The sequence below is a fragment of the Heterocephalus glaber genome, unplaced genomic scaffold (genome assembly GCF_053883595.1).
Source record: "Heterocephalus glaber isolate CG9 unplaced genomic scaffold, H.glaber_assembly_v1.0 deba00001613, whole genome shotgun sequence".
In the NCBI taxonomy this organism is placed as follows: Eukaryota; Metazoa; Chordata; class Mammalia; order Rodentia; family Bathyergidae; genus Heterocephalus; species Heterocephalus glaber.
Window position 1 is genome coordinate 896,203 of NW_028258384.1, and position 60,948 is coordinate 957,150.

The following is a 60,948-nucleotide window of genomic DNA, read 5'->3' on the forward strand; positions in this document are numbered from 1 at the left end:
AAACATAAGTCAGAATTTACTGAAAAATGAGAGGACCTTATTGTTCATTGTAGTTAATACATATTTTCAAAGCATCTAAACTGTAGCTTATGTGGCAAGCCAAGAATGACATCCATAAATGCAGAAGGAAATAGATAAATGGCCAAAAAAAAAAACTGGTGGAGAGAGTAAAATTGAAAAGGGTTTGGGGTGAAATTTTCTAGTTTTCACACTATACATTTTTAGTCAAGTATCAGGTAGAGCTGAAATATTAAAAATGTTTGACTTGTAAAGTGTGCTCTCTGGCAGCATAGTGGCACATGTGTATAATCCCAGAATTTGGGAGACTGAGGCAAAGGGACTGCTACAAATTTAAGGCCAGCCTGGTCTATATAGCGAGTTCAAAGCCAACCTGAACTATATACCTAGACCATGGTGAAGGAGAGAAAGAAAGACAGAAAGAAAGAAAAAAAGAAAAAAAAAGAAAGAACGAGGGTGGAGGATGTATTACTGACTGGAAAATAGAAAGGAGAAAGTAACTAAAATCTTCCTTTCAAAAGTTCCTGCCTCCAGCTCTTGTTACCTTTGCTGCCTGTGCGCCCCATGTTGTTTCTGATCTGCCATACCTGGTTGTCATCCCTGCCTTAGAGTTGGCTGATTATGGGCTGAAACCTCTACAAACTATTCATAATAAAACAAGTAGTTGTCTATATAATGCTTAAAATTCAGTTTGACGGAATCACACCACTGCAGACAGGCAGGTCTGCCCATGCCCTACCGACGTCCTGAGTCACACAGAACACGCCGAATTAGCCCACTGCAGACAGGCAGGTTTGCCTACACCCTACCGAGGTCCTGAGTTGCACGGAAGACACCGAATCACCCCGCTGCAGACAGGCAGCCACCTGGTTCCACACTACAAAGATGCAGAGGACACCAGACCACCAGACCAAAGTACTGAGTCCCGCTGTTCCTGGCCCAGAGGTAGGGGCTTCTGAGCCACCGTCCCACTGCCCTGGTCCAGATGAAGGGGCTTCCCGGTCACCATCCCTCCTGCAGCTCCCAGCCCGGAGGAAAGGGCTTTTAGGCAACCTTCTGTCCCGCTGCTCCTGGCCCAGAGGAAGGGGCTTCTGAGCCACCATCCCACTGCCCTGGTCCAGATGAAGGGGCTTCCCGGTCACCATCCCTCCTGCTACACCCAGGCCAGAGGAAAGGGCTTTTGGGCCACCTTCTGTCCCGCTGCTCCTGGCCCAGAGGAAGGGGCGTCCAGGCCACCATCACTCCCACCACTCCCAGCCCAGAGGGAGGGGCTTCTGAGCCACCATAAAACTGCTCCTGGTCCAGAGAATGAAGCTTCCCAGCCACCATCCCTCCCACTGCTCCCAGCTCACAGGAAAGGGCTTTTGGGTCACCATCCCTCCCTCTGCTCCTGGCCCCTGTCCCACCTCACCCAGCTCAGAGGAGGTAATCCATGCAGGCACTAACAGCCCCCAACCCCAGTCGAAATGAGAAAACACATAAATAAGTCTCAAAACCAGACTTCCAGATCACCTACAGCAACCCCAAAGGGAAATGAGATGGAACACTCTGATACTCAACCACCTGGACCCACTGAACTGGCAACAAAAGGGGATCTGGAAAAAAATGAAATCAGAAATAATTTCTCAGATAACAGGAGAAATTGTGCCCCTAGTGCAAGACATGATTCATAAATCTAGAGAGGAGCTCAGGAACATGATGGAATCCCAACATAAGAAACAAATGGAATCCATAAAACAGATGTAAATAGATTTCCAGAACATGAAAAACTCCATTGAAAGTCTACACAGCAGAATGAGCCAATGTGAGGACAGAATTTCAGATATAGAAGATAAGATTGCAATTAGTGACCAGGAAAAGAAAAATTGCTTCAAAATTATAAGGGAACATGAGAAATCAATCCAGCAGCTGCTAGATGATGCAAAGAAGAATAACATAAGACTGATTGGGCTCAATAAAGAAACAGGAGAGAGTGCAGATGACATAAAAAATCTCTTCACAGAAATAATGGCAGAAAACTTCCCAAGCAGGAGAAAAGAGCTTGACATACAGACAAGTGAGGCATAGAGGACTCCAAATAGCCTTGATCAAAAAAAATCTACACATAGGCATATAATTATTAATATTCCAGAAACTCAACAGAAGAACAAAGTTCTACAAGCAGTCAGAGAAAAGAAACAAATCACATACAAAGGAAAGCCCATCAGAATCAAAGCAGACTTCTCCACACAAACCATCAAGGCAAGAAGAGCTTGGAGTGACATATTCCAAGCCCTAAAAGAAAACAGCCTCCAACCCAGATTGATGTACCCTGCAAAACTATCTTTCAAAATGGATACAGAAATAAGATACTTTCATGACAAAGAGCACCTTAGGAACTTCATAAATAACAAATCAGCACTCCAAAGAATTTTACACAATATCCTAGGAACAGACATTGAGGATCACAACCCCAGGAAGTAAGGCAGAATGAACCCATCTGGCATGACAAGAAATTAAATGGAAAGGGGGAGAACCCAACAAAAAGAAAAAGTCATGGCAATGACAAGTCAATGCATTTCAGTTATAGCCATCAATGTTAATGGTCTCAATTCACCAATCAAAAGAAACAGACTGGCAGAATGGGTCAAGAAGCAAAATCCAACCATATGCTGCATACAAGAAACACACTTCATTCCAAAGGAAACTCATAGACTGAAAGTTAAAGGGTGAAAAACAATACTCTATGCGATGGGAACCCGAAAAAAAACAGGAATAGCTATCCTCTTGGCAGATCAAGTAGATTTCAAACCAACACTGACTAAGAGAGACAAAGAAGGACATTACCTCCTTGTAAAGGGAAGAATCCAAGAGGAAGAGATGACAATCATAAATATCTATGCATCAAAACTCAGTGGACCATATATGTGTGGTTCTATTTCTAGTTTCTCTGTTTTATTCCAATGATCTATATGACTTTCCTTACACCAACACTGCCTTGATTACTGTAGCTTTAGAAGAAGTCTTAAAATTAGGCTCTAAACATCTTCCAACACAGTTTTTGTGTTTTTCTTTTTAACTTTTCTAGGTCTTTTGTACTCCTACATAACTTTTAAATGTCAATATCCAATTCTTCATTTCTAGCAAGTATACACAGACCTGAATTTTTATATATACCTTGTGTTTTCTAATCCTGCTAAATTGAAGTACAAGTTCTAGGAGCTCCTAGAGATTTCTTAGTATTTTCTCTGTAGATGATCATTTCATCTACACATAAAGATTTTGCTTCTATCTTGCCAATCCTATCCTATTGTGTCATTTTATTGCCAGACTATTTTGCTTGGGCCTGGGTTTCAAAGTTTGATGGACAGATAAAGAGTAAGCATATCTGCCCTTGTTCCCCACCTGAAGGAGAAAGCACTGTATCTTCTCCATTCATATAAGGCATTCTCATTGGAACTATGGAGTACATGTCTTTAATCTGTTGAGAAGGTTCTGTTCTACTTCTAGTGTCCTGATAGCTTTTACCATGAACAGCTGTAGAATTTAGTCCAATACTTTTTCTCCAACTAGTGACAGGATCATATGGCTTTTTCCTTTCCTCTTCTAAAATGATGACTTTTGGGGGTGGATCTTCCAATGCTAAACCAACACTGCCATTCCTATAATAAAACCACTTTCTACATACTGCCAGATCTGACTTCTAATAGCTTGTTTTGTTAAACAAATTTCTATCTATATTCATACTTTTTTCTCCTATTATCTTTATCCAGTTTTAGGATTAGCACAATGTTAGTTACCTAAAATGAGGGCAGAAGTGTTCCTTCTTTTTTCTGCTTTAATGGTTTGATATAATTTACCCATTAAAATGTATATGAGCCTGTGGTTGTCATATAGGTGGGTTTTCAAGCTAGGAATATACTCTCTTTAATAGGTGCTATTCAAATTTTATATTTCCTCCAGAGTTAGTTTCATTAATTTGTCTTCCAAGATACTTCTTAGAAGTTGTCAAATTTATTTCAAAACAGATTTTTGAAATATGCTTTCTATATCCTTTTAAATTCTGTAAAATATGTGGTAATGTCTACTAGGCCTTGATATTTTAATTTTAAAAATGTGTAATTGATATTGTGTAATAGGAAGAAAAGGTCTAAAGGAGCAGGGAAGTGGGAGGGGTAGGGAAAGGAAGAAAGGGAACAGAAAAAATATGAGAAAAGGACAAAATGGAAACAAAGCCTTTGCAAATAGGGAAGGGTGGAGGTGGTGAAGGGAGGGCAGGGGAATGGGGAAAAAAAATAAGAACCAAGAGAGTCATGTAATGGTACAAGATCCCAATGATGAATGTAACTGTATTGTATACCTAAAAAGTACCAATAAACTTAATGAAAAAAAAAAGAAATTAACCAATAACAAATGTTGGCAGCTGTGTGGGGAGAAAGAAACCCTTCTCCATTGCTGGTTGGAATGCAGGCTGGTGCAACCACTGTGGAAATCAGTATGGAGATACCTCAAAGAGCTAGGAATAGACATCCCATTTGAGCCAGCTATTCCTTTGCTGGGTATCTTCCCAAAAGAATGAAAAGAATCATACCACAGCGATATATGTGCACCCATGTTTATAGTGGTACAGTTTATAATAGCTAAAGTTTGGAAACAGCCCAAGTGCCCATCAACTGAAAACTGGAGAAAGAAGAATTTTTTTTAATAAAATGGAGTATTACTCAGCCATAAAGAACAAGAAACTAGTGTCATTTATTGCTAAGTGAATGCATATTGAGGCCATCCTCTTAAGTGAAATAAATAGGACCCACATGTGTTAATACCGAATAGTTTCTCTAGTGTGAGAAACTGAAAGTGTAAATAAGGATTAAAATAATTACAACAAATAATTGATAATTTGAAATAGGAAGAAAAGGTCCAAAGGGGTACAGGTGGTGGGAGGTGAAGGGGAAAGGAAAGAAGGGAAAAGAAAAATTATAGAAAAGAAAAAAATGGAAATGAACTCCATGTAAAGAGGGAAGGGTGGAGGGGGTGAAGCGCACATAGGTAATGGGGAAAAAATAAGAACTAAGATACATCATGTACAGGTACAAGAACCCAACGATAAATGTAAATGTACTGTACACCTAAAATGTACCAATAAAAAATTTAAGAAAAAAAGAACAAAACAAAACCCTATGCCTGTCAACTTGAGCAAAACAAGGAACTATCGTATCTGCTTAGAAAGAAGCCGGTGAGGGCTGAAAAAAGAAAGACGGCAGAGATATGCATAATTTCATAATATATGAGGGGCTGGGAGGTCAGTGCCTCAGAGTGGGCAAAGACTGACTCTCTGAGCTAGCCAGTATTTACTGGGTGCACACAATAATATAAACCCAGGGCCAACCAGGAAAAGTGTCCCTGTTTCAAATTCAAGAGGACTGGACACTACGCATAAGATTGCACCAAGTCTCCACCTGGGCCCTTCTCCATATGTGAAGTAGCTAATGCACCTGACTTGTGGCATTGGAGGTCTGACTGTCTTCACTCCTAGAGAGGGGCTAGGCCAGCCAGAACCCTCGCTTCCTGCTCTGATGATCAAAGAGGCTGAGAGAAAATTGCAATGCCCCTGTCCATGGACATCATGACTCCCTCCGAGGAACCCTGGGTAATCTTAAATGTCGTGGGCAAGACAGTTCAATTGCTTATTGATACAGGGGTGGCTCATTCTGTTTTGATTTCCTTCTCTAGTAAATTCTCCTCTAGATCCGTAGCTGTAGTTATGGTCCACGGGATCCCTAATTGGAGATTCTTTACACCTCTTCTGACATGTCACCTTGAAGGCCAAATGATTAACTATGAGTTTGCAACTGTTCCACGGTGTCCTACTCCTTACTAGGAAGAGATTTACTAGCAAAATTGGGAGGAAATTCTCAAATTCCAACTAAGGCCAACATGAATTTTACTTGTTGGGACTATACCAGGTCTCCCTGACCAAATTAGCCAACAAGAGGATCCTGCTGCATGGTACAATGTAATACCTGGGAGGGCAAGTTCTGATTTGCTAGTAGTTAAAAGACTAAAATATCCCAGCCCATTTTCTAAACAAAAACAGTATTCAATCAAAAAAGACACACGTAGCTGGGGATTTAGTTCAGCAGCACCTCGCCTGCCTCGAAGGTGCAAGGTCCTTAGTTCCATGCCAGGTACCAAAAACAAACAAACAAACAAACAAACAAACAAAAAAGAGACATGTAAAGGCCTCCAGCCTCTCACAGACAGTTTTCTCAAATACGGATTTTCAAGGCCTTGTCAGTCTCTTTGCAATACTCCCATTCTCCCTGTAGTAAAGCTTTCAGGAGGGTACAGGATTGTACAAGACCTTTGCATCATTAATGAGGCTGCCATTCTAATCCATCCTCTGGTGGCAGAGCCATATACTGTACAATTCTCTCCTATATTCCAGGAGATACTAATTAGTCCACATTCTTAGATTTAAAAGACACATGTTTTCCATGCCCTTATACCCAGACTCCTAATTTCTATTTGCCTTTGAATAGAAAAATCCCCATTTCAAGAGAAAAGCAACAATATACTTGGACAGTTCTCCCATAGGGGATTAGAGACAGTCCTCACCTTTTGGCTCGAGCACTAGAAAAAGATTTGAGGAACCTAAAGCTGGAACAAGGAACCATCCTACAGTGTGTATATGATATTCGAGTTTTCAGTCCTATTTAGAGGTTATCTGACTATAACATTGTGATAACTCTTGACTTTCTACCTAAGAGTGGATATAAAGTCTCCAAAGGAAAGGCTCAGATATCTCTGCAAAAAGTTCAACATTTGTGATATAGTGTTACACATGGGGAATGACACCTGTCTAGGGGCCAGATCCAGGCTCTCTGTGATCTTGGTCCTCCTGCCACCAAACAACAGCTCCCTGGGAATGGCTGGCCTTTGTAGGATCTGCCTACCTAATTTTGGACTAATGGCAAAGCCTTTATATGAGGCTGTCAAAGGACCTGAGTCTGTGCCCCTAGAATGGAGGAAAGTGACTGATGATGCCTTTTGGGAAATAAAGCACGCCCTTACTCAGGCTCCAGCACTGGGGATACCTGGCTTAAGAAATCCCTTCTTTCTCTACATTTCAGAGAAGAGAGGAATTGCTTTGGCCATCTTGATCCAAAAGCTAGGAAAAGAACCACATCAGTGGGATACTTTTCAAAAGAAGTTAGGTGGAGTGGCTGCGGGATGGCCACCCTGCCTGAGAGCAGTAGCAGCTGTAGCTGTACTAACAAAAGAAGCTATATAGTTGACTTTTGGACACAGACTAGAAGTGTTGTCTCCCCATCAGGTCAGAGCTCTTCGGCAGACAAAAGATTACTTGTGGTTAAAAGGGGAATGGCTCACTAAGTATCAGGCCATGCTCTTAGAGACCCCTAAGGTTATTACAAAGCTTGCACTACCATTTGAGATGTTATACGGGAGGCTGTTTCTACCCTCTGATGTGATAGTAGACCCAGAGACCCTGGGTCTCTTACAATATCTCATTAATCTGAGTCAAGTTCATCAGGCTATCTAAATGTATGGCAACAGAGTCCTGCCAACTCCTGCCCCAGGGGACTACCTACTGTCTGCCCTGGAGACCAAGTGTTCATAAAAATTGGACAGAGTGGACACCCACTGACCAATTAAAGCCAAATGGTAGGCCCCTTTTTCAGTGATCCTCACCACACCCACTGCCATAAAGGTGGCAGATATAGATAATTGGATTCAGCTTTCTAGAACAAAACCAGTCCCACCTGAACTGTCTGAAGAACAAGATCAACCAAGAGGAGAAAGCCATTTCTATGAGCCTCTAGAACACTTGAGATTTCTCTTCAAAAAGCACCACTTCAGTGCTGTTACAGGTAAGTAAACAGGATTTTGCTAAGTCCATGGCTCTTATACTCCTGCTAGTTTATGTCATACACCTCTCTAACATACTCTTCTCTATAGGAAGCATGGACATCTGACCTACTCTTCATATCTGGGCTAATAGTAAAGTTTCTTTCTCCTATCAAACAGGCAGCTCAATGGTCACCAACTCTTTTCTCATTGGCTTCTGACAATGACAATACAACATATCGGAATCTATGGGACACAATGAAAGCAGTCTTACGAGGGAAATTCATAGCAGTGAATACACATATTAGGAAAACAGAAGGAGCCCAATTAAACAACCTGATGCTGAACCTCAAGCTTCTAGAAGAAGAAGAGCAGGACAACCCCAAAGCTCATACAAGGGAGGAAATTATAAAGATCAGGGCAGAAATCAATGCAATGGAGACTAAGAGAACGATACAAAAAATCAATGAAGCCAAGAGTTGGTTCTTCGAAAGAATCAACAAAATTGACAAACCTTTAGCCACCCTTGTCAGAAAAAGGAAAGAAAAGGCCCAAATCCATGCAATTCGGAATGAAAAGGGTGAAATTACAACAGACCCAGCAGAAATCCAGAGGCTCATCAATACCTACTTCCAGAACCTATATGCCAAAAAGTTTCTGCCTCCAATATAACTACTGATTTAATAAGAAAAAGAGAACATGCACTCAACATCTTTGGTCATCTTAATGAAATTATGGCAAACCATTTCCTTATTTTTAAAGGAAATTAATTCATCTCTACCCTCACAGGAAATCTACACCAAATGTAAAACAAATGAAAGGCACTTGGACTGTTGAATGATGTGCAGTGCATTAGCTCTGTTGAATGTTTTGATGATTGAAAACTCTGGCTCAGCATTGATGATCATCAAAAAAGCAAGATAAAGCCATCTACATGTAACAACTGAAAAAAATTGGGGCTTTTTGTGCATTTTAAAATAAAATGTTCTTTTGAAAACTTTGTATTTCCATATGACAATTTCTAACTCACTGTTTCTCTTCACCACACTACCTACCTGAAATTTTCCCCATTTATTTTTCAACTTTTTAAAAGATTTTATCATTACAGGTTGGCAGTACATAATGACTATATTTATTGTGGGAAACCGTACATGTACATAACCTATCTCAAGTCTTTGTTTCTTCTTTTATCTTTTAAAAAACTTTTGCCAGCATTTGAATCACTTATTTATTTTATAAGTTCTTATCAAGTCAATTATCCTAAATACAAATTAACAGCCAAACTAACAGGCCAAAAAGCATAAAATTTACATAAGGCAATTATATTAAGTCAAGGTACACTTTTAGATCATTGTTCATGCTGGATTGCAATAACATATTTCTCCTTTTTTGCTGTTGTCTGCCTTTTATTTTGCACTTTATACATTACACTTCTCAAGAAAAACCATGTGGTATTTAAGCCTATGTGTCTGATTAACTTCATTAGCATTATGGTCTCAAAGTACATCCAATTTACTAAAACTGACATGATTTTATCCTGCTTTATTGCAGACTGTACTCCATTGTATATAAATACCACATTTTCTTTATACATTCATCTGTTGATGGCCATTTAGGCTGCTTCCAATATTTAGCTATTATGAAATGTGCTTCTGTAAACATGGGCATACATACACTCACTCATAATTATCAATGTGAATAGTGTCAATTCCCCAGTCAAAAAACAGAGATTATCCGGTGCCTGCCTCACAAGTGCAAGGTCCTAAGTTAGATCCCCAGTACAAAAAAAAAAAAAAAAGTAAAAAACAGAGATTGGCAGAATGAATCAAGAAGCAAAATCCAACAATATGCAGTACCCAAGAAACACATTTAATTTAAAACTAAACTCACAAATTAAAAATTAAAGGATGGAAAAAAATATTCCATGCAATATTAATCCAGAAAAAAAGCAGGAGTAACTAAGCTAATTTTAGACAAAATGTATTTCACTCCAACACTGATAATAAGTGACAAATAATGTTGCTGTAAAAGAGTTAAGGGAACAATTCAACAGGAAGAGAAAACATATATGCATGAAATACCAGTATACCCCAAACTACATACATAAATGAACAAAATACCAGTATACCCAACTTTATAAAATAAACTCTAATGGATAGGAAAAATCACATAAACACCAATGCAATTGTAGTGGGAGACCACAATACCCCACAGTCACAAATGGACAGATCAACCAGACAAAAAAAAATGAAATTATATTAAAGTTTAACCAAACCTTCACACAAATGTACTTAATAGATATCTACAGAGTGTTTAATCCAAGAGCAACAAAATACACATTCTTCCTAGCAGAACATTGGACATTCTCCAAAATTTACTAAATATTAGCTGATAAAGCATGCTTTAGTAAATGCAATGGAATAAAAATTATCCCATACATATTATCAGATCATAGTGCAGTCAAACTAGAAATCAATGGCAAAAGAAACCACAGAGGATATGCTAACACATGGTAATTAAACTAAGCTCTTGAAAAATCAATGAGATATAGGTGAAATTAAAGAAGAAATTAGAATTTTCTGAAATAAAATGTGATAATGCTAATAGAACATACTGCAACCTATGGGACACAATGAAAGCAGTTCTAAAAGGTAAGTATATACCAGGGCATTTCTACATCAGAAAAATGGGGCAGGCTCAAATAAATAACCCAATGGTGTGTCTCAAATTCCTAGAAAAACAAGAACAATCCAAACCCAAAGCTAGTACAAGGAAGAAAATCATAAAGATCAGAGAAGAACTTAATGAATTTAAAGAGCAATTAATAGTATCAATAAATCAGTGTTAGTTTTTGACAGAATAAACAAACTAGACAACCCCTTACTTAACTAATCGTAAAAATAAGAAAAGACTCATATCCATGCAATTAGAAATGAAAAAGACAAAATCACAACAGATTCTGCCAAAATCCAGAAGAATACTGGTAATGACTATGAAAGCCTGTAGTCTAATAAAGTGGAAGATTCAAAAGTAAATGGATACTTGCAAGTACAAGATCCTGAGTTTGATCCCTGGTACAAAAAAAAAGTAAATGGATAGATTCCTAGATATACACAAACTATGACACCTGAACCAAGAAAACACAAAAATCTTGAATAATCCAATATCAGTGAAATTGAAGAACTAATAAAAAAACACCTTTTAAGAAAAGCTCAAATCCTCACAGATCCACTTCCATATTCTACAAGAATGTTAGAGAAGAAGAAAAACCACCAACAGGCCTAAGAGACAACCGACAATGTGGGAAAAATTATTACCAGCTGTTCTTCAAACAAAGATCTACTATCTAGAATAAATAAAGAACTAAAAAATTCAGACCCCCCCCCAAATATAAAGACCCAATTCAAAAATGGGCATCTGAAATGAACAGACATTTCTCAGGCAAAGAAGTAAAAACAGCAAATAAACATATCAAAAAGTAATTAACATCACTAGTCATTTGAGAGATGCAGATGAAAATAATACTGAGATTCCACCTCACCCCAGAAAGAATGGCTGCTATCAAGAAATCAACCAATAACAAATACTGGGAGGGCTGTGGGAACAAAAGAACCCATCTTCATTGTTCGTGGGAGTGCAGATTGGTGCAACCACTGTGGAAATCAATATGGAGATACCTCAAAAAACTAGGATTAGAAGTTCCATTTGATGCAGCTATTCCCCTGCTAGGTATCTTCCCCAAAGAATTAAAGGAATTGTACCACAGTGATATATGCTCACCCATGCTTATAGCGGTAAAGTTTGTAAACAGCTAAAACTTGGACACAGCCTAATTGCCCATCAACTAGAGACTGGATAAAGAAGATGTGTGTGGGGGGGTTATATAAAAAGGACTACTACTCAGCCATAAAGAATGAGAAACTAGAGACATTTTTGCTAAGTGGATGCACATTCAGGCTGTACTCTTTTTTTTTGTATTAAATTATTTTATTGGTACATTGTAGGTATACAATACAATTACATTTCTCATTGGGAATTGAACCTTTATCTAATGCATCTTGGTTCTTATTTTTTCCCCATTCCTAGCCCTCCCTTCACCCCCTTCACCCTTCCCTATTTACAAAGACTTTATTTCCATTTTTTCCATTTCTCATCATTTTTACCTTTCCCTTCTTTCTTTCCCCTGCCCCTCCCACTACCCCTACCCCTTTGGACCTTTTCTTCCTATCTTGAATTATCAATTATTCATTCTAATCATTGGTACATTTTAGGTATGCAATATAATGACATTCATTATTGGAAATTTGCACCTTTACATAGTCTCTCTTGGTTCTTATTTTTCACCCTTGCCTAGCCCTCCCTTCAACCCCTCCAGTCCTCCCTATTTACAAAGATTTTGTTCCTATTTTTCCATTTTCTCATATTAATCCCATTCCCTTCTATCCTTTCCCCTAGCCCTCCCACTTTCTTCCCCTTTGCCACTTTTCTTCCTATTTCACATGACCTATTATACATTTGGTCTTATTTACACTTTCAGTTTCTCACACTAGAGAAACTATTCGGTATTTGCACATGTGTGTCCTATTTATTTCACTTAAGAGTATTCCCTCAATATGCATCCACTTAGCTATAATGTCTCTAATTTCTCATTTTTTATGGCTGAGTAGTACTCCATTTTATTTTTTAAAAACCACATTTTCTTTATCCAGTCTCCAGTTGATGGGCATTTGGGCTGTTTCCAAGTTTTAGCTATTACAAACTGTGCTGCTATGAACATGGGTGCACATATATCCCTGTGGTATGATTCTTTTAATTCTTTGGGGAAGATCCCCAGCAGTGGAATAGCAGGGTCAAATGGGACTTCCAGTCCTAGTTCCTTGAGATATCTCCATACTGATTTCCACAGTGCTTGCACCAGTCTACACTCCCACCAGCAGTGGAGCAGGGTTCCTCTTTCCCCACAGCCCTGCCAGCATTTGTTATTGGTTAATTTCACGATAGTAGCCATTCTTTCTGGAGAGAAGTGGAATCTCAGCATTGTTTTCATTTGCATCTCTCAAGTGACCTGTGATGTTGAACATTTTTTCATGTATTTATTTGCTATTTCTACTGCTTTGTCTGAGAAATGTATGTTCATTTCAGATGCCCATTTTTGGATTGGGTCTTTAAATTTGGGAGGTCTGATCTTTTTAAGTTCTTTATAGATTCGAGATAGTAGACCTTTGTCTGAGGAACAGCAGGTGAAGATTTTTTTCTCACATTGTGTGTTGTCTCTTCACACTGCTGGTGGTTTCTCTTGCTGTGCAGAAGCTTTTTAATAAGAAGAGATCCCATTTGTTGATTGTTTGTGCTAGGTCACGGGCAACTGAGGTTTTGTTCATAAAATCTTTTCCTACACCGATGTCTTCAAGGGTTCTACCTAACCTCTGTTCCAACTGGTTCAGAGTTTCTATTTTAATATTTAGATCTTTAATCCATTTTGATTTTAGTTTAGTGCATGGTGAGAGATATAAGTCTAGTTTTAATTTTTGGCAGGTTGAAGCCCAATTTTTCCAGCACCATTTATTAAAGAGGCTATCTTTCCTCCAGTGAGGGTGTTTGGCTCCTTTTTCAAAGATGAGATGGCTGAGTGTGTCTGATGTTGTTTCTGTATGTTCTAATCTGTTCCACTGGTCCTCAAGTCTGTTTCTTTGCCAGTACCATGCTGTTTTTATCACAGTAGCTTTGTAGTAGAGTTGCAGGTTGGGGAATGTGATACCCCCTGCCATGTCTCTGTTGCCTAGAATTGATTTTGCTATTCTGGGTCTCTTCTTGCTCTAAATGAATTTTTGGATTGTTTTCTCGAGGTCTATGAAGTATGCTGCTGGGATCTCAATTGGAATTGCATTAAATCTATATAGCAGTTTTGGAAGTATGGCCATTTTCACTATATGAATCCTTCCTACCCAGGAGCAGGGGATGTCTGTCCATTTTCTGATATCATCTTCAATCTCTCTTTTCAGAGTGCCATAGTTTTCAGAGAAGAGGTCTTTGATTTCTTTGGTTAGGATGATTCCTAGGTATTTCAGTTTTTCGGATGCTATTGTGAAAGGAATTATTTGCCCTATTTCTCTCTCAGTGAGTCTGTCATTGGTGTAGAGGAAAGCTATTGATTTTTGTGTGTTGACCTTGTAACCAGCCACTTGACTGAATGTGGCTATTAAGTCTAGAAGACTTCTGGTGGAGTTCTTAGGGTCTTCTATATAGAGTATCATGTCATCTGCAAATAATGACAATTTGACTTCTTCATTTCCTATCTTTATTCCTTTTATTTCTTTCTCTTGTCTAATTGCCATGGCTAATATTTCCAGTACTATATTGAACAACAGTGGTGATAGTGGACATCCTTGTCTTGTTCCTGATTTGAGTGTGAAGGATTTCAGTTTTTGACCATTTAGTATGATATTGGCTGTTGCTTTTTCATAGATGGCTTCTATCAGTTTAAGGTAGAGACCATCTATTCCAATTTTTTGTAGGGTTTTTATCATAAATGCATGTTGGATTTTGTCAAATGCTTTTTCTGCATCTATGGAGATAATCATACGGTTTTTGTCCTTGGCTCTATTGATATAGTGTATCACATTAATTGATTTTCGTATATTGAACCATCCCTGCATCCCTGGGATGAATCCCACTTGATCAGGGTGTATGATCTTCTTGATGATCTTCTCCATTCTGTTTGCCAGTATCTTAAGGATTTTTGCATCTATGTTCATTAGTGAGATTGGCCTATAGTTCTCTTTTTCGGTTGGGTCTTTCTCTGCTTTGGGGATCAAGGTGATGCTTGCTTCCAGGAATGAATTTGGGAGTATTTCTTCCCTTTCAATTTCATTGAAGAGTTTAAACAGTAGTGGCAGCAGTTCCTCTCTAAATGTCTTGTAGAATTCAGCAGTGAAGCCATCAGGGCCCAGGCTTTTCTTAGTTGATAAGTTTTTAATTACATTTTCAATTTCATTGGTTGATATTGGTTGTTCAGAAGTTTTAGGTCTTCTTCATTCAACTTTGGTAATTCATATGTATCTAGGAATCTGTCCATTTCTTCTGTGTTGTCCATCTTATTGGCGTATAGGTTCTGGAAGTAGGTATTGATGATCCTCTGGATTTCTGCTGGGTCTGTTGTAATTTCACCCTTTTCATTCCTAATTGCATGGATTTGGGCCTTTTCTTTCCTTTTTCTGACAAGGTTGGCTAAAGATTTGTCAATTTTGTTGATTTTTTGAAGAACCAACTCTTGGCTTCATTGATTTTTTGTATCATTCTCTTAGTCTCCATATATATATATATATATTTGGGATATTGGAGGAGAGAACAGGAGAAAAAGCATGAAGGAGGAAGCAAAGAAATATTGAAGTGAACCAGAAAGGCAGGAGATACTGTTCACTCACAAGAAAGTTTCATAAAATCAAGAGAGATATTTGAGGAAAGAAGAGAAAGAAGATAAATAGAACAGGACAATTATAAGTGTATAAAACCTAAACAACAACCACAGCTACAACAAAAACCAAAAAACACAACCCAACCAGACCAACGCAGGGAAACAAATCAAGCAAACAATGAAAAATAAAGGTAATAAAAATACTAAAATTCCTCTGGTGTTCACAAGTCTGTGTTACTGTCCAAGACAGAGCCTGTAAATGCACTGTACAGCCCAGACAGGTCTGTAGTAGGATCAGTGCTGGACACAGGGCTGTTTCTGACTTCTGGAGTTGAGAACTGGGGCCCTTCCCCAGTCAGCAGCCTTCCCAATGTCTCTTGCCCAAGTTTCCTCTCTATGATCCTGTCTACACAACTCTCTCAGCTGCTGTAGCTCTCTTCACTTTTGTCCACTGTCCTTGTGCAGGAGGGGTGTGTCCCCTTCCTGTCACTGGCCAAGGCCATTTGCCCACCCACATCTCTGGTTGCAGAGCAGAGGAGGTGTCTCCAGCCCATTGTAGTCAGGGCTGATTTTAGTGGTCCTGGGTGGACCTAGGAGCAAAGTTTGGCTGGATGTGGTCTCTATTTCTCAACATAAATTCCTTCAGTCTGTTGGCCAACTGCTATCAGTCCACTGTGGCTGAATGGCTCTTCCCCTCTTTCTCTCAAGGCAGCAAAGTGGCCTCAGGAGAAGAAACAAAAAACAAAAAAAAAGGGACGGGGCACAGCACCTGGGCTGTCAGAGTTCAAGTGTGTGTCTCTTCCCAGAATGTCAGTGCCGTGTACTAGCTGCCAGTCACTTCGGCTATACCCAGTTTCTACTTCTCTCTCTTTTTTCTTTTTTTGGTACAAGGGATTGAACTCAAGGCCTTGCACTTACCAGGCAGGCACTGTGCCGCTGAGCTATATCCCCAACCCCAGTTTCTACTTCTCAACATAAATTCCCTCAGTCACATAAATTTAATGCAATACCAATAAAATTACCAACAACATTCCTTACAGAACTACAGAAAGCAATCCTAAAATTCATATGGAACCAGAAGAGACCTAGAATAGCAAAAGAAATTCTGGGCAATAAGGGCAAGGCAGGAAGCATCACAATCCTGAACTTCAAATTATACTACAAAGCTGCAGTAAACCAAAAAAACAGACTCATGGATCAATGGAACAGAATGGATGATACAGAAACAACTCCAGGCACACTCAATTATATTATCTTTGACAAATCAGCCAAATCCCTTCACTGGAGGAAAGATAGCCTCTTTTACAAATGGTGCTGGGAAAAGTGGTTATTCAATTCTCCAAAGTTGAACCTAGACCCATATCTCTCACCATGCACTAAACTAAAATCAAAATGGGTCAAAAATCTAAACATTAGAACAGAAACACTTAATCTTCTGGAAGACAAAATAAGTAAAACTTTTCAAGGCATAGGTAAAAGTCTTGAAGACTTTCTAAACAAAACCCTGATTTCACAAGAAATAATACCAAGAATCAATATGTGGGATCACATCAAATGATTCTCCACAGCAAAGGAAACCAAAAACACAGTTAAAAGACAATCTCCAGAATGAAAAAAAAAATTTGCCACCACTTCTCAGACAAAAGGCTAATATCTAGAATATACAAATAACTCAAAAAATTAGACTCCCCCAAATTTAAAGACCCAATTAAAAATGGGCATCTGAAATGAATAGTAACTTCTCAGATAAAGAAATACAAATGGTCAATAAATGAAAATGTTCAACATTGCTGGCCAGTTGAGAAATGCAAATTAAAACAACACTGAGATTCCATCCCAATCCAGAAGGCATGTCTACCATCAAGAAATTAACCAATAACAAACACTGGCAAGGCTATGGGAAGAAAATAACCCTTCTCTGTGGTTGGTTGGACTCTAAACTGATACAACCACTATGGATATCAGTATGAAAATTCCTCAAAAAAAGTAAAAGTAGAAATTCCATTTGATCCAGCTATTCCCCTTCTAGTTATCTTCCCAAAAGGGTTAAAGACATCTTACCACAGTGAAGTATGCATACCTGCCCTGAGCAAGGAGCTGGCAAGCTCTGTTCCCATATATTAGGATAGCCTATTGTACATGGCATAAATTAATAAGATATTGTAAGAGTCTCATGGTCTCTGGGTCCACTGCCATAGCAGAGAATAGTTTTTTGACATAGTTTTTGACATATTTCCAACCCTCATGAGAGCTACTGGCAGTGTTCAAAGGCAGGACTCAGACATGTTTTGATGAAGTTTTGTCAGAGCTTGCTTTAGGGTCTTGTTGGTTCTCTCAACCTTTCTAGAAGACTGATATCTCCATGTAGAATGGAGATGGTACTTTATTCCTACAACCTTTGTCACTCCTTGAGTTATTTGAGAGGTAAAAGAAGGCCCATTGTCACTCTAGAGGTACTGGGGTAGTCCAAAAGGGGGAATGATTTCTTTAAGGAGCAAGCTGACTGCTTCCATATGCTTTTCTGAATGGGTATGAAACACTTCAATCCAGCATGTAAAGGTGTCAATTAGCATCAATATATGTTTAAATTGCCCATATGGTGACATGTGGGTAAAGTGTAATGACCAGTCTTCCACAGGGAATGTCCCTCTCCTCTGTACAAGTTCTAACAAAAGAGGTGGTTTGGGATCCTCATGTTTATTGTAAGCATAGAGTTGGCAAGATTTGCAGACCTGTTGGATAGTTGCTGTTAGTCTTACTCATGTGAAAATTTGAGTGACCATTACCAAGGTTGTATCTCTTCTCATATAAAAAGAATCATGGAGGGGTTGTTGTTGTTGCTGCTGCTGCTGCTGCTGTTGTTTTGGTTTTGTTTTTTGAGACAGAGTCTTGCTGTGTAGTTCAAGCTGGCCTTGAAATTACTATGTAGCCCAGGCTGGCCTTGAACTCATTGCAATCCTCCTGCCTCAGCCTCCCAAGTGCTAAGATTACAGGCATAAACAATCACACTCAGTATGAAGGGTTTTTATAGCCTTCCACTGTGTCCACTGAGGACAATTTTTCTAAATACTACCAGAGTCTCTTCCTTTTTTTTTTTTTTTTTTTTTTTTTTTTTGGTACCAGGGATCAAACTCAGGTCCTTGCGCTTGCAAGGCAGGGTCTCTTCTTAATTCCCCCTTGTCCTAAGGCCCATTTATCCTCCTTGGGAGTATAGACTGGTTTTAATGGTTCCTCAGGAACTTGAAATCATGCTAGAGTTTTAAGGTACTGTAAGGCTGCCTTTTTTGCTTCCCTATTAGCCTGTTGATTTCCCAAGGAGACTTTAGACATGTCTCTTTGGTGCCACTTATAATGCATGACTGCAATCTATTTATGAAGATGGACTGCCTCTGAGTGTTGTACAATTCCCTGCTTCTGTTTTGTATATGATTACTCATCACTCAGTAAGGGCCTTTCTTTCCAGATTGCTGCATGACATGTAGCACCAGAAAGCCATATTTGGAGTCTGTATAGATATTTAGCTTTTTGCCTTTTCCTAACATATCAATGCCCAAGTAAGAGCTACTGTCATTTGAGCAGTTGTCCCTGGAGGAAGAAGTTTGGCTTCACTGACCTCCTATGACCAGACAAGTGCATAACCTGCCTTCCAATGTCTTCTTGGACAAAGCTACTTCCATCAGTGAACCACACCTTCTTGAGATCTTGGAGGGGCAGGTCACTGATGTCCTGCCTGCTTGCATAGTTCTGTAAGACCACTTGTTCACAAGACTGGCTAAATTCTGTGCCTGTTGGCATCAGAGAAGAAGGATTAAGAGTAGTGTAAGTTTTTCTAATAACCTCAGGCGCATCTAAGACCAGGGTCTGATACTTGGTAAGCCATGTTCCCGTTATCTGCAAGAGACCTTTTGTCTCCAGAATAATCCTGACATGATGAGGAGTAAGAACACCTAGTCTCTGTCCTAAAGTGAATTTTGCAGCTTGCTCTGTTAACATAGCTGTAGTTGCCACTGATGTCAGGCAAGGTAGCCATCCAGCAGCCACCCCATCTAACTTCTTTGAAAAGATATGCCACAGGGCAAAGTTCCTGTCCTATCCTTTGGGTCAAGACACCCAAAACAATTCTTCTCTTTTCTGATATGTAGAGGAAGAAAAGTTTTCTTAAGTCACATATTCCTAGTGCTGGATCCTGAGTAAAGGAATTTTTTATTTCTCTAAAGGCTTTGTCAGACACTTTTGTCCATTCAAAGGCAAAGATGAGGCTTTGACAGCCTTGTAAAATGGCTTTGACATTGGTCCAAAATTAGGTATCTAGATCTGGCAGAAGCCAGGTATTCCCAGGATGAAATGAAGCAATTATTTGATGACAGGAGGCCCAAGATCACAGATAACCTGGATCTGGTGCCTAGACAGCTATTGTTCCCTAGGTATAAGAATATATCCCAAGTACCAGGGATTTAGCTCAGTGGTGCCATAACCTGCCTCACAAGCATAAGGTCCCAAGTTTAATACCCGGTACCAAAAAATATATATATACCCCAAATATTGATCCTTTTGGAGGGATATCTCATCCTTTTCCAATGAGAATGTATACCCCTTCTTAACTAGAATTTGAGGGTTTGTATAGTATTATGGTTGGATAACTCCTTAGTTGGGCTGCAAACTAGAATACCCATCTACATACTATAGGATGATTTCCTCTAGTGTCTGAGCAAAAAGGTGAGGAATGACTCTAAGCCCCTGTTGGAGAACTTTCCAAGTATACTGCTTCCTTTCTCTTGAAATGGGATTTTTCCCATTCAAAGGAAAACAGAAACTGTGAGTTTGGGTACAGGAGAATAAAAAACAATGCATATTTGAGATTTAAGGCAGAACCAATTAGTGTTCCCTGGAATTTGGGAAAGAATCACATATGGATTTGCCTGCCACCAGATGGTGGGTTGGGATGACAGCCTTGTTAATGAGACAGAGATCTTGTACCACCCTATATTTTCCTGAGGACTTTACTACAGTGAGAATGAGAGTATTGCAAGTAGGCTGACAAGCCTGAAGAAGGTTGTATTTGAAAAACCTCTCTGTGAGAGGCTGAAGGTCTTTATGTGGCTCTTCTTTGATTGGATACTGCTTTTGGTTAGGGAATCAGCTGGGGTCTTTTGGTCTTATAACTACTGGTATAGATGAATTTGCCCTACTGGGTATTGCATTATACCATACAGCAGGATCCACCTGTTGGCTAATTAATCAGGGAGACCTGATATACTCCCAACAGGTAAAATCCATTTTGGCCCTTGCTGGAATCTGAGAATTGCCCCCAATTTTGATAGTAAATCCCTTCCTAGCAAAGGACACTTTGGAACAAATAAAAACTCAAGGATAAACATCTGGCCTTCAAGGTGACACATCAGGCCTGGAATAAAGAATCTCTGACTAGGATTCCCCTGAACCCCAGCTATGGTTATTGATCTAGAAAAGAATTATCCAGAGAAGGAAGTCAAAACTGAATGAGTTTCTCCTGTATGGATAAGTAATTGAATTGGCTCACCCATGACATCTAAGATTACCCAGATTTTCTCACAGTTATAACCATTGCCAGGGACATCATGGGTATCTTTGGGCCTCCTCAATTGTCAGAGCAGGAAATGATAATTTTGGCTGGCCTAGTCCCTCTCTGGGAGTGGAGAGAGTCAACCCTCCAGTGCCAGGAGTCAGGCACATTGGCCACCTCATACTCAGAGCAGGGCCCAGGCAGTGTATTGATGCAGTTGCATTCCCAATGCCCAGATTTCTTGCACTTAAAACAAGAACTCCTTCCTCATTTATCTTTGGGATCTCCCTTAGATGGTTTGGGTAAGTTTAAAGCATTGCCAATTATGACAGCTATAATCTTAGACAGCTGTTGGGTCATAGGTGTCTATGGTACCATCTGAAGTTTCATAATTTAGGCCAGATATCTGGAGCTGATTGACAAATGAACTGATGTCCCACCAGTGCCTCTCCCTCCTTGGAAGATGGATCCAGGTTAGTATATTTATGAAGGACTTCTACTAATTGGCTACAGAAGACAGCTGGATTTTCCTCTTTGCCCTGTATGACCCTGCTCAACTTATCATAATTAACAGATTTCTTAATATACCTTTTCATCCACATTTTAAAAGCAGCTAAATTATGTTATCATGAAATCAACCAATAACAAATGCTGGTGGAGCTGTGGGGAAAGAGGAACCCTGCTCCACTGCTGGTGGGAGTGTAGACTGGTGCAACCACTGTGGAAAACACTATGGAGATACCTCAAAGAACTAGAACTGGAAGTCTCATTTGACCCAGCTATTCTCCTACTGGGTATCTTCCCCAAAGACTTAAAAGTATCATACCACAGGGATATATGTGTGCCCATGTTCATAGCAGCACAATTTGTAGTAACTAAAACTTGGAAACAGCCCAAATGCCCATCAACTGGAGACTGGATAAAGAAAATGTGGTTTTTTTTAATAAAATGGAGTACTACTCAGCCATAAAAATGAGAAATTAGAGACATTTATAGCTAAATGGATGCACATTGAGGTGATACTCTTAAGTGAAATAAATAGGACACATATGTATAAATACTGAATAGTTTCTCTAGTGTGAGAAAATGAAAGTGTAAATAAGGACTAAAAGGTATAATAGATAATATGAAATAGGAAGAAAAGGGGCAAAGGGGAAGTGGGAGTGGTAGGAGAAAGGAAAGAAGGGAATGGGATTAATAAGAGAAAATGGAAAAATGGATACAAAGTCTTTGTAAATAGGGAGGACTGGAGGGGTTGAAGGGAGGGCTGGGCAAGGGTGAAAAATAAGAACCAAGAGAGACTATGTAAAGGTGCAAATTTCCAATGATGAATGTCATTATATTGTATGCCTAGAATGTACCAATGATTAGAATGAATAATTGACAATGCAAAATAGGAAGAAAAGGTCCGAAGGGGTAGGAGTAGTGGGAGGGGCAGGGGAAAATAAAGAAGGGAAAAGAAAAATGATTAGAAATGGAAAAAATGGAAACACAGTCTTTGTAAATAGGGAAGGGTGGAGGGGGTGAAGGGAGGGCTGAGAATGGGGAGAAAATAAGAACCAAGATGCATCATATAAAGGTACAATTCCCAATGAGAAATGTAAATGTGTTGTATACCTAAAATATACCAATAAAAGAATTTTTTAGAAAATAAAGGCAGCTAAATCAGACATCATTTTAAGTCTTTCACGAGTATTATAGTCCTAAGTTGGTTCTGCTTAAGGAGAATAACCTCTACAATGTGGTTTAGTTCCCTTCTTAAAGAATAGAGATCATTTGCACAGTACTTAGCCTCTTGTAGGATGCTTTGTCTTTCATCTGGAGTAGAGTAAGTGGCCAAGATGAATTAGACATCTCACCACTAAGTCAAAAGCAAGGGTCAAAGTTTGAAACCCATCTGCAAACTTACTGGGGTCCTCTGGTAGTTGGCCTAGCCATTCTTAGCATTGCTGGATATCTGCAATTGAAAAGGGGACCTGGACTCAAGTAGATCCCTCTGCTCCTGAGGTCTCTCTCAGGGGCAGAACAAGTTGTGAATTAGAGGACTAAGAAACACCACTTTGAGGGCTGGGGATTTACTTCAGTGATTCTGCCACCTGCCTCGCAAACACAAAGTCTTGATTTCAATCCCTGGTACCAGAAAAAAAGAAAAACCACTTTGAGCCCATCCTGCAGAGCTTTAGGCTGTATGTGTGCACCAAGTGGGACTTAAGGATGAGAACTATGATTAGGGGGATGAGAAATATTAGCTTCTTCTGGGTCTTGAGGCTCTAGTGCATTTCCTGAATCACTTGGAAGGGATGGAACTGATTTACTGGCCTGAGAATTACAAGGTGGGGGTCAAGGAGACCTCTCAGTGTGGTTGTCTTCATAAAACAGCTTGTAGAGACCCATATACTCCTGAGAGATGGGGGGATCCAAGGACAGGATTATTATCAAAGATATTTCTTCCTCAGGGACCACACTAAATACCTTTTTTTTTTTTGTACCAGGGATCAAACTCAGGTCCTTGCACTTGCAAGGCAGGTGGTGGAACCACTGAGCTAAATCCCCAGCCCAAAACCATATTTTTCTGAGATAAAAGGCTTTTCCTGAAATAAAGGGTCATAAAAGCCTTAACATAAGGGATTTCACTCCACCTTCTGTTGTAAGCAAAAACTATTTATCTCAAAAATATTCTCATAATTTAAACTTCCATCTTGTATCTATTCTTGAACCCAAATCATATTACAATAGTAGATAAGCCATTTCCTTTTTGAAGTTGACAGGATCAAATGTCTCTCACTGATCAGATATGGCCTAGTGGCAAAGTCAATGGAATCTGCAGGGCGTAGTTCATGAGGTTTCTCATGGATCATCTTGGGGACTAGAGAGAGAGAGACAGAGTTAGAGAGAGAAAACTAGGGTTTGGGTCCTTAAGATAGCATCATATGCAGAAAGAAGAGACTCAATTTAAGCCCACAAAGTGTCCCTCATAAGACTTGAGTTTTTACTGGACAGACATCTCTATCTGAAGCTAGGATGATGCAGGCATCTTTCATAGAAATAAACAAATATGACAGATTTTTCCTATTGAGGCCCACCAACTCACAGAGAAGACTGTTGAGCCACTTGATGGCCTTACTTAGCCCTTCAAAACTCCCACAAGATCCGGGTGGAACTTCCACTGACCGGAACTCACTTGGGCACTTTTAGCCACCTGATGGCTCTACTGAAGCATGGTAAAACCACTTGGAGAAAAAGTATCTATTACATTAAACCCAATAGTAAAAGCTCTGGTGCTTTGATTAAGGCCATAGAGACTGAAACCTCTCTTTTAAAAAAAAACCTTAAAATGTTTTAAGAATAAGGATTGCTCTATTTTTGTACACTCGGTCACTTAAGTTAAGCTTTACTGTCTGTTCTGCTGAAGCCATCAGGTGCATATGTCTAAATTACCTGAATTTTGTTAGAGGAAATAAGGAAGGGATCTAGCCCAATGTAAAAGAAAAGAGGGAAGAAGCCCACATGTTTCTTGTAATTGGAGGCTTAGCTCACATCTACAAGGATGAGAATCTCTGATGGCCACAAGGTCAATTGAAAAAAGAAAACAAAATAGTAGACAAACATGGTGGTGGTTGACCCAAAATAGCACCTAGTCAGGTGACAATACAAGATGGTGGCCAGTTATGTGATGAGACAAGATGGCAACCCTAAGATAGAACCCTGAGAATGAAAAGGCCATCTAGGGGGAAAGTATGGATTGGACTTTGAGCTCAAAAGGAGTAAAATGAGGTAGCTAGAGCCAAAATTAATTTCCCATAAGAGTAGCAAAATATCACAGAAAACAGAAATGTGAGGATTAAAGGGTATAATAACAATCTTTAGCTACTTAACTTATACTAGTGAAGTGACAGCAAGTGGGGGAAAAATGAAGAAAAGAGGAGTTAAATTTGGGGTGGTCCTCAGCCTTTCTATGGCTGGAAATAAAACCCAGACCCTTTGCATTCCCTTCCCCCCCACATGCCACAGAGTATAAGAAAGTTTCTGGCATTAAGCTCCCCAGCCTAGGGGAGAGAAAGAGAAAAAAACCAAAAATTTATCTCAAAGGCCTAACCTGTTCCCCTGGCTAGATAAGCCAAATATGTTACCAGATTTGGGGATGTTGAAGTATTCTTTTAAAAATGATTTTTAGGTACTTTCTGTCCTGGACAAAGAATTGAATGAAACAGGCATAAACAGTGGCAAAGTTTTACATTTATTAAAGGTAGGAAAAAACAGAAGGATAGGGGAAAAACGTGTTCTGCTTAGCAAATTTTTGCTGAGTAAAAAAATAAAAATACACACTACAGTGTAGGATGGGCTACGGTGAAGAGATACAATGGTAACAAGCACTTAATGGTGATTGTTTCTTTTTTATATTTCCTATGCTGGCATCACATCATGATTGGCCTATCAAAAAACTGCTGAAGTTCTCTGCAGAAGTCCACATGCAGGGTTCTGAGAATTTTTTCCAGGATCTTGTCACACCTCCTTACCCAGCTAGTTTTAGCTACATCCTGTCTTCCTGCCTACTTATGATTTGGGGAGAGATATAAGCACCTTTACCATTTGTGGCCATTAGGATTTACTACAGGTCATTTTGAGGCAATGATTGGTGTGAGAAGATATTCAAGGTAGAAAAAAAATTATCATGCATTTCTTTGGTTGATTTGGAGTATTTATTTGGTTTGGTTTTCCTTGGTTTCTTTTGTCCTTGTCTTCTTATAACAACCTTTATTCTAGAAAGGGTAGTAGTAGTAGTAGTAGTAGTAGTAGTATAATGGGGGCTGGGAGACCACTCCCTTTCCCCCACTTGAGTTTGAACAGTACCCCAGTGACAGGGAAAAGTTTTAGATAACTTAATAGATTGAATATTAAGGTAGCTGTAGAAGCAAAATAAGTAATGTATTCTTTTAAGATTTGCTTTTCTCATAACTCTCCTTGTTTAAGGTGAAGGTAATCTGACTCTTTAACCAGTAACTTCATTAACCTAACAAAGTTGCGATGCCAGGGTGAATTTACAGTGTATATGTGCCTATCTTGTGTCTGTGACTTGTGAATAGGAACTGGAATTGCATTTACACATCAAAGACCACTAGGGATGAGATAATGGCTAAAAAGTATATAAAAAGTGAAATGCTGAACAAAGGGGCATGCAGATACTAACCAGACCAGTTCCTGGCAGTCCCTCCCACTTGCGAGTAGAAATTTTATTATTTTACCTGAATTCTGTGTCTCTGTGCATTTCTTTCCAAGAATTCCAGGACACCAGGACCAATCCTCCTTCCACTGTTCTGAGAGAAGCAGAAAATAAAATAACAAAGACTCAAGAAATTCCCAATGCCTCAGGCCAGAGCACATGCATGTTAGATGTCCTAGCCTGACTTTCAGTAACATTTTCCCCACTCAAACTTTATTAAATGTTCATAAATATGGGCCAAATCTCATGTTTATGATTTAATCATAATGAACTCTGGGGAAGTCCTATGCACTAGAAGCACCCTTAGTACTCAGCACTCTGTCAATCATTCCTATCAATCATTCCCAGAGACCCAGTAAAATGCATCCAGGTTGGGGTGAACTTTCTTTAAAAAATCTTAAACTTGATTTATCTGAGTACAATCCTTTTTACTTTCCTGTTGCCCTGACACCACTTTTTTTCTTCATGCCTGCCCTGAACACCTCTCCCTGTGATCTTCAATGAATGTAGATGCTTTTCTTTCACCATTGGGTGTACACTTGCAATTCATTGCTTGCTACACATGAGTATCTTCCAACTGCCTAGAAAGGGAGATGGTGAGGGCTAAAGGAAAAAAAGAAAATAGAGACTTGTCCAATTTCAGAGTACATAGGTGGCTGGGAGGTCAGTGCCTCAGAGTGGGCAAAGACAAAGACACTCTGAGCTACTCATTATTTATTAGTTACACACAATAATTGGAGGGAGGATCAGGTGACTTAGGGGGCAGCAGTAATCTATGTTTATTAGGATCTTAGGTTGCTGAGGATCTTATGTCGATGAGGGGGGTAAGGAGAGCATTCTTACAATAGTAAGTAGGATGACATAGCAGGCTAATAAAGAAGTTGTCCTTCCCCGAGGTGAACCTTTCTCTGTTTTTAATTACTACTCAGTTCTAGGTTCTTGGAGAACCATGTCTTCAGCTGATGTACTTTTGCCCTTGAGCATCACAGTATCATGGAACCATTGAGACCTCAACTTTTGATCAGAGGCAAAACAGAGTTATGTTTCCACATGCCATAGCCAGCTCAAGGGCAAGGTGACATTGGGCCTTAGACAGCTATAGTCACTTTTATTATGAAATTATTTTCCCCAAAAATTTATTTAGAATGGATCTCAACACAAGATCCTGAAATCTAACTACTGGATCTTCCACATGGTAACGTGAGGATTTTGGTACTGTTTACATTTGGCATACTAACTGGACAGGGTGCAGCCAGGAATCTGTGAGGGGACTACTGGAGATATATCTCCTGATTATAAGGCAAGAAAGGTCTCTGCTTTTCTGATTTGGTGGAGCACCCAGTCGGACCAGGGAGCTTTCCATGTTAAAGGAAGGACAATGCATTATAAGGGAGTGTCTTAGTTACTTTTCTCAGTGCTGAGATAAAATACACAACACCCAATATTAAAGGAGGAAAGGTTTATTTGGCTCAAGGTTCATAGAGGTTTCAATCCATGGCAAACCAGGGCAGGCAGCTGGCAGCAAGCAACAAGCAACCATCTTTCTGTTCCCTAAGTACATCATTACCCTAAGGGCAAGTAGCACTCACACCCAGGGCAAGGCACCTTTTACCCTACCCAGAACTGTGCCAAACCAATCAGTGAACAATTTTAGTGATCACACACTCTTGATCCCAGCATCAGACACTCTAGATCCAGCCACCTCTAAAAAAGGCCCACCTATGACCACATGAGGCTTTGGGGATACACCTAGACATAAGTCATAACATTTGCCCCTGGCCCCCCAAAGACTCACACACATCCATTTACACAAAAAGCATTTAGTCCATCTCCAAGAGTTGCCAAAGTCTACAGTTTCAGCATTGCTGAAAAGTCCAAATCCAAAGTTTCCTCTGAGATTTAAGGCAAACTCTTATCTTCAAGCCCCTGTATAAATGAAAAGAAAGTTAAACACTTCCAACATACAATCACAAAAGACAGACATCACCATTCCAAAAGGTACAAAAAGGGATAGGAAGGGATGGTAACAAAGTGAGACCAAATCCAGCAGGGCAAAATTAAATCCCGTAGTTATGTGTCCAGCATCCTCGGCAATGGTGTGAACTACAAAAGGCTTGAGTGACACCACCTCTATGGCACTTCTGGTTGTTGTAGTACCCATGAGCTTCTCTCTTTGGCTGGCTTTGCTCACTCCTTGCAGCTTTCCTGGCATCTTCAACCTTCTGGGGTCTCCATTGCACCTTTAGCTTCACACTCACAGCTTCACACTTTTCCCTCTCATGGGCACACTGCCTGGCCTCCCAGGCCTTCTTCTGAAATCAGGGTGGAAGCCTTCCTGACCCCACAACTCTTGTATTCTGCATGCACCTACAACCAGCACCATGTGGATGACACCAAGGTCTGCTGCCAGCTGCCGGTGGGAGCACTCACCAGCCTTCTTTCTCTTTTGGTTGTAGAGGTCGAGTGCCTGGATCTTTGAGCACTCTGAGCCCAATCCCAATGAACAAATTCTCTAGGTCACCACCATTCTGGAACATGGTGCTCTGGGAGGGCTCTTCCAGCAAATTCTTTCACCTTTGCAACCTTGGGGCTGCAAAGGCTGGAGTTCTACTGTTTCTTGTGATGTCCTCAGGCCATCTTTTCCATTGTCCTGTTCTGAAATATTTGTTTTTTTCTTGCAAGTCTTTTCAGTGACTGATTTATCCTCTGTTCCATCTTTTCAGGCTGCAACACTGCTGGAGCTTCCTTTTCTGACCAAACTCAAAACTTTTAAAATCATTCTGTTGCTCTTGATTTTTAAATCATTCTCTGCTCTTGATTCTCAACATAGATCTGGCTAAAAGCCCTGACAGTAGCCATGTCACAGCCTCGACATTAGGCTGCCTTCTTCTGCCAGATTAATTAGACTGCCGCCCTTAATCTCACCCTCAGGAAAAGTCTCCTAAACAGACTTTCTGCCAAGGTATAACACATCATCTGGAGTCCAACAGCCAATGCAGTTCTTATTCCAAGCAGAAACTTTCTGAGCTTTGTCTTTACCAGAAGTGTTTCTATCAGCATTCTGTTCTTCCAAGCTCTGACCAGAATTGCCCATCAAGTACAGTGTAAGGCATTTGAGGGCTGCTTCTTTAGCTGGCATATCCAAACCTTTCCAAACACTTCCCACAAACCAGTTCCAAAGGCTCCTGAAACAAAAGGTCAGGTACAGTCACAGAAATAACCCATCTCTGGTACCAAATTTTGCCTTCGTTACTTTTCTCATTGCTGAGACAAAACATCTGAAACCCAAAGTTAAGGGAGGAAAGGCTTATTTGTTTCACAGTTTGTAGGGGTTTCAGTCCACAGTAAAGCAGGGCAGACAGAAGGCAGCAAGCAGCAAGCAGGCAACAAGCAACCATCTTTCTGTCCCTTATATTACATCCTCACCCTTGGGGCAGTTAGCACTCACAGAAAGGGTAGGGCACCCTTAATCCTACTCAGAACTATGCCAAACCAATCAGTGGACTAATTTAGTAATCACACACCCTTGATCCCAGCATCACATACTATAGACCCTGTCATCGCTGAAAAAGGCCCACCTATGACTGCATGAAGCTTTGGGGGACATCTAGAAATAAGCCATAACAGGCAGTGGTCACTTAGAGGTTTAAATCCATCCTACAGAGACACTAGGCCTCGTTCTCCTTTTCCTCATGTTTCGGGATTTAGGTGAGCCATTTTGAGCTTTAAGATATTCTGAGGATTTCTTGTGAGCCAATCCAGGGTTCAAGATTCTTTAACTGTTTGTCTACAGGAAAGTTTGGATTAAGAGTTTTTAAGAAGCTAGAGACACTGGGGTATGTTTAGAGATCAATTTTGCTTTGCTCAGAAATAAAACTGTTTTACTACTTCATAGGTCCCTTAAGAAATTTTAGTTACCAGTGACTTAGAAAAAGATAATTTTACTGTGATACAACATTGTCTGTGCAACTGAAAGTGCACTCTGATTTCATGCAACTGTTCTTATAAAGATTATCCAGAGGATAATATCCATAGCTGCTTTCCTTAAAATTTCATGGATTAGTGACAAGAACAAGCAATAATCTTCTGTTCCCCTGACTATGTAACTATTTGGATAATATTGGTGAGCTTCTTTTTGGGATTTAAATTTCTCTCCATTTTGACTAGCAGTATTTGGTTCATTCTAAACTAGTTGTTTCAAAATATTTGTCAAAACATGTTTGCTGAAAATTGATTTTTGACTTCTGCCACATTCATTCCTCAACTAGAAAAATGGGGAAATTTGAATATGGATGCCAGGCCTTTTTATTTTTCTCAGTGAGGAATATTCTTCCTAAACTGATTTCTTTTTCCATTCTAGAAGGCTTGAGCAATAGAGCCTGGATAAAATGTGTAAACTTCTGACTAGCTAATTGATAGGTCTCCCACTACCTCAGCAGCTATTATGTATAGTAGCTGCCCTCTTCCTATGGTGCCTTGCCCCCTCCCCTGTGTGACATCATGCCAAGATGGTTGCTCCCACAAAAGAATAAACCCTTCTTCCCAGCATGCCCCTGGTCCCACCTAGAGAGTAACCTAATACTCGCTCACCTCCTACCACCTAGTGATGTCACCGGCTCCTCCACTCCCTGATCACTACCTCACTCAACCCCACCTCAGCCCCTACAAGCCCCACTCCAGTCTCTATAAAAGACTCTCCCTGCCCCGGCCATGTTGCTTTTGTCTCTCCTTTGTTCAGACAGCCCAGCAGATCTATTCCCCTAATAAAGGCTTGTTGTGGCCTGGTCTGGTGTTGGTCTTCAGCCCTTTTACCTTACATTTCTGGTGCCATGACTCAGATGGTAGATGATCCATTAACAGATGACCCCCCACAGGATGGGATTGATTGGCCTTTTTGGCCATCTCCATCGGACCAACCCTATCTGCTGTTGCCAGGACCTGCCGGGGCTTTCTACCTTTGCCATTGCTGACACTACACATCCACACTGGTCACCAATCTCTGGGTGAGTAGGCAGTTCAGCCTCCCTCTCGTCGGGTTCTCTGTCTCATTCTCTCTCCCTCTGGGGACTTCTCAGAAATCCAAGCGCTTGGTCAGAGAAACCCCCACGGCTGCTGGGCCCAGGACTGTGCCCCTGAGAGATGTCCCATCGGCCCGGCTCCTCTCGTTCTCTCCCTCTGGGAGACTAACTCGGAGATTTTCAAAGGAGACAAGGATGCTTCTCCTCTTTGTCCTTCTCCCAGGGGGCTGCCTCCTCCTTACCCACCCTAACATGGGAGCCCAACAATCCAAACCCCTTCCCTCAATGCCTCTGGGCTGCCTCCTGGCACAACTTCAACTCCTCGGATTGTTGGGACCAGACTTTAAGCCAAAAAGACTTGTTTTCTATTGTAATCAGGTTTGGCCTCAGTATAAATTAGATAATGGGTTTCAATGGCCTGAAAATGGCACTTTTGATTTTAATATACTGTACAATTTACACAACTTCTGTCAGCGCAATGGCAAATGGTCAGAAATCCCCTACATACAAGCCTTTTTCTACCTATGCTCTCGACCCTCCCTCTGTCAATCCTGTTCTCCTTCTCATGTACTCCTAGCCCAAGCTTCATAGTCCATCCTTCCCGATTCCACTCTTTCTGATCCTGACTCATTTGATCCAGCTGATCACTCACCACTAGCACTTCCCCCACCTTATAACTCCCCAAATTCTTCTTCTGGCTCGTCCCATGCTTCTTCTCCTCTGCCATCTTGTACCTCTCCTTTGTCTCCTTCCACCTCACCACATGGCCCTTCTCCCCCGCCATCTTGTGACCCTCCTCCTCTGCCATCTTGTACCTCTCCTTTGTCTCCTTCCTCTCTCCTGCCATCTTGTGACCCTCCTTTACCTCCTCCTACCCCATCCCATCCACCTCACATCTCCCCACCCCACACCCGTTCTCACTATTCCACCTTTCCACTATCAGCCCTGGCCACACAGATGCCCCTCTGAGAGGTAGCTGGGACTGAGGACATTGTTAGAGTACATGTTCCCATCTCTTTCTCTGACCTTTCTCAAATTGAAAAACACCTAGGCTCCTTTTTCTCTGATCCCGATGTTTATATCAAAGAATTTCGCTACCTTACTCAGTCTTATGATATGACCTGGCGAGATATTTATACAATTCTTTCAACTAGTCTCTCCCCTGAGGAACGCCAGAGGGTCTGGAGGGCAGCCCAGGCAGCAGCGGATGATTTTCATGCCAGAGATCCAACTAAACTGGTGGGCATCCAGGCAGTGCCAGATACTCAACTTGATTGGACTTACCAGGATGGAGACCCAGGCAGAGATCTCCGAGACTACATGATTGTTTGTCTCGGAGAAGGCTTAAAGAGAATTTCACAAAAGACAGTTAATTTTGATAAAATTAGGGAAATAACTCAGGGACCCCAAGAAAATCCAGCACAGTTTCTTTCTAAGTTGGCTAATGCTCTTCAAAAATATGCCAAAATTGATCCCACCTCTCAGGCAGGCACGATTGTTATTAACACCCATTTTATTTCACAGTCTGCCCCTGACATCAGGAGAAAACTAAAAAGGGTTGAGGAGGGCCCCCAGATCACACAAACTGAGCTCCTCAATGTTGCTTTTAAGGTGTTCAGTCACCGTGAGGAACAAGCAAAACAACAAAAAGTGGCCAATTACCAGATGCTGGCAGCAGCCCAACAGGGTAAACCATCATCCTGCAAAAGGACGTTTACTCGTGATGGGCCTCCTGGGGCCTGTTTTAAGTGTAATCAGACTGGACACTGGGCTAGAGAATGTCCCAATACCAAGCCACTGCCTGGCCCTTGTCCTGACTGCAAGCAGATGGGTCACTGGAGGGTTGACTGTCCCCTTCGCCAAAGAGGTAAGAGGCCATCCCCTCCTCAAACCCAGTCAGCAGGTGTGGAGACATCTCTGTCAGAGCTCATCGGCCTGGCGACGGAGGATTGGTGGTGCGCAGGGTCATCTGCAGCCCCCACGGCCATCACTCTCAATGAGCCCAGGGTAACTGTCAGTGTCTCAGGTAGGCCTATTTCATTTTTACTTGATACGGGGGCTACCTACTCGGCCTTACAACAGTACTGAGGCCCTACATGTCCCTCCATGGTAACTATCATGGGAGTTCAGAGAATACCCTCAAACCCACTAAGTACACCACCCCTAGCTTGTTCTCCGCTGGGCAGTACATTTTCACATAGTTTCTTGGTTATTCCTAGCTGCCCTACCCCCATGTTGGGGAGAGATATTTTAACTAAATTTAGGGCTTCACTCACCCTTCACGCAGCCAATTCAGATCCTACCAGTATTCTGCTGCTCCTGGCTGCCCCCCTGACAGATTCAACTCCAAATCTAACTTCACCCTCTCCTAGGGAGCTTTATATTAACCCCTCAGTCTGGGACACCTCCACCCCTTCTGTGGCTAAACATTACTCTCCCATTCAGATCTCTCTCAAAGATATCACTCAATTTCCAAATGTTCCCCAATACCCTTTAGCCTTAAAACATTTAAAAGGATTAAAGTCTGTAATTACCAGTCTACTCAACAAGGGACTTCTCAGACCAACTCACTCCCCCTACAACACTCCTATCTTTCCAGTTTTAAAAACAAATGGCTCCTACAGATTAGTACAAGACTTAAGAGCCATCAATTCTGCTGTACTTCCTTTACAGCTTGTTGTTCCCAACCCCTACATGTTATTGCCCCATATCCCCTCCTCTTCACATTATTTCATGGTTCTAGACCTCAAAGATGCCTTTTTCACCGTCCCCCTACACCCCAACTCACAAAATCTTTTTGCTTTCACATGGACTGACCCTGATATGGGACACTCTCAACAACTTACTTGGACAGTTCTTCCACAGGGTTTCTGGAATAGTCCACAGCTCTTTGGACAGGCCTTGGCTACTGACCTCTTAAAATTAAACCTGTCTCCCTCTAAGCTGCTCCAATATGTAGATGACTTACTTTTGTGCAGCCCCACCTTCACACTCTCTCAGCAACACATGGCCTCATTACTTAATTTCTTATATAAAAAGGGGTACCGAGTCTCCAGGGACAAGGCCCAACTCTCCCAACTCACAGTACAATACCTTGGGGTTAAGATCTCATATCAGCAATGAGAAATCACCTTGGACTGTAAACAACTTATTCGGGACCTCCCCATCCCCTCCTCCAAGGCTGAGATCCTGTCTTTCCTGGGGCTCACAGGCTTTCTCCACTTATGGATAGCAAACTTCAGTCTACTTGCTAAACCCCTGTATGATGCTTCCAAGGGAGACCCAAATGAACCTATAAATAATACTTCTATCAAGGGACCATTTCTCAGGCTTCAGGCCATTATCCTCTCTGGCCCAGCACTGGCTCTCCCAGTTCCTCAAAATCCATTCATTCTGTATGTCACTGAATGAACAGGATTGGCTTTGGGAGTTCAGGGACAAAATATAGCATTACACTTTGTTCCAGTTGCCTACCTGTCTAAACAGCTTGATTACACAGTCCGAGACTGGCCTACAGGTTTACACGCTCTGGTGGCCACTTCTCTCTTAGCCCAAGAAAGTTCCAAACTTACCTTTGGCCAACCAACGACAGTAAAGTCACCCCATCACTTACAGGACTTACTAACTCATTATAGCCTCTCACACCTGTCCCCCTCTAGTCTACAGCTCTTCCATACCACTTTTATAGAAAACCCATCTTTCTCTCTTCAGTCCTGCCCCTCCCTTAACCCAGCCACTTTCCTTCCTGAGGCCGTTCAGACACTCTCTCACTCGTGCACAGAAACAATTGAAAACCTTCTTCCCTCCCTCCCTAATGTCTCCTCAGAGGCCATCTCAGATCCAGAATTCACATGGTTTATTGATAGCAGCTCAATTTCCACCCATGTGCCTGGCCAGAAGGGGGCAGGATATGCAACAGTTTCTTTCACACAGACCATTGAGGCTAACACACTCCCACACAGCACTACCTCTCAACAAGCAGAATTAATTGCATTCATCCGAGCTCTTACTTTAACTCACAACAGGCGAGGCAATATTTATACTGATTCCAAATATGCATACCACATCCTACACTCTCATAACTCCACTTGGAGAGAAAGAGGCTTCATGACCATGACCACAAAAGGGACACCCATTATTAATGGGCATCTAATACATGCCCTTCTCCAAGTGGCCACCCTCCCAACACAAGTGGGGGTCATTCATTGTAAAGGACATCAATCATCTTCATCTCCTATAGCTCAGGGAAACAACAGAGCAGATCAAACTGCCCGCAACATGGCACAACAATGTGTTCCCCAAAGCCAAAACCAGTTGTTAATCATTCCACCCTTAAAACCTAACTGTTCTCCTCAGGAAAAGTCCAAATACATGGAAAAGGGTGCTACACTAAGAAATGATTGGCTTCTATATCGGGGACGCCATGTCATACCTGATGATCAAATAATTCCTCTCCTCACTGACATACATAACTCACTCCATATAGGAACCCAACCCCTCCTGCACCTTCTCAGGCCTTTTCTATACCACCCATCCTTAGCGACATACATATGGACAATAACACAGGCCTGTCCCATTTGCTCAACCACCAGTCCCCAAGGTGGCTTTCAAAAAACTCACCAGTCTAGGGGACAACTACCAGGGAAGATTGGCAATTGATTTCACACATATGCCACCTGTAAAAAAGGTTAAATATCTTCTAGCCTTGGTAGATACTTTCACGGGGTGGATAGAGGCCTTTCCCTGCAGGTCAGAAGGAGTGGCTGCTGTAGTTCATGTGCTCCTAACAGAAATCATTCCTCAATTTGGCCTTCCACATTTCATTCAATCAGACAATGGACCTGCCTTCATCTCTCAGATCACCCGACAGGTAACAGAGACACTCAATATACAGTGGAAACTACACATCCCATATCGACCTCAATCATCAGGCAAGGTAGAATGAGCCAATGGGTTAATTAAAACTCAACTAACTAAACTCTCAATAGAGCTCAAACAAAATTGGATTATCCGCTTCCCTTTAGCTCTCAAGCAGCTTTGCTCGACACTATGAAAACCATTAAATTTAACTCCCTTTGAGTTGATGTATAGATGATCTCTCTTGTTTTCTAACTTACCAGACCCATCACCAGCACTTGCTGATTATATCCCAACACTTAATTATGCTTGTCATCTCCTTCAAACCCTGGTTAACCAAACTCTCCCCTTTCCGGACTCATCAGGTATTCTACATCCTCCTCCTCTTTCTCCAGGGGACCAGGTATATCTCAAGACCCTGTCCCCAAGACCCCTCTAGCCACATTGGGAGGGACCTTTCACTGTTTCATTAATAACTCCTACCATGGTAAAACTGCAGGAAAGAGTCCCCTGGTTCCATCTTTCCAGGATAAAAAAGGCCCCTCCAGATTCCCAGATGAAGCAGCCTGAACAACAATCTAACACTGCCAGATACTCCTCCATTCTCACAGGACCTACTAAACTCAGATTATTCCGTACTCTCACACAGATTCCAGAGGAAAGTTAATGTCTCTCTCTCTCTCTCTCTCTCTCTCTCTCTCATTGACATCTCTAACCTTATCAGCTCAAAATCCAATTGACTTTCCTGGGTAATATGGATGTACATCCTCTCACAGCAGCAGTTTTGGGCCTTCCTTGATTGTGCTCTGGAAAACGTTGCTTGGTGCTGCCCACAGGACGACATCCTTGAGACAATCCTCCAGTGGGTAACAGACCTCTGGTTACAGGGAGCACTAGCTGATTTTTCATGTTTTGAGATAGAGCTCTTTTCTTTTCTCCTCATTTGCTGTTTGTACACACACCTTCATCTGCCTCAAGACATTCCCCTTTGTTAAGGGACCCATGGGATATTGTGATTCCATATACACAGGGTCACCTACAGATATCCTCAGCCTTCTCTTATTACTTCTTTCAGGCCTTCTCTTTGGGATCAGGCTCACTGCCACTGCCCCGAGAGACTGGAAAACCATAGACAAATGTATTCTGGCAGCAATATACTACCTCATCATTACCCTCATTAGTATTATTGGTTGTCTACAGTAATTTATCAAGGGTGACTAACAGCTGTCATTAGGGCTCCCTCACAAGGTTTTTTCTCATGGTAACCTATTACCTAATTATTACCCTTCCTGGTATTCTTATTTGTCCTCACAAATACACAAAAATGTTTCTTCACTCTTCTCTTCTTCCCTTTGACAAGACTCTTCACCATTCCATCATACACTATGGGGTCCACATCACAATTCTCCCAAGTGCCCTCATCTCCACCTTCCTCTTTCCTCTACATGCAGTTTCCATGGCCCCACCCTTACCCGTCAACCCTACACACATATACAATGACCTCCAAATGACTCACTCCTCACTTCCACACTATCTAGATAACATGCTCCAGCTAACCCACTCCCTATTAAATCAATTCAACCCATCTCTAGCCAGTAACTGTTGGCTCTGTATGTCCCTATCCACTGCTTCTTATACAGCCATCCCAGTACCTACAAAAGTCTGGGCTACAACCAATCTTACTTACCATCCTCAGTATAAGATGGGAGGCCCTTTACAGTTATTTAATAAACAGTCCCTCACCGACTTTCACATCACTGATATGACAAGAAAAACACAAACAGGTCGTGCAGCCCAACTCCTTCAATCTTACATGGCTAACCTGTCTCTATATGAGAGTAAGGAAAAACCTATACTCAGACCTATAGCTGATAACATCATCTTGAGCTTTCAGGCCCCACTTTGCTTTCAGCATAACTTGTCCATGGGCTCCATGTTGGGACACCTTCCCTCTTGGAAGTGTAATTACACATTACAATTACAGGCCTCGTCAGGTCATACTAACTACAAGGTCACCCAAGATGCCCCCTTTGTTCAGCCTGTCCGCTTCACTGGGGCTCCAAAAATTATGACACAGGGTCTTCTCAACAAAAATTCTGGGTTTTGCAATGGTCGCCATATGCCTTGCATGACTATACATCCCTGGACTCCTTGCAACACAGCTCCCTCATTCTCAGAATGTCTCCTTATTCCAACATTTAACCATTCTCCAGAATGGCTTCTGGTTGATACCAGGAGATTCTTCCTCCAATGGGAAAATAGGACCAACAATGCCCAACAAATCTCACTCTAAAGACCTTTTCAACCCTCAACAGGCGCTGTGTTGGCAGGAACACTAGGAATATGGGAAATGGAGAATAACAAACTCACACATCTTTTTGACATACACAACCAATTCTGTTTACCCAGTCAAGGGATCTTCTTCCTTTGTGGAACTTTGGCCCACCTGTGCCTGCCAACTAACTGGACAGGGACTTGCACTCTAGTTTACCTCAGCCCTAACACTGATATAGCCCCAAACAATCAAACTTTATCAGTGCCAACAAAAACACAGGTCAGACATAGATGAGCTGTCCAATTAATTCCCTTACTTGTAGGACTAGGCATCACTGCTGCTTTAGGGACAGGAGTAGGGGGCCTAGCTACCTCACTAACTCAATTCCAAACTCTCTCTAAAGAGCTAAGTGACAGCCTTAAAGAAATAGCTAGATCAATCACAACTTTACAGAACCAACTAGATTCCTTAGCGGCTGTCACTCTCCAAAATAGGAGGGGGCTGGATCTCCTTACAGCAGAGAAGGGTGGTATATGTCTTTTCCTAGGAGAGGAATGTTGTTTTTATACAAATCAATCGGGTTTAGTACAAGATGCAGCAAAAAGGCTCACTGAAAGGGCCTCAAACATTGATCAATGCATGAACAATTGGGTAAATGAAAATCTCTTTTCCTTAAATAGTTGGCTGCCCTGGCTCCTTCCTCTGATAGGACCATTGGTCACCATCTGCCTTATCTTACTCTTCAGACCCTGTCTGGTTCGCTGTTTTCAAAATTTCTTGCAGGAACGAATGAGGGCATTCACCAACCAGACAGTCACGGAATTCATCATGGCAGGGTACCAGCCAGTACAACAAATAGAAGAGGTACCCACTTGCCACAGGCCTCATCAGATCCAGGCCTAGCCCCAATCTTCACCTCTGGTCAGCAGGAAGCAGCTCCAGAAGAAGAGACCTTCGCCCAACTGTCATAAAACAAAAGCCTGGAATGATAGGTCTCCCACTACCTCAGCAGCTATTATGTATAGTAGCTGCCCTCTTCCTATGGTGCCTTGCCCCCTCCCCTGTGTGATATCATGCCAAGATGGTTGTTCCCACCAAAGAACAAACCCTTCTTCCCAGCATGCCCCTGGTCCCACCTAGAGAGTAACCTAATACTCGCTCACCTCCTACCACTTAGTGATGTCACCGGCTCCTCCACTCCCTGATCACTACCTCACTCAACCCCACCTCAGCCCCTACAAGCCCCACTCCAGTCTCTATAAAAGACTCTCCCTGCCCCGGCCATGTTGCTTTTGTCTCTCCTTTTTTCAGAGACAGCCCGGCAGATCTATTCCCCTAATAAGGTCTTGTTGTGGCCTGGTCTGGTGTTGGTCTTCAGCCCTTTTACCTTACACTAATGTCTAAATTTCAGCAGAATGGGAAATGTTTTAAAACCTGGGGTAAGAGCTTTTTAAATTGACTAAAATCTATAAAATAGATTTTTTTAAAAACTTCCGGAAATACAAACTCAGATTAATGGGCAATCAATCTCCTTTGAGATGTATATTTCTCACATGGCTAGCACCAGGAATTATGCCAGTCATGTAACATTTTAAAAACTGGCCAAAGAGAAATGTGTTCCATATCCATTGATGTCCATGTCTGTATCATATGTTACGTCTGTGTACGCGTGTTTGTATTTTGTTTAGGTGGTACTGTCACAGGGATGGGTATGAGGATCTCCAAGGCTGAAATAAGGAACCTAATCCACCACTGAGAAAATAAATATGCAGGTTCACTAACTCCCATTGTGGAAACAGAATTTTTCAGATGTATCAGTAAAAGAGGCATGAGAAGGACTTATTAAAGGTAGACATAGGACACACTCAAGAGTGGAGTGCAGTGCTTAAAGAAATGTGGGAAAATACAGTTGGGAACTTGGAACCTTTTATTTGTTTTGGGAGGTGGAAATCTGTGGAGTTCGATCATCTATACTCTTAGTTTTAGTGGGTGGGAGACAATGGTCTATTTCTATGGAGAATCCCAAAAGGATGGTCCATTCATGAGTGAAAGAGAACCATTTGCAAGTAAAAGGGAATGGGCAGATGCATTTTCAGCTGAAAGGGAGTTGCCCAGGTTTGCTGTTTTAGGAGAGTAAATACACCTACACCAGGCCTTGTTTTCTGAGGCAGTTTTTCTTTAATGTACAATTTTAAAAATTTCTATTTCCTTGTCTCCTTTCTACTTAGATTTATTTCTTCTCTGCTACCTCAGTAAATAATTAATTAAAACATAAGGGCATTAACCAAGCATAAGCCCAAATGCCTTTTAGTCAAGATGATTTAAGCAAATATTTAGAAAATAAAATAATGGCATCTTCAGAGCTATTATCATGCATTTTGCCTGTTATCCAATCAGAATTATATTTTAGGTGTTTGACTTTCAAAACTATATTTTCAGTTTAATGAAGGGTATAAGAAAGACTGAAGAGAGTAAAAAAATTTAATTAATAATTTTGATTTCATTATTCTTATTACCAGAGATGGTCTGAGGAAATCTCCAAAGCAGATATGGGGAAGCTTGACTCACCCCAACCACAGGACAGGTTGCAGGCCTTCTGACTTCACAGAAATAAAACTTTAAGGATGCATCAGTAAGAGGTATAAAGGGGTTTATTGGGCAGAATTTTAGGGCTGGAGATTTAACTTAGTGGCACTGCACCTGCCTCGCAAGCACAGGGTCCTGAGTTTGATCCCCACTACCGGAAAAAAAATTGTATAAGTACACACTCAAAGAAATGGAGCTCAAGGCCACAAAAGAAAGACTCTTAATGGCCTGAAGCTGAATATAATTATGGAGGATTTGTGGGTGGGAATCTGTCAAAATTGTGAATCTATGGAAAGAGAGATTTCAAATTACTGATAAAGGTAACAGCTCTTTCACAGGGAAGGGTGATAGCCCATTCATAGGTGACAGCCATCATAGGTGACAGAGCTGTAGTCCATCCATAGGGCAAGGCCCATTTTAAAAGTGAAAAGAGATTCACAGGTGAAACTGCTCTTTTACATGTAAAAAGGAATGGCTACAGTCCATTTGCAAGTAAAAGGGAATGGCTAAGGCTACTTGTGTGTTTAAGGACCTTAGGAATTCTGGATTAGTGTTCTGAATCTGCAATTTTTATTAAAAATACAATTTAAAAATTATGATTTCCTTGTCTCTTTCCTACCATATTTTATTTCCTCTCTCTTACCTCAGTAATGACTTTAAAGATTCTAGGAAATCAGAGCTGATGGAACATTGAGAAAATGTGGTACACGTATTAATACAGCACTGGCTGAGCATTCTTTTACTTATGTCTTTATTTATTTATTTATTTAAATTGTTTAGCTTCTCAAAGGCATTATGTAGCAATAGTCAGTGTGATGGCTGCTTCTAGTATTATTATAGGCAGCTAAGTTAGATTGAAATTAATATACAATCAGAGAGGGACTAGGCTCTCAAAGAAGTCAGCAGAAAAATAAAGACATCAGAATTGTGGCGAGAGGCACATCTGAAGACCATGCCTCAAGATAAAGCTACAATGGCCAGACCTACATGCCTTTCTAAGGGATAAGTAGTAAGTTGGAGTTATATTATAATTACACCAGCTGGTCCAGGAAATCCAGAGAGACATCAGTCACTGAAATGGGTGACCAGAGCATCTGGACCCAGTCACCCAAGTGGAAGAACAAAGCATCCAACCCATCCTTTCCCAAAAATGCCTTTCTTCTCTCCATATACCCTTGCTATATGACTTACCTCCCTACTAGATCAATATTAGCTAAATGGTTATCCTACAATCCTGTAGGTTGATTGTCATATCTTGGGGAGGGGTGTACTCCATGCCATGCCATGCCACTCCTCTGCTGGAACACACAGTTACTGGGATCCTAACAGGATCATAAACTCTCAGCTTCTGTAATAAAAAGGCAGAGTTTAAAATAAAGATGATTTATGTGGAAAAGAGAACAAAAAAGAAGATAACTACTCTGGAAGAGTGGGAAGCATCAGAAAGTGAGAACTCATGGATTTTTTTTCCTCAGCACCTTTTTATTTAGGACTAATGATTTCTCTCATCCCCCCACGTGGGCACCTGAAAGTTGTTGCCAAATTATTGACTCTCTGGCTGTCTTTGATCCTAACCTGGGCACCTCTATCTATATTCTTTCTGGCAATTTAACTTCTTCTGGTCCATTTGTGATGGATAATTGGGGGGGCTTATAAAAAGGTAACTTAGAGTTAATGATTAAGTAAAGGGTACAAGTGTGTTTTATATATTAAATAAGCATTCTTAGTTGGCTGGTCCTTAACTCCTTTGAATTTTATCAGAGGTGGGTAAGGGGGCTGGCAACCCTGGCCTTTCATGTTCCTGGCTACATTCCTATTTTGCCTGTCAGCACTTCCTGCTAAATTCTTATGTTAATTGTGTTACCTGGCACCTTCCTGGATCTGGTTTCTCTTTCTGTTTACCTTTGTCTTTCTCATTGCTGAAGTCTAACAGCAGAGGCAAAAAACTGCCTTTAGTAAAATTTCCTATTAATTTTTTTAATAAAGCTTAATGAGATTCTATTTTATCCCTTTTTATGCCTATGAACCCGTCTCTAGACGGGTTTGACCCACACTGTACCCACATTGTGACCTTGCTGTATAAATTACCCCTGACAAAGGGCCTCTGTGACAACCCACTTCTGAGATTTTTCCTGTCTCTCAAGAGCTATCTCTAAATAAACCCTTCCTACTCTTAACCACCATTTTCCTTTGGAATTTATTCTTTGATTTCAGGAGACATGAACTTGGCACATCAGACATGTAGGAGGTTGGCAGTTATATTTCTCCTATATCAGTATTACCAGAAGAAATCCTAAAAGGCAGTATTTTGCAAAACATTGCTTTAAAATACATGGTTTATGGTAAGAATGGCTTTTAAGTCCCTGACTGTAGGGAGCCACAGGAACACAATTCATGCTTACAATGAGTAGCAGGTAGAAGCCTAGATCTACGTGTTCATTCCTATAGTTGTCTCTGTTATTACAGCAGCAGTTTCAGGATTCATTTATTCTACAAAGCTCTAAGAACTGCTTTCTTAAGCATGAGTGATTAACAGAGACTGGCAGCTTCTTTATGGTTATTCTAGTCAGTGTCCCTTATGGTTTATTACAGTAATGAAGTGAATGCAATTGAAGTGTTTCTGTTTTTTAAACATCATCTTTTAAAAAGGCCATTTGAGAGCATACTTACTAAGTCTATGAGAAGAAATACATAGCTTTGTTTTATACATTAACCTGTGTCTCAGTAAACACTGTGCACTGTGCTTCTTCTTAAATTTCCTTGGGTAATAAATTTCACAACTCTGGAATGATAAAGCCAAAAGGGACTATGAAACTTTCTAGGTCTTTTGAGCTTTGCCATTTTAATTGCTGATGACTAGTAAACTTATTTTTATAGTTCTCAAAGTGAATTCACTTGTGGTTATCTTTAGCATCTAGTTCCCTTTTTGGTTACATGAGAATTTGGTTACAAGATAATTTATTGGGACAAGAAAGAAAATGTCAGAGTGGTGATCAGTAGCAAAATTCAGCCTCTCAAAGGACCAGAGTCCAGACACTGGAAAATAAAAACTTGCAGAAGAAAAAAAAAGAGTAGAGGATTGCTAGGAATCAGGAGGAACTGACAGGAAATATTAGGAGCTACCAAAAATTTGGAAAAACAGTCCTCAATGCAGAGAAAAGAAGGAAACAATTCCTGTTCTCTCCCTATCTCTTGCAACTCACCAGGAGGGAAACTAGGCTTTTCAAGAAGCAAAGTGTTAGGTATTTCAGAGCCCCCACAGAGCAAGCCCCCTCCTCTCTTTTCCCCCTGCCCCACTCTGGCCACAGGGAACAGGGAACTTCTGCATAACTAAGGCACAACCTCCCTTTGTTAGTGACTCTCTGCCTAGTTAAGGTCTTTCTGCCCCACCGGTTTCATGGTCAGATGTTCCAGTAAGACAGGGGCTTCCTGAAAGCAGTGACTCCATCCCCCCTAACCGAAACCTGTTGCTACATACCCCAGCCCCAGTCACCCACCCCCACCAATGGACCAGTGCTCTCCCACCTGCAAGATCCCTATATAAGCTTCCAGCTCAGCCCATACAGTTGCTGATCTCCATTCTGTGAGTCAGCCCAGCAGGCTGCAGACTGCTGCCCCAATAAAGCTTGCTTGAACGTCTGTGTGTGGCCCCCTTCTTCGGCGATCCTTTCATTCTGGTGCCGAAAACCTGGGAGGCGGCGCTATCGGGACCTGCGGGCTCGCCCCACCAGGGTCCAGAACTGCACTCCCGATCGCCCCTTCCCAGACCTGCAGTTGCCGAACCGGGGCACACACCTCCGGGGCTTTCAGTCCTTTGCCATTGCTGATGCCGCATCCAACACTGGCCCGATTCTCTCAATGGGTGAGTCAAGGGTCTCCCTGTCGGGTCTCCTGTCTGTTGGACTCCGGGAGCTCCAAGGAAAATCCTAGAGCTAGGTAAGGAGCACCCTCCGGCCTTCCGAGAAGGCTGAACCCTCGCCACCTCGGAGACGTCTGACTGACGAACGGTTCACCCCTGGGCTGGGTTAGCCTCAGTAGTGGAGAGTGATTAAGGAACGAGGATGCTCCTTCCCTAACCCCCTTCTTGGGAACCTTTGTCCTCACCCTTTTAATTTGCAGACACCTAAATGGGCACCACTAGTCTCATCCACCTCAGGACAGCCCCCGGGCTGTCTCCTAAAACACATTAAAACCCTCAGCCTTGGGGACTCGGTTAGGCCAAAGTGGCTAATCTTTTACTGTAATACTGCCTGGCCTCAATACCATTTAGACAATGAGTCCCAGTGACCCGAGAATGCCACTTTCAATTTCAATACACTCCACAATCTGGACAATTTCTGTCAGCGCAATGGCAAATGTTCTGAAATCCCTTATGTTCAAGCCTTCTTTGCCCTCCACTCTTGCCCCTCTTTGTGTTCCTCCTGCTCTACCTCTCAAATTCTCTTAGCCCATTCCAAACCTCCTCCCTGCCCAGATGAACCTCCTTTTGACCCTGCTGCCAGCCCCCATACCCCTGACACATACTCTCAAAGAGTTTAGGTATCTGACCCAATCATATGATCTTGCTTGACATGATCTCTATGTTATTCTCTCTTCCAGTCTTCTCCCGGCAAAAAAGAGAGGGTTTGGCTGGTGGCCCAGGCACATGCAGATGAGGTCCACCGGGCAGATAATACCAAGCCTCTGGTCACTACTGCCATCCCTTGGGAGGACCCCAATTAGAATTATCAGGCGGGCCTCCAAAGGCCTGCCCTTAAGGCAGTCAACTATGATAAGCTCAGGGAAATTTCTCAGAGGGAGGATGAAGATCCAGCCCAATTTCTAGCCCACTTAACTGAGGCCCTCCAAAAATTCACCAAAGTTGATCCTACATCGGCCGAGGGAACTTTAATTATGGCTTTTAAATTTTTCAATGGTTGTGAGGATCAGGCAAAGGCAAAAAAAAAAGCCCAGCAGGATCAGGCTAAGTACCAGCTACTGGCTACTGCCCTACAAGGCTCCCGGACCAGTCACTGGGGACTGGCAAGGGCTCCTTCTGGTCTGTGCTTTAACTGTGACAAAGCCGGCCACTGGGCGAGAGATTGCCAGTCCCCCAAACCACCATCAGGACCCTGCCTTCTGTGCAAACAGAAGGGACACTGGAAGGTAAACTGTCCTCTCTCCCCTCAGCATGGGAGGCCAGTCCCCTCGTCCCTTCTCATGAGGGAATCCAGTCTGTCTCTGCCTGACCTGTTGGGCCTAGCTGAGGAAGAGTGACTATGCCCTGGGACATTGGCCCCTTCGCCCATCACGTCAAAGGAGCCCAGGGTAACTATCCACATGGCAGGTAAGCCGATCTCATTTCTTATTGACTAGGGCCACTTATTTTGCCTTGCCTGAATGCCCCAGACCCATGCATCCCTCGGGGGTCTGAATTGAGGGAGTTGGTGGACTTGTTTCCTCCCCACTAGCCACTGAGCCTTTGTCTTCCCACATACAGGGCCTCCCTTTCTCCCAGTCATTTCTCCTTTTACCTCGCTGCCCCATCCCCATTCTGGGATGGGATCTGCTCTCCAAATTTAAGGCAGCCATTTCTTTCCAGTTACCCATAGCTGAGTCTGCTTTCATCCTGGTCCTCCCCTAGCCAGACCCCCATAGCCATAATCTCCCACTACCTCCTGACGTGATAGACCCAATAGTGTGGGATACCTCCTCCCCCTCAGTCACAACCCTGCAGCCCGGAGCTAGCAGCAGCTGCTGGGACTGAGCCCAGTTTGCGAGGAGGGCGCGGCATGGCGGGGAGGACCCAGGGCTGGGCCGCGGGCGGAGACTCCTGGAGTCCCAGAGGCTGGGGCAGTGCAGAGCCGGGCATGCCGAGCTCCTGCCAAGGCGCCTGCAACCCAATATGGCCCAACGCGGCTAGGGTGCGTGGCCCAGGAGGACGCTAGGGTGGCGGCGGGCAGGTGGCGACCTGAGCAAACCCCATGCCCCGCACAGGCTGAGCTGGACCTGACAGGTCCTGCTGGAGCGACATGATGGTGGAATCTGCCTCAGAGACAATCAGATCGGCTCCTTCTGGACAGAATGGCGTGGGCAGCCTCTCTGGGAAGGTGGATGGCAGTGGCAGGACTGGGGCTACTGGCACCACCACAAGCGGCCTAGGCAGGGACAGTGCTGGCAGTAGGAAGGCAGTGGCTGGAGCAGATGAGCCCTGAGGAGCTTCTACACTTCCAGCAGCAACAGACCCTTGCCCCTGATTTAACATCCCTCTCCCTGACCCCCAGCTCTGTCCTTCAATATGTTGATGATCTCCTCCTCTGCAGCCCCCTGTGCTGGATCCACCCCCCACCCCTCCTGCCTTGTCTTGTTCTCCTCTAGGACCTACCTGGCTTATGCTGACCAGGATTGCAGAACTCCTTTCCCCCATGGCCAAAACCTCACAATAGGCTGTCATACATGAGGCTGAGTAACTGTGCCCCTTTATTGACTATATCTTTCCCTGCCTTATTTGTTTTGATATTAATTCTGTGTGCCCTTTTGATATTTGGTATTGGAACTTACTGAATTCTTCCCTCACAACCTCAAGCCCTCACAATAGTCCTGTTGTCCACAGACTTTTTACCCTCCTCTCACCACTCCTCTCTCCCTGCTAGATTTGGCCACCGTGACCATCATCGCTGCTCCTAAAGACCTGGCACTCTGGGAGTTCCATGTCCACCAAGTTTGGCAATGTCTACCAAAGCATGGCTGACTGGGGTGGCACAGAGGCTCCCGTGCTGTGCCAACTTCCCAGCCAGCCCCCACTCCCCCCAAAAACTTCATCCCTGATCAGCAGGAAGTAGATATGGAAGAAGAGACTGCCGCCCCAATTCCATAACAAAATAAAGGCTGGGATGTTAGGTATTTCAGAGCCCCCACAGAGCAAGCCCCCTCCTCTCTTTTCCCCCTGCCCCACTCTGGCCACAGGGGACAGGGAACTTCTGCATAATTAAGGCATGCCCTCCCTTTGTTAGTGACTCTCTGCCTAGTTAAGGTCTTTCTGCCCCACTGGTTTCATGGTCAGATGTTCCAGTAAGATAGGGGCTTCCTGAAAGCAGTGACTCCATCCCCCCTAACCGAAACCTGTTGCTACATACCCCAGCCCCAGTCACCCACCCCCACCAATGGACCAGTGCTCTCCCACCTGCAAGATCCCTATATAAGCTTCTAGCTCAGCCCATACAGTTGCTGATCTCCATTCTGTGAGTCAGCCCAGCAGGCTGCAGACTGCTGCCCCAATAAAGCTTGCTTGAACGTCTGTGTGTGCCCCCCTTCTTCGGCGACCCTTTCACAAAGTAAGTACCCAGGGCTGGGAGATCCAGGGAGAAGGTGCAGTGGAGCCCATGGCCTTTGTGACCTTCAAATGCAGTGTGGGATTTTGCTCCAAAAAGACTCCTTCCACATGGTAGGGGTTCAAATGGAGACACCTGCCATATCACTAGAGTACTTGATCAGGTGCCATTTTGAGAAGGGGTTGGTTATTTAAATCTGGAACTCAGAACAACTGAAAAACAACTGAACTTCATGGCAACCAGCATTACCCTCCCACAGTGAATGGGTGAGAGATAGTCATGGGAGACAGCCATAGATAGGGAGTGGGCTATAAAGAGATCTCTGGAGAAGTTTAAACTGGAGCTAGGAAACACATACCACATCCACTGTCGTAAGAAGATAGATCTGCCTTGAGTTGCATTCAGAAACAGCTGCATATGAAAGTGCCTACTGACATTAAGTATTTGAACCCTTGTCCTGCTGCCTATATCCAGCACAGATCTGAGGCCTGAGTGTTTTCCCTATTCACCAACATGAGAAAGGAGACATCTTGTTGTGCACATTGCCATAGCCTAGGATAAACAGATGGGATTCTGGAATGGGGACAAACTAACAGATCCACAGACCTTAAGGCTAGGTAGAAAAAACAGACTTGATGAACTACAAAACTAGCTACTTAGAAGGAAACCACTCTTTCAAAAATAAGGAAAAAATACATTTTTTCTTGTTTTTGGATTCATTTTCCTTTCTTTCTTTTTTATTACTCCTTTTTTCTATTTACTTTTTCCTTTTAAATTTTGCTATTTTTATCTCCATAATATTTCTTTATTCTCCCTTTTTCTTTTATCTTCTATTTCTTATTGGTTTTCTTTTTTGTTACCTTTATCTAATGATATAAATATTCTTCTACTCCATAGTAATATCCTTTGTATCAATTTTCTCTCCTCATCTATTGTTTATTTTTTCTAACATGTACTTTTACATTCTCCCATTCCCAACTCCCTAATAGTATAATTATTGTAGATAGATAATTAGATTATCTTATAGACAGTTAGACAGGGCCATCCTCAAGGCCCCAGACCTCAAGGAGCCAGCACTCAAGGAGCCAATACAGTGAGGAGCAAACATGGAAAACAATTAAGGCACATTTACTGGTTAGCATTATAAAAAGGAAAAGAGGACTACTTCCCCTAGAGACAGGTAGCAATGATTAGTATTCTAAATGGAAAATTCCTTGTATGTGACTTGTTTTCCCATTAGATCCTCATTTAATTAATATTACCTGGGTGACTGTACTTGTAATCTTATTGGTTGGTCATAGTTTTGTCCCACCTCGTGACCACCTTGTAAATTCCCATTGAGTCTTATAGTTTTGTCCCACTTTGCACCCACCTCACCTCATGGCTTTCCTGTATAACACATCTTTGAAAAGTGCGGTGGGTGGGCAATCCACTTTCTGGTCCCCTTTCTGTCTCTCTTAGACAGAAGCTATCGTTCTCTCAATAAATTTTCCTACTCTTAACCTCCATTGTTCGTAGAATTCATTCTTCAATTTTAGAGAACACAAACTCACATTTTGGATATCTAATAAGTTTCAGAGTTACATCTATTCCCCCATATCATAATCATTAAGAATTATTAATCTGTAAATAGTTAAGTCTGTGTTACTACTGGTGAATTCTGTTGAATCACTAGTGGAGGGATAGTTTTCTCCTTTAGTAAATATTATCTATATCTTAATATTTGATTTGTTTTAGGGTTTATACTATAACTGTAGATTTCTTTCCTAAGGTTAATGGTGGTATATTATTGGTTCTTATGGTATGTCAATACCCAGGTTTCTTGGATAATACTACTGTTGTTGATTTTCATGATATTGCCAGGGTTGCATAGTTGTTACTTTTAATAGATTTACTCTGTAAGCCAATACCATGATTAAGCCAATTTTCTGACATTAACAATACAGTGATCCATTCCCAGAGAACTGGGTGCTGGGCCAATTACACTGCATCCCCCCCCCGCACACACACACACATATTAACAAAGGTGTTTAGATCTTTGGACTGAGTCAAAGGACTACAGTTCACCATGTCCTGAGTGTATTACTGAACAGGGCACTAACATAAAGAAATATCCATACTACCAACAAAGTCTTTTCAGTATAAGAGAAAGCATATCTAAGAACAAAACAAACAAAAACAGTAGAAACATGACAAGGCAAGACAACAAAATGCTTCCCAATACTCCCAACTTCCATGAAGCTGATCCATGGGGCAGTGAGCAGGAGGTAAGCAAAAGCCACACAGCTAAAATATTTGAAAGGATTTCAGAGAAGATTAAAAATACATCAATGAAGGGCTCTGTGCACCCACAGAAAATATAACTAATCAGATAATGAAAGTAATAAACAAAACAAACAAAGATTTTGCAGAAGTGGGAGCTGAAACACCATGACCATGCCCCATAAGGGCACCCAGCCCTCCACAGCCTGGCACAAACAGAAGGGGACACCATCATCCCCAGACCCTGGCAGCAGCAACACAGAATCAGAGCCACCATCTGAGCATGCCAATAGCCCAGCCATCACCACTGCAGCACTTTCCCTGTATTATTGGGCCAAATGGCAATGGCAAATCCAATGTTATTGATTGTATGCTTTTTGTGTTTGGCTATCGAGCACAAAAAATAAGATTTAAAAAATTGTCATTTCTAATACATAATTCTGATGAACACAAGGATATTGAGCTGTACCATAGAAGTTCATTTTCAAAAGATAATTGATAAAGAAGGGGATGATTATGAAGTTATTCCTAACAGTAATTTCTATGTATCCAGAACAACCTACAGAGATAATACTTCTGTCTATCACATAAGTGGGAAGAAAATGACATTTAAGGATGTTGGGAACCTTCTTCGAAGACATGGAATTGACTTGGACCATAATAGATTTTTAATATTGCAGGGTGAAGTTGAACAAATAGCTATGATGAAACCAAAAGGCCAGACTGAACATGATGAGGGTATGCTTGAATATTTAGAAGTTATAATTGGCTGTGGATGACTAAATGAACCTATTAAAGTCCTGTGTCAAAGAGTTGAAATACTAAATGAACACAGAGGAGAGAAGTTAAACAGAGTTAAAATGGTGGAAAAGGAAAAGGATGCCATGGAGGGAGAGAAAAACATAGCTATTGAATTTCCTACCTTGGAAAATTAAATACTTAGAAAAAAGAATCATGTTTGTCATTTATGATCTGCAGAAACAAATTGCTGAAATGGAGATGCAAAAGGAAAAGATTCATGAAGAATTTAAAAGTATACCTGCCAAGAGTGAGAACATCATAACTGAGTCAACAACTAGAAACAATTCCCTTGAAAAAGAAAAAGAGAGGGAAGAGAAAAAATTAAAGGAAGTTATGGATAGTTTTATACAGGAAACACAAGGGCTTCAGTAGGAAGCCTCAGTAGATATAATATGGCAGTATCTTAATTAAGTAAGGCAAAAGAAGCTCTCATTGTTGCTTCTGAGACTCTCAAAGAAAGGAAATCTGCCATCAGAAATATAGAGGCAAAACTCCCTCAAACTGAATAAGCATTAAAGGAGAAAGAAAAAGAACTTTAAAAAATTACACAAGAAGAAATGAACTTCAAAAGTTTGGTTCATGGGCTGGGGATTTAGCTCAGTGGTTTTGCCACCTGCTGCACAAGCACAAGGACCCGAGTTGGATCCCTGGTACCAAAAAAAAAAAAAAAAAGTTTGGTTCATGATCTTTTCCAAAAAGTTGAAGAAGCAAAAAGTTCCTTAGCAATGAATCAAAGTAGAGGGAAAGTACTTGATGCAATAATTCAAGAAAAAATGTCTGGTAGGATTCCAGGAATATATGGAAGACTGGGGGACCTAGGAGCCATTCATGAAAAATATGATGTGGCTATTTCATCCTGTTGCCATACCTTAGATTACATTGTTGTTGATTCTACTGATACAGCTAAGAATGTGTAAACTTCCTTAAAAGAAAAAATATTGGAGTTGCAACCTTTATAAGGTTAGATAAGATCACAGTCTAGGCCCAAAAAATGACCAAAATTCAAACTCCTGAAAATATTCCTTGGTTATTTGATTTAGTTAAAGTAAAAGATGAGGAAATTCACCAAGCTTTTTACTTTGCTTTATGAGATACCTTGGTAGCTGACAACTTGGATCAAGCCACAAGAGTAGCATATCACAAAGATAGAAGATGGAGGATGGTAATCTTACATGGGCAAATCATAGAACAGTCAGGTACAATGACTGGTGGTGGAAGCAAAGTAATGAAAGGAAGAATGGGTTCTTCAGTTGTTGTTGAAATCTCTGAAGAAGAGGTCAGCATGTGTAAAATTGTAGTCAAACTTTTTTTTATTTTTATCTTTCCTGAGGTAAATAAAATGGAATCACAGTTGCAAAAATATTCTAAGTAATACAAATCCAAGAACAAAAAGTACAACTTGAAGAAGCAGTAGTTAAGTTACGACATGATGAACAAGAAATGAAGAATACACTTGAAAAGTTTACTGCAAGTATCCAGTATTTATCAGAGCAAGAAGAATATTTGAGTGTACAAGTTAAGGAACTTGAAGCTAATGTAGTTGCTACAGCCCCTGACCAAAAAAAAGCAGAAATTTCTAGAAGAAAATGTCAGTACTTTCAAAACAGAATGTGATGGTGTGAGAAATATGATGGTCTGAGAAAGCTGGTAAAGTACAAGCTGAGGTTAAACAATTACACAATATCATCGTGGAAATCAATAACCATAAACTCAAGGCCCAACAAGACAAACTTGATAAAATAAATAAGCAACTAGATAAATGTGCTTCTGCTATTACTAAAGCCCAAGTAGCAATCAAGACTCCTGACAGAAATCTTAAAAAGGCACAAGACTCTGTTTCACACAGAGAAAGAAATAAAGGATACTGAGAAAGAAGTACATGACTTAGCAGCAGAGCTAAGAAGTCTTGAGGACAAAGCAACAGAGGTCATAAAAAATAGAAATGCTGCAGAGTTCTTGGTTTTTAGGAGTCCTTACTAGAGATCCAGAAAGAACATCATAATCTGAATCAAGAACTGAAAGTTATTCAAGACAATGAACATGCCCTTCAGAAAGATGCACTTAGTATTAAGTTGAAACTTGAACAAATACATGGTCACATTACTGAACATAATTCTAAAATAAAATATTGATAAAAAGAGATTTAAAAAATATCAATGCATCCTATAGAAGATACTCCTGTTGAAGAGGTTTCTGTTCTAAGCCCAGAGGATCTTGAAGCAGTTAAGAATCAAGATTCTGTAACAAATCAAATTGCACGTCTGGAAGCCCAGTGTCATAAAATTAAACCAAACCTTGGTGCCATTGCAGAGTATAAAAAGAAACAAGAGAGCGCAGAGGTAGGGGCTTCTTGGCTGCCATACCACTGCTCCCAGTGAAGAAGAAGGGGCTTCTGGGCCACCATACCAGTGCTTCCAACACAAAGGAGGTGAGCTGCAAAGGTGCCAGCAGCATACACAGAACGAGCCACCACACCCAATCCCATTGAAATGGGAAGACACGTAAAAAAGTCTCAAAAACAGATTTCCACATCACCCACAGCAGCCTCAAAGGGAAATGAGATGGAACACTCTGATACTCAACCACCTGGACTCCCTGAACTGGCAACAAAAGACGATCTGAAAAAAATGAAATCAGAAATAATTTCCCAGATAACAACAGAGATTGTGCTCATACTGCAAGACACGATTAATAAATCTAGAGAGGAACTGAGGAATATGATGGAATCTCAACATAGGAAACAAATGGAATCCATAAAACAGATGTAAACAGATTTCCAGGACATCAAAAACTCCATTGAAAGTCTACGCAGCAAAATGAGCCAAAGTGAGGAAAGAATTTCAGATATAAAAGATAAGATTGCAACTAGTGAACAAGAAAAGAAAAATTGCTTCAAAATTGTAAGGGACTATGAGAAATCAATCCAGCCGCTGCTCGATGGTGCAAAGAAGAATAACATAAGACTAATTGGAGTCAACAAAGAAACAGGAGAGAGTGCAGATGACATAAAAAAACTGTTCACAGAAGAAATGGCAGAAAATTCCCAAGCAGGGGAAAAGAACTTGACATACAGATAGGTGAGGCATATAGGACTCCAACTAGCCTTGATCAAAAAAAAAATCTACACTGAGGCATATAATTGTCAAGATTCCAGAAAGCCAACAAAAGAACAAAGTTCTACAAGCAATTAGAGAAAAGAAACAAATCACATACAAAGGTAAGCCCATCAGAATCACAGCAGACATCTCAGTGCAAACCCTCAAGGCAAGAAGAGCTTGGAGTGATGTACTCCAAGCCCTAAAGGAAAACAGCCTCCAAACCAGATTGATGTACCCTGCAAAACTATCTTTCAAAATTGATGAAGAAATAATATACTTTCATGACAAAGAGCACCTCAGGAATTTCATGAATACCAAAGCAGCACTACAAAAAATTTTAGACAATATTGTAGGAAAAGACAATGAGACTCACAACCCCAGGAATCCCAGCAGAATGAACCCATCTGGCACGACAAGAAATTAAATGTAGACACCACACCTAGGGCAGAGGAGGTAAGCTAATCCGACCGCCCAAAAGGAGGCTGTGCCACTGCCATTCCACTGCTCCTAGGGCAGAGGAGGTGAGCCAATCCCAGCGCCCAGGACGTGGCTCCCCTGCTGCCATTCCACCACTCCTAGGGCAGAGGAAGTGAGCCATGTGGGAGCCAGCAGCACTGCCCCCCCTGAAAATGAGAAGACACTTAAACAAGCCTCAAAAACAGACTACCAGATCACCTAAAGCAACCACAAAGGGAAGCAAGATGGAACAATCTGATACTCAACAACCTGGACTCCCTGAACTGGCAACAAAAGAGGATCTGGAAAAAATGAAATCAGAAATAATTTCTCACATAACAGCAAAGATTGTGCCCATAGTGCAAGTCATGATTAATAAATCTAGAGAGTACACAGATAAAAAAATAGAGGATCTAAGGAACATGATGGAATCCCAATGTACCAAAAAAAATGCAATAAATAAAACAGAGGCAAACAGATTTCCAGGAGATTAAAATCTCCATCGAAAGTCTATGCAACAGAATGTACCAATGTGAGGACAGATTTTCAGATATAGAAAATAAGATAGCAATTAGTGACCAGGAAAAGAAAAATTGCTTTAAAGCTATAAGGGACCATGAGAAAGCAATCAAGCAGCTGCTAGATGATGCAAACAAGAGTAACATAAGACTGATTGGAGTCAATGAAGAAACAGGAGAGAGTGCAGAAGACATAAAAAAACTGTTCACAGAAGTGATGGCAGAAAACTTCCCTAGCAGGGGAAAAGAATTTGACATACAGATAAGTGAGGCATATAAGACTTCAACTAGCCTTGATTAAAAACTATCTACACATAGGCATATAATTGTTAAGATTCCAGAAACTCAACAGAAGAACAAAATTTTACAAGCAGTTAGAGAAAAGAAACAAATCACATACCAAGGAAAGCCCATCAGAATCACAACAGACTTCTCAGTGCAAACCCTCAAGGCAAGAAGAGCTTGGAGTTACATATTTCAAACCCTAAAGGAAAACAGCCTCCAACCCAGATTGATGTACCCTGCAAAACTATCTTTCAAACTTGATGGAGAAATAATATACTTTCATGATAAAGAGAGCCTTAGGAACTTCATGAATACCAAACCAACACTCCAAAAATTTTAGACAATATCCTAGGAAAAGACAATGAGGATCACAACCCCAGGAAGCCCAGCAGAGTGAATCCACTGGACGTGACAAATTAAACACAAAGGGGGAGAATCCAACAAAAAGAAAAAGTCATGACAAGGCTTTTAAAACTTTTAACGTCATCTCCCTAAAGAGTGCTGAATTCAATCTTGTAATTATACTGATTAGTACTTTTGTCATTCTAGCATTGCACACCTTTCCTCATGCTGTACTGGCTATTTATCATCTTCTTGTGTCTACTTTTTAATTGGGTTGTCTATTAATGAGCTATATGAGTTCTTTATATATTCTGCTAATAAGTTATATGCATTGTAAATATGGTCTCTTTAAGGACTACTTTTCATTTTAATGATGTCATTTAAAGTTCTAAATATTGATGGAATCTCATTTATCAATTTTATTCTTTTATACATCATGTTTTTGGTATCCTAGAAAGTTCTTGCCTACCCTAAATTCATAAATATTTTCCCTTATATTTTCTTGTTAAAGTTTCATAGTTTTAGGCTTTCATATTTAGGTTCATAGATCCTTTCAATTTATTTTTATGTATGGAAATAAAGGGTTGAGATTAATTTTTTATATACGGATACCAGGTGTTCTAGTGTCATTTGCTGAAAACACTATTGTTTCCTCGGCTCTTGAATTGAGTTTATATTCTATAAAATGTTAATGTTAAATAATCTTTCAAAACTCAGTGGGCCATATATGTGTGGTTCTATTTCTAGATTCTCTGTTTTATTCCAATGATCTGTATGTCTTTCCTTACACCAACCCTGCCTTAATTACTGTAGTTTTACAGGAAGTCTTAAAATTAGGTGCTAAACGTTTTCCAACACTGTTTTCTTTTTCTTTTTCTTTATCTAGGTCCTTTGTATTCCTACCTAACTTTTAAATTTCAATATCCAATTCTTCATTTATAGCAATTATACATAGACCTGAATTTTATATATACCTTGTGTTTTCTAATCCTACTAACTTCAAATACAAATTCTAGGGGCTCCTATAGATTTCTTAGTATTTTCTCTGTAGATGATCATTTCATCTACATATAAAGATTTAGCTTCTACCTTGCCAATCCTATCCTAATTGTGTCAGTTTATTGCCAGACTATTTTGGTTTAGGACCATGTTTCAAAGTCTAATGGACAGATGAAGAGTAGGCACATATGCCCTTGTTCCCCACTTTAGGGAGAAAGCATTGTATCATCTCCATTCATAGAAGGAATTTTTGTTGGAAGTATGGAGTACATGTCTTTGATCTGTTGAGAAGGTTCTGTTCTACTTCTAGTCTTCTGATAGCTTTTACCATGAACAGCTCTAGAATTTAGTCCAATACTCTTTCTCCAACTAGTGACAGGATCATATGGCTTTTTCCTTTCCTCTATTAAAATGATGACTTCTGGGGGTGGATCTTCCAATGCTGAAACAACACTGCCATCCCTATAATAAAACCACCTTCTACATACTGCTATGTCTGACTTCTAATAGGTTGTTTTGTTAAACAAATTTCTATCTATGTTCATACTTTTTTCTTCTATTATCTTTATCCAGTTTTAGGATTAGCACAATGTTGATTTCCTAAATTGAGGGGAGAAGTGCTCCTTTGTTTATCTGCTTTAACTGTTTGATATAATTTGTCAGTTAAAATGTATATGAGCCTGTGGTTGTCATATAGGTAGGTTTTCAAGCTAGGAATATACTTTCTTTAATAAGTGCTATTTAAATTTTATATTTCCTCCAGAGTTAGCTTCCTTAATTTGTCTTCCAAGGTACTTCTTCCAAATTGTCAAATTTATTTCAAAACAGATTTTTGTAATATGCTTTCTATATCCTTTTAAATTCTGTGAAATCTGTGGTAATGTCTCCTAGATCCTGGTATTTTAATTTAAAAAATGTATAATTGAAAATGTGTAATAGGAAGTAAGGGTCTAAAGGAGCAGGGGAAGTGGGAGGGGTAGGGGAAAGGAAAGAAGGGAAATAAAAAATATCAGAAAAGGAAAAAAATGGAAACAAATCTTTGCAAATAGGGAAGGGTGGAGGGGGTTAAGGGAGGGCAAGGGAAGGGGAAAAAAATGAAAACCAAGAGACTCATGTAATGGTACAAGACCTCAATGATGTGTGTAAATGTATTTTATACCTAAAATGTAGCAATAAACTTAATGGGGGAAAAAAGGAAATTAAATGAAAAGGGGGAGAATCCAAAAAAAAGAACATGTCATGACAATGATAAGTCAATACGTACCTGTTATAACCATCAATGTTAATGGTCTCAACTCACCAATTAAAAGAAATACATTGGCAGAATGGGTCAAGAAACAAGATCCAATAATATACTATGTACAAGAAACACACTTAATTTAAAAAGAAATTCAAGTGGCGCCGGTGTCGGCTTTGACAGCAGGAGCGGACCCCAGGCTTGTCGCTCATTATGCCGACTGTGGAGGAGCTTTACCACAACTATGGCATCCTCGCCGATGCCACCGAGCAAGTGGGCCAGCATAAAGATGCCTATCAAGTGATACTGGACGGTGTGAAAGGTGGTACCAAGGAAAAACGATTAGCAGCTCAGTTTATTCCTAAATTCTTCAAGCATTTTCCTGAATTGGCAGATTCTGCTATCAATGCACAGTTAGACCTCTGTGAGGATGAAGACGTATCAATTCGACGCCAAGCAATTAAAGAACTGCCTCAATTTGCCACTGGAGAAAATCTTCCCCAAGTGGCAGATATACTAACCCAACTCTTGCAGACAGATGACTCTGCAGAATTTAACTTAGTGAACAATGCCCTGTTAAGTATATTTAAGATGGATGCAAAAGGAACATTAGGTGGGTTGTTTAGCCAGATACTTCAAGGAGAAGACATTGTTCGAGAACAAGCAATTAAGTTCCTTTCTAAAAAGAAATTCATAGACTGAAAGTTAAAGGGTGGAAAACAATACTCCATGCAACAGGAACCTGAAAAAAGCAGGAGTAGCTATCCTCTTTGCAGATCAAGTGGATTTCAAAACAACACTGATTAAGAGAGACAAAGAAGGTCACTACATCTTTGTAAAGAGAACAATCCAACAGGAGGAGATGACAATCATAAATATGTATGCACCAAATGCTAGTGTGCCCAATTATATAAAACAAATAACAATGGACATGAAAAGTCATATATGCACTAATACAATAGTACTAGGGGAACTCAGTACCCCACTGTCACAAATAGATACATCAAGTAAACAAAAAATAAGTAATGAAACACTAGAACTCAATTGAACTCTTGAAGAAATGGACTTAACAGATGTTTACAGAGTATTACACCCCACAAAATTAGAATACACAATCTTCAGTTGCACACAGGTTGTGCTCCAAAATAGACCACATACTTGCTCATAGAACATGTTTAAGTAAGTGCAAAGGAATTGAAGTTATCCCCTGTATATTATCAGACCATAATGCAATGAAACTGGAGATCCATAGCAAAAGAAACCACAAAAATTTAATAAACACATGGAAACTGAACAACACACTTCTGAATAGCCAATCAGTCACAGAGGAAATTAAAGAAGAAATCAGACAGTTCCCTCAATTAAATGACAATGAAAATACAACATATCAGAATCTATGGGACACAATGAAAGCAGTCTTATGAGGGAAATTCATAGCCGTGAATGCACATATCAGGAAAACAGAGCGAGCTTAATTAAACAACCTCATGCTGAACCTGAAGCTTCTAGAAAAAGAAGAGCAGGACAAACCCAAAGCTCATACAAGGGAGGAAATTATAAAGATCAGAGGAGAAATCAATGCAATGCAGACTAAGAGAATGATACAAAAAATCAATGAAGCCAAGAGTTGGTTCTTCGAAAGAATAAACAAAATCGACAAACCCTTAGCCAACCTTATCAGAAAAAGGAAAGAAAAGGCCCAAATCCATGCAATTAGGAATGAAAAGGGTAAAATTACAAAGGACCCATCAGAAATCCAGAGGATCAGGGCTGAGGATTTAGCTCAGTGGTTCTGCCGCCTGCCTCACAAGCACAAGGACCCGATTTCAATCCCCAGTATCCCCCCCAAAAAAATTAGAAATCCAGGGGATCATCAATACCTACTTCGAGAACCTATATTCCAATAAGATGGAAAACACAGGTGAACTGGACAGATTCCTAGATATGTATGAATTAACAAATTTGAGCTAAGAAGACCTAAAAATTGTAAACAATCCAATATCAATTGATAAAATTGAAAATGTAATTAAAAACTTACCAACTAAGAAAAGCACAGGTCCTGATGGCTTCACTGCTGAATTCTACAAGACATTTAGAGAGGAACTACTGCTACTACTGGTTAAACTCTTCAATCAGTGATGTGCCATGGCTCCCAGCCTGGAGGAAGCTTCTGGATAGGTGTGCCACAGCTCCCAGCACAGAGGAGGCCTCCAGGTCAGTGTGCCACAGCTCCCTTCCAGGAGGAGTCTTCTGGGTAGGCATGCCACAGCTCCCAGTATGCAGGAGGCTTCCGGGTAGAAGTGCTGCGGCTTGTAGCCTGGAGTAAGCTTCCAGGTAGACATACTGAACCTTCAGCATGCAGGAGGCTTCCGGGTAATTGTGCCACACCTCCCAGCCTGGAGGAAGCTTCTGGGTAGGTGTGCCACAGCTTCCAGTACAGAGGAGGCCTCTGGGTCAGCATGCCATGGCTCCAAACCCAGAGGAGGCTTCCAGGTCAGCTTGCCACAGCTCCTAGCCAGGATGAGGCTTCCGGGTAGGCAAACAGAACCAGACTTCCAGATCACCTACAGCAACCCCAAAGGGAAACGAGATGGAACAGTCTGATACTCAACCACCTGGACTCCCTTAAATAGCAAAGAGAGGATCTGGAAAAAAATGAAATCAGAAATAATTTCTCACATAACAGCAAAGATTCTGCCCATAGTGCAAGACATGATTAATAAATCTAGAGAGGACCTGAGGAACATGATGTAGTGCCAACATAGGAAATAAATGGAATCCATAAATGCAAACAGATTTCTAGGAGATTAAAAACTCCAATGAAAGTCTATGCAGCAGAATGAGCCAATGTGAAGACAGAATTT

General features: G+C 41.2%; 1 long non-coding RNA gene and 1 pseudogene across 1 annotated transcript; both read left to right on the forward strand.

Annotated features, from left to right (window-relative positions):
- Positions 1 to 44,195: 44,195 nt before the first annotated feature.
- LOC147822446 (uncharacterized) lies at positions 44,196 to 48,052 on the forward strand. Its single transcript, XR_015445548.1, has 3 exons — positions 44,196 to 44,638; positions 45,946 to 46,102; positions 46,753 to 48,052. It is a non-coding gene; the product is annotated as an uncharacterized LOC147822446 (long non-coding RNA).
- Positions 48,053 to 50,522: 2,470 nt separating this feature from the next.
- LOC101714379 (structural maintenance of chromosomes protein 4-like) lies at positions 50,523 to 53,527 on the forward strand (annotated as a pseudogene).
- Positions 53,528 to 60,948: the final 7,421 nt, after the last annotated feature.